This window comes from Mauremys reevesii, unplaced genomic scaffold (genome assembly GCF_016161935.1).
Source record: "Mauremys reevesii isolate NIE-2019 unplaced genomic scaffold, ASM1616193v1 Contig119, whole genome shotgun sequence".
Lineage (NCBI taxonomy): Eukaryota > Metazoa > Chordata > Testudines > Geoemydidae > Mauremys > Mauremys reevesii.
The window spans coordinates 6893-76909 of NW_024100737.1; the positions used below are offsets into that span (position 1 = coordinate 6893).

The following is a 70017-nucleotide window of genomic DNA, read 5'->3' on the forward strand; positions in this document are numbered from 1 at the left end:
TGGAGGCTGAGCGGCTGGGGCCAGCTGAGCGCCCGTGGGGCCATCCTCCCTTCCCATGCTGGGCCAGGCCCTGAGGGAACCAGCTCCAGGAGCTTCCCAGCTGAGGCCTGGGAACAGGGAGAAAACAGCCGCTTGGTGTGGGGAGCTGGAGGGTCCCTGGTCTCTGGCTGGCGCCGCCCCCTCTCCTCCCTGGTAGCTGTCACCCGTGGAAGGGGATGGCTCCTCTCTGGCACCTGGGCTCTGGGCTCAGGAACCCCCCAGAGCTCCCTGCTCGTGGGACAGCTGCTGCTTCAGCGCCTCCTCCAGCCTCCCTGCTTCGGGCGGGGGTCGCCTGGCAGGGGGGCAGCAACGGCCTGGATGCAAACTTCAGCCCTGGCCGGGCCCCAGTAAGCATCACAGCCCCCCTTATGGTCAGGGGTTACCGCCCCCCCCACCCGGGGGCCGCGGCCGCGCCCCGGGCTCCCTGCTGCCCACGTCAATGGCAGGGCCTGGGGACCCAGCACGTCCCAGGTAGTGACTGAGTGTGGATGGAAAGTTCCCTTGGATTTCACCCTGTTCTCTCTGATAACCCATCATTGACCAACCCTTCCCCCGATTTCCCCCATTTCCCATTGAATGCCTAAATTAGATGTAAAACACCCTTCAGCTCGGCCCTGTCTCTCTCGTTACTGGCGACTGATATAAAATCTCCTCCGATTGTGTCACGTTCTGTGTAACTCTCAAATACTGATGGAAAATCCTCTGCTGCTCTGGGCTCCCCAGTCCCTGTCTGCTGCCACGTCTTGTTCTGGAGGGAAACTGCTGCCCCGAGTCATTACCCCAGTGCGGGGGAGGGGAGCTAAACCCCCAAAGGACCAACTTTCGCCTCAGTTTTGAGCATCAGATTGTTTCCCCCTGTACATCTCACTCATGACTGAACACAGGTCAAATCTCCGGGTTTGCTCTTTCCCACGTCATTACCAGTTACTGACAGAAACTCCTCTCCGGTTGGGATTTTTCCCTCACATGTTTTAAGTGCAGCAACTTCTCCTTTTTTGGAGGGAAGCTGTTGCCCTGCGTCATTCTCCATGTCAGGGTGTTGCAGGGGGACGGGGTCAACCCCAGTGACCAACTTTCCTCACGTCTCTGATTCAAATTGTTTCTCCTGTTACACCCAATAAAACCGACATGTTGCTGAAGAATGTGACTCGCCCCATAGTTAATGAACATCAGAGCCAGGAGCCTCCCCCTGGCTGCTAAGGCAGAGCTGGCCAGTCCCTGACAAGCTGTTTCACTGCCCCATATGGGGTTGAGAAGGGGGTTAAGGCCCACCCCACCCCAAGGGGCTGCTCTCTGCTTCACTGCCCCTGTTCTGCCTGGGCAGGACCCAGTGTGGCCACAGACTCCTGCCCCGGCCCTCACATTCCCTCCTCTGTCACCACAAGCTCAGGACAAATGGCCCTGGGAGGTGGGGGTCATTTCCAGTGCTCAGACAAAACCCCGGCAGGGTGGGAACGTGGGGCTGTTCTGTGCCAGCGACGGGCACGGCTGGGTCACTGGAGGAAGGGACGAGCCACGTCCCCACTGAGACTGCCCGGTCCCAGTTTGCCCAGTCCCAGCTGCTGACCCTCCTCCACTGCTGCCCCCAACTGCCATGGGACCTTCTGGCTCCATCCCCCTCCCTGCCCCTGTTCATGCAGTGTCCCTGTCCCCCAGGGCTCCCTGCTGCCTGTGTCAAAGGCAGGGCCAGGGGAATCAGCACTTTCCAGTTATTTAATTAATTTTGATTTGATTTCCCCTCAGATTTTGCCTTTTACTGTCTGATTGTTGAATATTGATGCTCCTTCCCCAAGAGATCTTGCCACACTTCTCTCCTGTTATCAAATATTCAGACTTTGCTCCATTTTCTTCCTAATGATGACAGATTGCGGTGAAATCCCTTTGGGTACCCCCCAGTCATTAGAACAACAGCAACTCCTCCCTGTTTTGGAGGGACACAACTGCCCGGGCCTTAGATTTTACATTTCTCCATCTAATTATTAAATATTAACATAAAACCTCCTCAGATTTTGCCATTGACATGGACAGTGGGGAGTGCTGGGCAATGGCATGTTAAGAGGGGGCAGGAACAGGGATAGAGTTAGAAGGTCCCTTGTTCAGCTGGGGGGGAGCAGTAGGGGAGGGGCAGGTGATTCACAGTTGGTGCTTGAGAGACCTGCGTTGGGTTCATTATTTGATAATTTGGGGGAAATGGGGCACAGTCTGCAGAGGATTTTATATCAGTATTTAATGAGCAGTTGGGAGTTTAACCTGGTCAGTCAAGGTCTGGCCAACTGCCCTGTTAGCAGCCGGGTGTTGCTGCTCCCCCATGTTCTGTTCTGTTCAGTCTGTAACCCTTCTGCCAGTTGAAGTGGGCAGCGAGAAGGGCAGGTTCAACACCTAGGGGGTTCCTTTTCAACAATGCAACCAGAACCGGCTCAAGCCCCCACCCGGGAACCTGGGGAAATTTCACTGTAACGCCTGGATGCCTCTAAGAGGCAATTCTTCCCCTCTCGCAAGCACAGAGTCCGAGGTAGAGTTTCTTTAATAAAAGTAACCTAGCAGTAATCTGAGAAAACAGTCAAGCGGTATCCATAGACATAAAAGCACGAGCAAAACACCCTTCCCAGTGTACGCTGGGCAGTGTCTTTTGCTTCAGGTTCTTGAGTCCAACTCCAAAGTTCCTGTAGTATACCCCACCCTTAACATCCCACCTCATAGTTGTTGTCCCTGGTCAGTGCAGACCCACAGTTCAGAAGTGCACCTGTTGAGTGGCTAGGCAGCAGTTCTGCAGAAAAGGACCTAGGGTTACAGTGGATGAGAAGTTGGATATGAGTCTACAGTGTTGCCAAGAAGGCTAATGGCATTTTGGGCTGTCTAAATAGGAGCATTGCCAGCAGATCGAGGGATGTGATCATTCCCCTCTATTCAGCATTACCTGTAACCAGTTTCTGAATATATTAGGCTTAGACTTGAGTGTTTTGGCTTTATTTTGCTTTTGTGGCTTACTTTGTTCTGTCTGTTATTACTTGAAACCACTTAAATCCTACTTTTATACTAAATAAAATCACTTTTGTTTATTAATAAACCCAGAGTATGCGATTAATACCTGGGGTGGGGGGGGGAGGGGGCAAACAGCTGTTCATCTCTCTCTATCAGTGTTATGGAGGGTGAACAATTTACAAATATACCCTGTATAAGCATTATACAGAGTAAAACAGATTTATTTGAGGTTTGGATCCCATTGGGAGCTGGGTGTCTGGGATGCTGAAGACAGGTAACTTGCTGAGCTGTTTTCAGTGAAGTCTACAGCTTTGGGGGTGTGGACCAGACCCTGGGTCTGTGTTGGGCAGGCTAGCATGTCTGGTCACAAGATGGGGTTCTGGGGGGCCCAGGCTGGCAGGGAAAACGGGCTCAGAGATAATTTCAGCACATCAGGTGACAGTCCCAAGGGGATCTCTGTGACCCAACCCATCACAGATCCCTTTGAACTTCTTCAAAGTCTTCTAGGGCCGAGTAACCTACATAATTTTGTGTCATCTGCCAATATACATCTCACTGTTCAGCCCAGGTTCCAAAGTGTTGATAAGCATCTGCTGTACATACCATAGCAGGATGAAGAGGTCTTCTGTGTTGGTCCTGGTTCCCTAGTCGAATGCAGAACCTGACACGAGATTTCCAAGTTTCTGCAACCATTTGTAATGTCTATTGAGGATGTACCTTCTGGTCCTGTCAGATTTCAAAGGCACTTCTTGAAAAGCTGAAACAAAGAGGAAACGGGTTGGAAGCCCCATGGTGCTGATGTAACTGGTGCCTAGGAAACCTCCCCTTCAGATGGCCATTGCCACATGCTATTAGCTACCCAAGAGTCTGGGGGCACAGAAACAACAACTCAGCTACTCCCAAAATAGCCCTGGAGAGAGAGGAGCCTCCATTTTTGCATAAGTTCCCTCTCCGCCGGCATACACATGCACACCCATACACACAGACAGTTGGGGGCACTTGTTCTTTTGGTGGAATAGGAAATTGACAGCAGCAGAGGTGTTAAACCATCAGACATTTAGGCTGAGATCCACAAAGGGATTTAGGCTCCTAATGTCTATTGAAATCCTTTGTGGCCCTGTGCCTTCATTCCTTAAGAGTTCACAGGGAAAAGTGTTTCCCATGTGCACTCATGGGTTTTCCTATGAGCTGATAACCAATCTCGGAGTGAAGTTCCTTGGCCTGCAAAGACGCCATTACAGGAGGGCAGGTGATGAATCTTTCCCTACAGAGGGTATTCGTCATCATCATCATCACCACCACCACCCTTAATAATAACCACAGCCCTTTTCAATTCTGTCAGGCCTTCCTTTAGAGACATTCCTGACCTTTATGACAACAGTCTCCCACACAGCTCTATTCTAGGAGCTAGAGATGGAATTCCCTGCTCCTGCACACATATTGTGGCACCTCGATGAAAGCTCACGTGACCATCCTTCTTCCTTAAACTCTGTCCTTAGACAGAGAGGGACACATTCAAACTGTTTTCAGGTTCTGTGCTGCACCTCTGTACTTCCCACAGAGGCACTAACACACAGAGGTATTTCCTTACCTTCATACAGGCGGGAGATGCCATCTTCATTCACTGTTTCAGACAACAAATCGCAGTAATGGTGGATAGTCTTTCCTAGGCCTGCTCTAAAATACAAGGTTAGGTCAAATTTAGCCACGTTAGGTCGATTTTATAAGTAATGTGTCTACACAACCAACCCCATTCTGACCACCTAAAGGACTCTTAAAATCAACCACTGTACTCCTCCCTGATGAGGGAAGTAGCAAAAATCAAGCTTCCTGGTTGAATCTGCAGTACTGTAGATTCAGTACTGTGCAATTTGATGGTATTGGCCTCCAGGAGCTATCCCAGAGTGCTCCAGTGTGACTGTTCTGGAGAGCACTTTCAACCTGATGCACTAGACAGGTACACAGGAAAAGCACCAAAACTTTTGAATTTCATTTCCTGTTTGGTCAGCATGGCGAGCTCAGCAGAACAGGTGACCATGCAGTCCCAGAATCACAAACGAGCTCCAGTGTGAAGCAAACGGGAGACACTGGATCTGATTGTTGTATGGGGAGAAGAATCTGTGCAGGCAGAACTCTGATCAAGCAGAAGAAATGTTGATATATATGCCAAAATCACACAGGGCATGGTGGAAAGAGTCCACACCAGGGGGACACAGCAGTTCCATATGAAAATTTAGGAGCTCAGGCAAGCCTACAAAAAGACAAAGGAGGCAAATGGTCACCTGGTCAGAGCCACAGACATGCCGCTTCTATGATCAGCTGCATGCCATTCTGGGGGTCCTTACTCTACCCACCACTGTTTGTGGACACCTGCAAGGTGGCAGCCTCAGTGCGACACGGAAGAGGATTTTGTGGATGAGGAAGAGGAGGAGGAGGAGAATGCCCAGCAGGCAAGTGGAGAATCCATTCTCCGCAGCAGCCAGAACCTTTCCTCACCCTGGAGCCAATACCCTCCCAGGGCGAATTGTTCCCGGACCCTGAAGGCGGAGAAGGCACCACCTAACTACACTACAGTGATTAAAAGCAACTGTGTTTAATGTTTGATTTGCCCTGAACAATTGGGATGCATTCACAGCCAGTAAAGCTATTGGAAAAGTCTTTAACATGTCTGGGGATGGAGCGGAAATCCTCCAGGAATATCTCCACGAAGCTCTCCTGGAGGTACTCTGAAAGCCTTTATGAAGGTTTCTGGGGAGGACTGCCTTATTTCGTCCTCCACGGTAGGTCACTTTACCACATCAAGCCAGTAGCAAGTAGTCTGGAATCATTGCAGCACAAAGCATGGCAGCGAATGGTCCTGGGTTTTGGTCACATTCATGCAACATTCAGTCTTTATCTTTCTGTGTCAGCCTCAGGAGAGTGATATCATTCATGGTCACCTGGTTGAAATAGGGGAATTTTGGTAAGGGAACAGTAATCCCCTCTGTTTGGTGATCCCCAGCACATTAGACCCCAGTCATGCTGGGCTGTTTGCACTTGGCTAAAAGGGATCATCCTGGAGAATATTCATGCAGGGGATCGGGGGGAGGGGTGTGCTGCACATTTACCCCAAAACCACAGCCCCTCCTTTTAAACAGCAAACCCAACCGGCATTGGTTGCTATGGGAAAGGAGGGTACTGCAGTTTGAAACCATTCCCACATGTCATGAACGTGGAAGAAGCCAACCCTGCGTACCCTTTGGCTTACCATGGCTGCCTGGAAACCGAATTCTGTTGCCCAGCTGTGTGTGATGTGTCACCATACCGGCAGGCACTCAATATAAAAGACAAAGTGCGACCTTGTACCTAAAACACATATGCTGTCTGCTGTGAATTGCTTGATTCACTGTGAAAGAGTCTCTTTGTTCTCAGAAATGTATCTTCTTAAATTCTACTCTCCCTTTCCCCACCCTGCAGCTCCAAATGTTTCTATGCTCCTGTATCAACTTCATCCCTGAGGTTATCGCAGATTAGAAGGCGGAAAAAAACGCACTAGTGATGACATTTTCAGAGCTCACACAGTTCTCCCGCACTGATAGGACACAGCTGAATGCATGGAGGCATTCAGTGGCAAAGGCCAGGAAAGCATACAGTGAGCGTTATCGAACACGCAGGAGGAGATGCTGAGGCTAATGCGGAGCAAACGGACATGATGAGGCGTCTGGTGGAGCTGCAGGACAGGCAACTAGACTTCAGAACCCTGCTGCATCCATTGCCCTCCTTGCCAAGTTCCAGATCCTCCTCACCCAGATGCCCAAGAACACAGGGGTGGGGAGGCTCCGGGCACCAAGCTGCTCAACTCCAGGGGATGGCCCAAGCAACAGAAGGCTGTCATTCAAACAGCCTTGATTTATACTGTGGCTACAATAAGCACTGTGACCTTGTCCTACCCTCCTATCCCACCCGACTAGGCTACCTTTTACTAGTCAGCGTTGTCAGAGATCTTTTTTTTTTTAAATGAATAAAGAATGAATGGATTCAGAACAATAGAGACTTTATTTCCTGTGCCAGCTGTGGTCGAAGAGGGGGAGGGGGATTGGCTTACAGGGAAGCACATTCACCAAAGGAGGCAGCTTCACATCAAGGACAAACACACACAACTGTCACACCGTAGCCTGGTCAGTCATGAAACTGGTTTTCAAAGCCTCTCTGATGCATAGCATGCCTTGGTGTGCTTTTCTAATTGCCCTGGTGTCTGGCTGTTCAAAATTGGCCGCCAGGAGATTTGCCTTAACCTCCCACCCTGCCATAAACATCTCCCCCTTACTCTCACAGATATTATGGAGCACACAGCAAGCAGCAATAACAGGAATATTGCTTTCGCTGAGGTCTAACCTACCCAGCAAACAACGTCAGTGCCCCTTTAAACGTCCAAAGGCACATTCTACCACCATTCTGTACTTGCTCAGGCTACAGTTGAACTGCTCCTTACTACTGTCCAGGCTGCCTATGTACGGCTTCATGAGCCATGGGAGCAAGCGGTAGGCTGGGTCCCCAAGGATAACTATTGGCATTTCAACATCCCCAATGGTAATTTTCTGATCTGGGAAGAAAGTCCCTTCTTGCAGTTTTCTAACAGCACGGAGTTCCAAAAGATGTGAGCATCATGCACCTTCCCGACCGTCCCACGTTGATATCGGTGAAATGGCCCTTGTGACCCACTAGTGCTTGCAACACCATAGAGAAGTACCCCTTGTGGTTTATGTACTTTGGCAAGGTGGCCTGGTGCCAAGATAGGGATACGTGTTCCCTCTGTCGCCCCATCACAGTTAGGGAACCCCACTGAAGCAAAGCCATCTACTATGACCTGCACATTTCCAAGAGTCACTTCCCTTGTTAACAGAAGGTTATTGATTGCCTTGGCTACTTGGATCACAGCAGCCCCCACGGTAGTTTTACACACACACACACACACACACACACACACACACACACTTTTAAGATTCTGGTGCTGTCGGAGGGAACAGAGCAAATTGATTCCCGACTGACCGGTAGCAGACAGGTGTTGCAAGCTTCCACAGGGATATCGCCACTCGCTTCTCAACTGTCAGAGCAGGTCTCATCTTGGTATTCCTGCACTTCAGGGTGGAAAAAGCAACTCACAAAGTTCCATGAAAGTGGCCTTACACATGCGAAAGTTTCGCAGCCAATGGGAATCATCCCATACCTGCAACACTATGCAGTCCAAGCAGTCTGTGCTTGTTTGCAAGACCTAGAATCGGTGTTCCACTGTATCAATATGCCCCAATGCCGCCATGATATCCCAATCGCCACATCCTGTGCTTTCAGGAACATCTGTGTCCATGTCCTCCTCACAATCTTCCTTATGCTGGTGGCTCCTAGCTAGGCTCTGCACATACTGCAGGATAATGCGCGAGGTGGTTACAATGCTCACAAAAGCCGTGTGCAGTGGAGCGGGCTCCATGGTATCTGCCATGGCATCTGCACAGATAACCCAGGAAAAAAGGTGCGAAATGATTGTTTGCTGTTGCTTTCAAAGAGGGAGGGAGGGGAGACTGACAGCATGTACCCAAAACCACACACAACGATGTTTTTGCCTCATCAGGCATTGGGAGCTTAACGCAGAATTCCAATGGGCAGCGGGACTGTGGGATAGCAACCTCTGTGCACCACTCCATGAGTCAATACTAGCCAGGGTACTGAGGACGCACTGCACCAACCTAATGCGCTTAGTGGGGACAAGCATGATTGACTGTATAAAATTGGTTGCTAAAGCTCAACTTCTATAAAATCCACTGAATTTCGTAGTGCAGACACGCCCTAGACATACCATGGATCTCATTACTTTTCAAATCCTTCGCTGAAAACTGCTAAAGATGCAGCCATTGCCCCAAGACAGCCCTTGGGAAATTAAATACATTCCTTACATCTGTTCACAAAGCACATTAGATAAAACATCAGGGGCCCAGAAGATACTGAGAGGCTGATTTCCAAAGAAGCTTGAATTACATCATGCTGGCTTCCCTAGGTGCAGCCAAAATGTAGTTGTGGGCAGGGGACATTGGTGCAGTCATACAGCTAAGTTGCTCCCTTCACACACGCACACACAGTGTTAAGATTCTGGTGCTGTCGGAGGGAACAGAGCAGCAGTCTAGAAAAGGGCTTTGAAGGAAGCAAGTCAAAAGCTCAAGTGAAGTTGCTCTGATTACCAATGAACAGGGCTGCAGAATGTCTGATTGTTGTCTGTGAGCTTTCCAGGTACTCTAAGGCGTGGAACAGGAATTTGGGGATGTGGCTCTGTCATAGGTCTCACCCCCACTTGGAGCTGTTGGGATCCAATGTGGGACCTGCATGTATCCCCCCACCCTAAAATCCTAGGGTAGGTCTCCTTCTCGCTGCCACCAGTCAGGTTAAAGTGTCTGACACACTGCCTGTCCCCCAAGCTTCCCCTGGGGAACCCAGATTCAAACCCCTTGAATCTCACCAGAGAGAGAGAAACAGCCAGTTCCCCTCCCCGCTTCCCCCTCTCCAGCCTGCTCCGGAGAGAGAGATACCTTGATCCAAACTCCTTGAATCTACACACAGGGAAGCAGCCCACTTCCCCCCTCCCTCTCTCCTAGCCACTCTGGAGAGAGACACACCGATTCAACTTTGTGAATCACCCGTAGGAGGAACTCACTCTTACCCCCTACACTTCCCTTGAATCTCCACAAGAGGAGGAATTAACCAAGTTTTAAAAAGAAAAGACTTTATTAAAAAATAAAAAGAAAGTAACTTGTCTCTGTAATCCAAGATAGAACAATACAGGTTCTAAACTTATCAATCTCTGGAGAGAATTCCTCCCCTTTCTCAGTAAAAGCAATATCAGCAAACAGGAATAAAGAATTTCCTTTAGCAAACACACAATTGCAAATGTAGAAATCAAATTATAAGACTAATTCGCCTTTCTAATTAATACTCACTATTAAATAGTAGAAACTACTCCAGGAGAACTTGAGACATGACTGACCTCTCTTAGATCCAAAGAGAGCTCTAACAAAGAACACAGACAAAGGCTTCCTCCACAGAGATTTGAAAAATCTTGTCTCTGATTGGTCCTCTGGTCAGGTGGTCATCAGGTACTGCATGTTAACCCTTTACAGGTAAAAGGGACCTGAACCCTTAACTATCTGTTTATGACAGGCTCTTGTTCTGCATCTAGGAAGAAAGAAGGAAGAAATGCACAATATACAAATGAAATGTTCTCCCACAGCGACTAGTCCAGGGAAGCCAAAGCATAGAGCCAGGCATGGCAACAGCCAGTATGAGCCCATGCACCACAGTAGCACCTCTCTGGAGTTACTATTGTGTTCTCCAGAACCTCAGCTTTCATTTTCAAAAACAAAAGTTTGCAGGTCTGACAGTTGTGGAGAAAAATTTAAAAATGTGAAGAGATTGTAACTCCTGCAGAAATGAACCAGCAGAGAACCTGGAATAGAGTCCTGCCACCCAACCGAAGCAGATGGGACCTGGCTACAGGGGTCAGCTCCAGGTGGAAAACAACCGACCCTCTCAGGCTTGGGTCAGCCAGCTGCAGAGGGAGCGAAGGAGTCACAGCGTTTCTAACTCCACAGCGCCTGCAGTGCAGCGGGGCCGCAGACAGCAGCAGCGGGTACACAGCCGATGTGCCGACCGCACAGGCAACGGAGCAGAGTCCGCACAGGCAGGACACAGAGGCAGGAGAAAAATTTAAAAATGTGAAGAGATTGTAACTCCTGCAGAAATGAACCAGCAGAGAACCTGAATAGAGTCCTGCCACCCAACTGAAGCAGATGGGACCTGGCTACAGGGGTCAGCTCCAGGTGGGAAAACAGGCTTGGGTCAGCCAGCTGCAGAGGGAGTGAAGGAGTCACAGAGTTTCTAACTCCACAGCAAGGCTTGTGTGGGGATCTCACTCATTTCTGAGCTATTCGATAGACATCGGCTTCCTTGGTCCCCGGACAATCCATGCCTCTCACTTTTTCTGGCTGAAGCACACACTGCCAAGGCCCCGTAGACTGAGCCTGCGTATGATGGGATTTGTGTCTTTGATCTACTCCATGAACTGCGCCCGGAGGTCTGATTTTGTCACTGTCGTGGCAATAGAAGCACTCTGAAGAAACTGAAAAGAGCCAAATCAAGATCTGGATGAGGAGCAGAGATCTTACTGTGGAGTCTGTTCCTGACACTCATCTTTACCAAATGGCCACTTACTCCCATACAAAGTCTCTGGTGTGTAGGGAGCCAGGTGCTGCTCTTTCAGTTGGTTCAGAACTTAGACTAATACACAAGTCACAAATAAACCCCAGGAAAGGGGGAATCTCCAGGCCCCACTGAGTGCCATGGAGCGACCCCTGGGGCAGAAGAAAAGCAGAACCCCAGGAAAAGGTGAGGAGAGAAGCATGGCCTTGGGGCACCGGAGAAACATCTCCTCTTGTCACATGATCCCACCTAGGCACATCCAGCCAGGAGCGATCTCACCCTGTCTCTCCCTCCCTCTCTGTGCCATGCCCCACCACCATCCATGTGCGGAGAGGAGCTAGCTGGCTGGAAGGCTGCTGAGCTGCTGACAATGTGCCCAGAGCTTACTGGCCTGAGCTGCTCTCCAGAAAGCCCACTTGTGCCTGTCAACTAATGAATCTCACCTCAGTGCAGAAAGTCATGGCGATATTTCTCTGCTCCTCCTCCTTCTCACTCTGGACAATGCTGACGGCCTCTCTGAAAGCTGCAGGGAGCTGAGGGTTCTCAAACTCGATCATGGCTCTGGAACATAGAGCAGAAAGTCCCTTGTGGTTATCAAAGGGGAGAGAGAGTTCCTCTCTAGTTGCTGGGCTGAGATGGCAGCCTGGAACAGAGGAATATTTCACATGGAAATCCCATTCCCAATGAAGAGGAACCTTTGGGCTCCTACCTTGCAATCACGCCAACACCCTGCGAGTAGTAATTGCGGAGGCTATCATGTCTCAACTCTGCTGTAACTGGATGCCAGCAAATTCCTTCCAGTCTCCAGGCATGGAAAAAAGAGTCTTCACAGCCTCCACCGATGTGCTAAAGACAAAAAATACCAGTGTCAGGTAAAGAGATCAGCCCCAAGCATGGCAAATCTGCACATGCCCTGGCACACACAGTATGGACAGCAGGAGCTAGCCTCCCAAGGATAGATCTAGTGTGATATCATGGTGCTTCCCTGCCCAATGGGCCCTGTCGACACTGCAGTTCCATTGAGTTTGTAACCAGTTAGTGACACTGTAGCTTCTGAAGATGGTTGATGTCATCACTCAATGCGGTTGAATACTTGATTCTTTACTGTGACAGGTAACAGGACTCAAGCAGGCATGTGGGGCCAGATCCTTAGTTGGCATAAGCGAGCAAAGCTGTGTCAGTTTACACCACCTGAGGTGTCTTCTGGCGCTCTCTTTTTCCCATGTAGATGGAGGCCCCTAACTGTGCCTACAGAACCAGTTGAACTGGTCCTCTTCCTCCTGTTTACCTGTGACACTGACATCCTGCGGTGCCTGGTCCCATGTGCTGCTGGTGTGGCTCTGTCCACGTTCTGGGACAGAGGCCCACAGATTTGCTCAGGGGTCCTTGGCAAGTGCAGATCCATCACATACTGCACTTGCCTGATGCAGAGGATGAGCATCTAGGGATACATTTCCAGGATGGCTTCTCGGTATCCCCATAGGAAAAGGACCTCGTAAATGGTCCTCATTGCCTGGAGGGGGGGAAGAATTTCACTCAACTATCCCAGTCTGCCATCTGCCCCCCTTGCCACTCGCCATTGTCCTTTGTCATGTCTCAATTCCTCCAGTGTATTACAAAATAAGATTGGCTCTCAGAGCGGAGGAGACATATGAAGGCTCCTGAACCTTCACCCACTCCTGGAAGCAGGATGGAGCCCTGTGGAAAGATCAGAAGAGTTTGGATGATGTTATTCCCCGTTCTTTCTCTTAATGCTGCAGACTCTGTGCTTTGGCTTTCCAGCCATGACTGGACAGGCTGAAACCATCCAGAGTAGATCCGTTCTCATAGGCCCAGTATTTCTGGCCCAGTCAAAAGTGGTGGACATCTCATGATCCCGTGCTGGGAAGATTTCTAGGCAAAATTTACAGAGACAGAAACCTGGATACTTCCAAGACACACCCCAACTGCACCTGCTCACTAAAGGGCCACCTAGAGCTGAAGGCAACTGAGCCAGGGTACCAGCAGAGAAACCACTTAAGATCTGGTTTCAGAGTGGTAGCAAAACGTTTTGTATCAGCAAAACAAGGAGTCCTTGTGGCACCTTAGAAACTAACACATTTATTTGGGAATAAGCTCCGTGTGCTAAAAATCTAATGTCCCCCTGCTGATACTCACACTTTCTTGTCAACTGTTTTAAATGGGCCACCTTGTTTACACTGGCTTCATTAGCACTACAAAAATGCTTTCCACCCCTTCTTGGTGGATGCTTCCACCCCTTGTTGAGATTAGCCCACTTCCACCTTAATTGAATTGGCTGGTTAGCACTGACCCCCCGCACTTGGTAAGGCAACTCCCATCTTTTCATACGCTGTGTATTTATACCTCCCTACTGTCTGTTACACTCCATGCATCTGATGAAAGCATGCACGAAAGCTTATGCCCATATAAATTTGTTAGTCTCTAAGGTGACACAAGGACTCCTCGTTGTTTTTGTATTCTGTGTTGTAATTGAAATCAATATATTTGAAAGTATAAAAAAATTCAAAAGTATTGATAATACATGTAACCTGGTATTCTATTATTGTTTAACAGTGCGATCAAAAGGCCATTAATTGACAGCCCTAGTTATTGGCTTTGGATGGAGCCCAACGGGAAATCAGTAGAAATTCTTTCCCAAACACTCACCCACTGTCCTTCTGAGCTCAGAGCTGCCAAGGGGCCGGATGACATCCAGCGCCCCGTGAATACTGGCTGAATGCCCTCACATGGATAAGGAGAGTCCTTTTATCCCCCGTTTGTGACAATAGAGACCAACCCCCTGCTGGCTGACAGGGCACATGCAGCAGATCTGGGCGGTGTTGGCAAGGAGCGGTACCGCAGTGCCGGTCCTTGGAGACGTTCTCTGCTTAGGAGAGTGCACGGTGTGAGCTCTCACCGTGCAACCCCCACGCTGCAGTAGTTACTTTCTGCAATCACAGCCCTGATGGAATCACATGGCACAGCCCTGGAGGGGGAAATGCCCAAGAAACCCACCACAGGAGCATTTAACCTCAGAAAGGGGAACTGCCCAGACGTGAGCAGGCTCGTTAAATGGAAATTAAAAGCAACATGCCAGGGTGAAATGCCAGCCAAGCGCACGGAGACTGTTTAAAAACACTGTACTAGAGGCTCACACTAAATGTACACCGCAAACAAAAAACAAACCTGCAAGGATAAAAATGCCCCATGGCTAAACAGCCGAGTAAAAGAGGCACTTAGAGGCCAAAAGGCACCTTTCAATATTGACACCCGACTGTGCAGCCCGGGGGTTCTCCCCCAGGAGTTCTCCTGCTCCTTCGTTGTCACCGCAGGCAAGAGTCTGGCAGTGGGAATGGAGAGGGGGTGTCTGCAGGCAGAGCCTTCCATGGCTACCTGAATGGGAGCCTGGCAGGCTTGTGCCCGTGATGGTGAAGGGCCCAGATTCAATCCCCATCCGTGCCCATGGTGTCTCCGTGTGGCCATGGGTTCCCTTACCCATCACCGCAGGCTGTTCAGTAGGTGGAGGAGAACCTGGCCATGGAAGAGGCAGCGTCTCTGGACTGAGCAGCACCGGAGCTGGGGGAGCCAGGCAGGAGCTTCTGGTACGGGAGGTTTCACGTGCGGTCCATGGAGCTGGAGAGGACAGAGCTGGGCCCAGAGTCCTGGGGCAGCTCTCAGTTAGTTCCTGTAAGACCCAAAGGAGAATGTCAGATTCAGGCCCTACTGACCCCTGGGCACTTCCCAGAGAGGCTGCCCAGACACAGCCAGCAGGATCCTCTGGCAACACAGCTGGGCCCTGTCCTCCTGATTCCTTCCTTCCTTCCCACTTGGCCCAGCCTCTCACAGCTGCCCCTACCTTTCTACCGCCAGCCTCGCCTTACCCCCAATCCCACGATTCCCACCTACCCCCAGCGCTACGCCCAGAATTTCCCTTGGCTGCTGCCCAGTCCTCAGCCCCAGGAATCCCTGCTCTTGCTGTCCTCTCCAGTGCCACCGATCTGCTTCCCTGCCAAGGGAGCCCCCTCCTTGTCCAAGGTCTCCTGCCCTCCCGCCAGGTCCCCACAGCCGTCTCTCACTCACTGCTGTCTTCTCCGCCAGGGCCGCTTTGGAGCAGGGCCATTCCAGGCTGTCCAGCCACCCTTCTGTGCGGTGAAGCACATCGGAGCGGGGGGGGGGAGGGGGGAGACGATGGTTCATAGAGTTTCATAGAGCTTAAGGCCAGAAGGTACCATTGGATCATCTCATCTGATCTCCTGAATGTTCCAGGCCATTAAATTTCACCCACCTACAATTTGAGTCTCTCACTGTAGGTCATTTTCTCCAGCTCTCAGATCATTTGTGTGACTCTTTTCTGCACCCTCTCCAATTTAACACCATCCTTTAAAAACACAGACACCAGAACTGGACGTCACCATTCCATTATCTCTCTCACCAATGCTATAGAGAGAGGTAAGATCCCCTCCTTGCTCCTACTCATTACTTCCCTATTTATGCATCTGGGCAAGGGGGACCTGGCCATGGAGGTGGAGGAGGACTTGGCTTTGCCCTCCTCATCCTCTTCCTCATCCAAGTCATCCTCTTCCGCTTTCTTCTCCATGACGACATGCTCCATTCCCATGGCCCGGTCCTCCCCTCCTCCACTTCCTCCTCTATGGTCAGGTCCTCCTGGACAGGTTCTCCTCCTCCTTTCCTCCTTCTCGTCCTCCTCTCTGGCCAGGTCCTCTTGCTCCTCCTCCTCCAGGGCTAGGTCCATCTCCTTCTCTTCTTCATCCCCCTGCATTGGCACATCCTCGTCCTCCTCTGTTCCTGGGTCCTCCTAGTCTATAGCCAGGTCCTCTACCTCCTCTTCCGCCTCTTCTTCCCCCTGCATGGCCACATCCTCCTCCTTCTCCTCTGTGACCAGGTCCTCTTCCTCCTGCTCATTCTCCGCCAAGTCCTAATCCTCCTCCACTTCCTTTCCCTCCATAGCCAGTACCTCTTCTTCCTTCTCTTCTTTCTTCTGAATGGCCACATCCTCGTCCTCCTCCATTGCCAGGTCCTCTTCCTTCTCCTCCTGCTAATTCAGGTCCTCCTTTCCCTCCTCTGTAGCCAGGTCCTCCTCCTCTCCACCTGCTCCATGGCCAGGTGCTCCACTACTGTGGCCAGGTCCTCCTCCTCTTCCTCCACAGGCAGGTGCTCCTCTTCCTGCTCCATGGCCAGGTCCTTCTCTTCTTCCTTTTGCTCCATGATCAGGTGTTCCTCCACCAGGGCCACGTCCTTCCTTTACCTTCTTCTTCCTCTTCTTTTACCTTCTTCTTCCTCCTCCGTCTCTGTGGTCAAGTCCTCTTCCTCTTCTGTGGAGAGGTGCTTGACCTCCTCCTCTTCTGCAGACACGTTCTCCTCCTCCTCCTCCTCTTCTTCCTCTTCTGCAGACATGTTCTCATCCTCCTCCTTTTCCTCCTCTACGGATATGTCCGCCTCGTCCTTTTCCTCTGTGGTCAAGTCCTCCTCCTCTTTTATGGCTAGGTCCTCCACCTCCTCCTCTTTTTCTGTGATCAGGACTTGCTCTTCCTGCTTCTCCTCCTCCTCTGTCTCTAGCTCTTCCTCCTCTTCCTCTCCTTCTGCGGCTGGGTCTTCATTCTCCTCAGCCTTCTCCTCAGGGGCAAGGTCCTTCTCTGACTGGTCGGTGGGGGGTCTCTGCATCAGAGAGACAAGGGCAGAGGGTGACTCTTGCTGGGAAGGGGGGAAGAGGAAGGACAGGGGTGTAAAGGGATGGGGAGAGAAGATTTAATGTTTTCCTCCCATGTTAGCATCCAAAGGCAGAGAGATCCCCACACTGCCCTCCCACAGACCCCAGGCCCCATAGCAGACAAGTCCGACACTGTCCTCTCACAGACCTCTCAGCCCCAGGGCCCCATGGCAGAGAGATCATAGAATCATAGAATCTCAGGGTTGGAAGGACCTCAGGAGGTATCTAGTCCAACCTCTGCTCAAAGCAGGACCAAACCCAACTAAATCATCCCAACCAGGGCTTTGTCAAGCCTGACCTTAAAACCTCTAAGGAAGGAGATTCCACCACCTCCCTAGGTAACCCATTCCAGTTCTTCACCACTCTACTAGTGAAAAAGTTTTTCCTAATGTCCAAACTAAGCCTTCCCTTCTGCAACTTGAGACCATTACTCCTTGTTCTGTAATCTTCTACCACTGAGAACAGTCTAGATCCATCCTCTTTGGAACCCCTTTCAGGTAGTTGAAAGCAGCTATCAAATCCCCTCATTCTTCTCTTCTGAAGACTAAACAATCCCAGTTACCTCAGCCTCTCCTCATAAGTCATGTGCTCCAGCCCCCTAATCATTTTTGTTGCCCTCCGCTGGACTCTCTCCAATTTATCCACATCCTTCTTGTAGTGTGGGGCCCAAAACTGGACACAGTACTCCAAATGAGGCCTCACCAGTGCTGAATAGAGGGGATGATCACATCCCTTGATCTGCTGGAAATGCCCCTACTTATACAACCCAAAATGCCATTAGTCTTCTTGGCAACAAGGGCACACTGTTGAATCATATTCAGCTTTTCGTCCACCGTAACCCCTAGGTACTTTTCTGAAGAACTGCTGCCCAGCCATTCGGTCCCTAGTCTGTAGCAGTGCAGGGGATTCTTCCGTTCTAAGTATAGGATTCTGCACTTGTCCTTGCTGAACCTCATCATATTTCTTTGGTCCAATCCTCTAATTCCCACACTGTCCCTCTCACAGACCTCTCAGCCCCAGGGCCCCATGGCAGAGAGATCCCCACACTGCCCCGCCCACAGACCCTCAGCCCCAGGGCTCCATGGCAGAGAGAGCCCCACACTGACCCTCCCACAGAACCCTCAGCCCCAGGGCCCCATGACAGAGAGAACCCCACACTGCCCCTCCCAAAGAACCCACAGCACCAGGGCCCCATGGCAGAGAGATCCCCACACTGACCCTTGCACAGACCCCTGAGCCCCAGGGCCCCATGGCAGAGAGAACCCCACACTGCCCCTCCCACAGATCCCTCAGCGCCAGGGCCCCATGCCAGAGAGACCCCCACACTGCCCCGCCCAAAGACCCCCCAGCCCTAGGCCCCATGGCAGAGAGATCCCCACACTGCCCCTCCCACACACCCCAAGCCCCATAGCAGACAAGCCTGACACTGCCCCTCACAGACCCTCAGCCCCAGTGCTCCATGGCAGAGAGATCCCCACACTGCCCCTCCCACAGATCCCTCAGCCCCAGGGCCCCATGGCAGAGAGATCCCCACACTGCCCCTCCCATAGACCCTCAGCCCTATGGCCCCATGGCACAGAGATCCCCACACTGCCCTCCCACAGACCCCTAAGCCCCAGGCCCCATGGCACAGAGATCCCCACACTGCCCTCCCACACACCCCAAGCCCCATAGCAGACAAGCCCGACACTGCCCTCTCACAGACCCTCAGCCCCAGGGCACCATGGCAGAGAGATCCCCACACTGCCCCTCCCACTGTGTCCTTCCTACCGCAGTAAGTCGTCCTAACTGATGCTGCTCCAGCCACATGACTAACACAGCTGGATTCGAGGTAGCTTAGGTCGACTTACTGCTGTGTCTACGCTGTGCTGGGCCGACGGGAGACTTACCTTACTCCTGTCGTTCCCGGTGTAGTCCCAGAGTTGCCCGGAGAGCGCTCTGCTGTCAATTTAGTGGGTCTTCACTAGACCCCCACTAAATCGACCCTGGTGCATCGATCGCAGCAGACAGCCTCACAGCTGTGCTGCGCATCCACCCTGCACTACTCAGCCCCGAGTCAGAAATTCAGCTCCTGTGGGGTGTGTCACCCTGCTCAGCTGAAGATGCTCCCCGAGTCCCCAGTGATTTCTGCGATAACTTGTCTCCAGCCTGTTTGGGTCCATACGCTTCCCACGGGGAGGCTGTGCGTGGTCTAGTGACAAGCTCTGGTTGCTCAGGCCTGTCAGGGAAGGCGAGCTCTGGGGAACATTGACACTCTGGAGATCCCTCAGTGGAAGCACAGGCGGTGGGTATAATAGTGGGGGAAGCCTCCCCTGGCACAGCTGCCGCCAACCAGGCCCCGGATGCCTGGGCCCCAGTGCCCAGCCTGTGCTCCATCTCTTCCTGTATCTGCTTCCCACTTCTCCCAACCCCATCTGCCCACTGCTGCCTGGCTGAGTTCCCCTCTCCTCCACTGCACCCCTGTCTCTGGGGTCCCTGCTGCTCACCGTGTGCCTCCTCTTCTCCACCCTCCCCGCTGGGTCAGTCCTGGGGCTGATTTATGCAACATCTTCATAAATGATCTGGATGATGGGATGGATTGCACCCTCAGCAAGTTCGCACATGACCCTAAGCTGGGGGGAGGGGTAGATATGCTGGAGGGTAGGGATAGGGTCCAGAGTGACCTACACAAATTACAGGATTGGGCCAAAAAAAATCTGATGAGGTTCAAGAAGGACAAGTGCAGAGTCCTGCGCTTAGGACAGAAGAATCCCATGCACTGGTAAAGACTGAGACCGACTGGCTAAGCGGCAGTTCTGCAGAAAGTGACGTGAGGATTACAGTGGATGCTAACTCATATCAAGCTTCTCAGTGTGCCCTTGTTGCCAAGAAGGCTAACGGCATATTGGGCTGCATTAGTAGGAGCATTGCCAGCAGCTCGAGGGAGGTGATTTTTTCCCCTCTATTCAACACTGATGAGGCCAAATCTGGAGTATTGTGTCCCGTTTTGGGCCCCCACTACAGAAAGGATGTGGAAAATTGGAGACAGTCCAGCAGAGGGCAAGGAAAATGATTAGGGGCTGGGGCAGATGATGTATGAGGAGAGGCTGAGGGAACTGGGCTTATTTAGTTTACAGAAGAGAAGAGTGAGGCGGATTTGATAGCAGCCTTCAACTACCTGAAGGGAGGTTCCAAAGAGAATGGAGCTTGGCTGTGCTCAGTGGTGGCAGATGACAGAACAAGGAGCTATGATCTCAAGTTGCAGTGGGGGAGGTCTAGGTTGGATATTAGGAAACACTATTTCACTAGGAGAGCGGTGAAGCACTGGGATGAGTTCCCTAGGAGGTGGTGGAATCTCCATCCTTAGAGGTTTTTAAGGCCCAGCTCGACAAAGCCCTGGCTGGGATGATTTAGTTGGTGTTGGTCCTGCCATGAGCAGGGGTTGGACTGATGACCTCCTGAGGTCCCTTCCAACCTCATCTTCTATGAGTCTATCAGTCCTTTGTCCATCCCCTCAGTAGGCACCAACTTCCCTCTGGCCAGTGGTGCTCAACTACGCTCTGCCCCAGGCCCTCCCCACTCCACCTCTTCCCCAAAGCACCGCCCCACCTTTTCCCTGGTCTGCCCCGCTGCACCCCCAAATCAACCCTTTCCTCTGCCCCCTCTCTTCCTAACCCTGTTCCACCCTCGCCCCACTTCTATCCCACCCCACCTCGCCTCTCCTCCATCTCCTCCCCCAAGTATACCATCTCCCCCTCCGCCCCGACCCTCCTGGAGTATCCTGAATTCCATGAAAGAGCTGTTTTGTGGTGGGCAGGAAGTGCTGGGAGGGAGCAGGAGGAGTTGCTCACTGGGGCCACTTGCATGCGAGACGCACTGCAGGCAGGGCAGAGCTTGGCTGCCAGTGGGTGCTAAGCACCCACTAATTTTTCCTTGTGGGTGCTTCACGCCCAGAGCACCCATGCAATTGGAGTCTATAATCCCCCTCCTCCAAATCAAAATCCCTAGAGATTTTGGGTGTCTCTCTCACTGTTGTTAATGTTACAAACTCTTCTGTGTGTGTGTCTCTCTGGGTGGGTGTCCAGGTGTGTTTATGGTTAAATTTATTGTGATGTCATGTATCCCAACAGCAAAGAATGTTCTGCTTCAGCATTCTTGCCCTGCCTTCAGTCTGCCAACTGGCTTGGTTGACAACGGCTGGTGACCCAAGGAGCTGCTGATAGACGCGGACTAGCCATCTCTCAACAACTTCTTGAATCAGCTATTTCCACAGGTGTTCGAACGAAGATGAGTTTTTACAGAAGGTAATTCCCAGATTCTGTTTCTGCTCCTTAGATCGCACATGGCAGGTTGGTGCCTCTTTCTCCTAGCCCAGGGGTGGCCAACTCAGGGCTCGAGCCGCATGCGGCTCTTCAGAGGTTACTATGCAGCTCCTGCATAGGCGCTGACTCCCAGGCTGGAGCTACAGATGCTGACGTTCCAATACGCTGTGGGGTGCTCACTGCTCAACCCCGGCTCTGCCCCAGCTCCTGCCACCACCCCACCCCTTCCCCAAGGCCCTGCCCCTAGCCCCGAGCCTGCCATGCCTCGCTCCTCCCTCCCCACCACAGCCTCCCGCGCACTGCCAAACAGCTGATTGCAGCGGGCGGGAGGAGTGGGAGGGAGGGGAGGCGCTGATTGGGGGCTGCCGGTGGGAGGGAGATGCCGGGGCTGGGGCGGTAGTGGATGAGGGCTGCTGACATATGACTGTGGCTCTTGGCAATGTTCACTGGTAAATTCTGGCTCCTTCTCAGGCTCAGGTCGGCCACCCATGTCCTAGGGACTGGTGGGGGCCAGGGTTGCAACAGTCAGGTCTCAACGTTCCGCTTTGATTTGAACGTCGGCATCTTTCAGCTCCTCCTGCGCCAGCCTCTCACCTTCTCTGGAGGCAGATTTCCACTGTTTTAACTTTCAGCAGACGAGTGGGGGTGAATTTCCAGGGTATCACCTAAAGGGAAGATAACAAAACTGGTGTAGAATTTAGACTGATATCTCCATAAATAGTATTTCCTCTGGAGTTGCCCCAATGCACTCCTTTGCCTTCCTGCTGGGAATAGAAACCTTTGTCTCATGTAATGATTGTCTAATGTAGGTGTATTGTTCATTCCTCTGGGGCACTGGCTACTGTCTGAACACAGGATAATGGGCTAGATGGACCTTTGGTTGGACCCAGGATGGGTGGTCTTGGGTTGCTTATGTTCTCGGTTGTATGAACCAGTCCTGGCTATTAGAGGAGCAGATGGTTTCAAAAGACCGGTCTCCTGGACCTGTGAATCCTGGGCAAACTAATTCCTTCCTTTAGAGAATGACAGAAAACCCATTTCCTCCTTCTTTCTATTCCAGGCTTCATTCCTTTTCCAAAGACTCCTCTCTAGGGAGCACAGAGAGATCCATGTGCACAAAGTGCTTGTCCAACCTGTAGCAATGGAGGCATGCTCTGACTTTAGCCAGCAAGAACAGGCCTTGCCAGAGAAGCCCCAGAGAAGGAAATGTTCATGGTCCATCCTGTCAGGCATGAAGAGACTCTGTGTCTGTAACCAATCTGACACCTCGATGGCAGACAGGGATGAGGAGAGAACAATTTCCTCACAAAGAAGGTGGAGGCACTTGTCCCGGAAGAAGATAGCAGCTGAGAACCAGGTGGAGTCAGAGGAGGTGAAGCTGCAGGAGGATACAGGGAAAGTTGAACTGGATCCTACAGGTGAGGATTCAATCCACATGGTTAGCGAGGAGCATGTGAGGAATACTCACACCAGTCACCCTACAAGCCTTACACAACAGGGCCGTCTCACGGGTCAGCGCTGGGGACCCCGGGCGGCCCGGGCTTTTTTGCCCCCCCACCCAAAAAAAAAAAAAAAAAATTGTGCAGAGGCCGAAGTGGCGATGGGGTTGGGGGGAACAAACCTGCCAGCCAGCGGAAACAGCAAAGGGGGGAAACCAACCTGCCAGCCAGCCGGCCGGAGCATCAAAGGGGGGTCGGGAAACCTGCCGGCCGGTCGGAGCAACAAGGGGGCTCAAACAAACCGGCCGGCCGGAGCAGCGAAGGGGGGAACCAACCTGGCCGGAGCAGCAAAGGGGGTGGGTGGGAAACCTGCTGCCGGTCGGAGCGACGGGGGGGGGGCATGAAACAAACCGCCCAGCCGGCCGGAGCAGTGAAGGGGGGTGAACAAACCTGCCGGCCATAGCAGCAAAGGAGGGAGCAGCAGGAAACCTGCCGGCCGGTCGGAGCAGCGGGGGGCGGGGGTGTGTGCGAAACAAACCGCCCAGCCGGCCGGAGCAGTGAAGGGGGGTGAACAAACCTGCCGGCCATAGCAGCAAAGGAGGGAGCAGCAGGAAACCTGCCGGCCGGTCGGAGCAGCGGGGGGCGGGGGTGTGTGCGAAACAAACCGCCCAGCCGGCCGGAGCAGTGAAGGGGGGTGAACAAACCTGCCGGCCATAGCAGCAAAGGAGGGAGCAGCAGGAAACCTGCCGGCCGGTCGGAGCAGCGGGGCGGTGTGTGCGAACAAACCGCCCAGCCAGCTGGAGCACCGAAGGGAAGAAAAATAAAAACCAAAAGAAAAAATACCTGCGGGCGACGGGAACACCGGTGCAGGGGGACTCCGAGCCCTGCAGACCCCGGGCCGCGGCGTGCACACCCAGCCAGCGTGGGGGTGGAGACAAGGGGGCGGCCAGGGCTTCCTAAGTGGGGTGCTCGCGCTGCCTGCTGGGAGGGCTCCACGCTGTTCGGTGGGCGGGCTGCTGGGCTTGCTGCAGACCTGGCACCGCCCCAGCAGCCTCCTCTGCGCTGCCACAAACCAAAAGAAAAACCTGCCGAGGCAGCGGAAGCAGCAAAGCCCCCAAAATGGGATTGGACGGACTGCCGCCTTGAATCTGCCGCCCAAGCACCAGCTTGCTCGGCTGCTGCCTGGAGCCGGCCCTGATGGGTACCTCAGACTCTGGAATCCATTTAGTGCCAGATCCTTTGGCAAGGGTGGCCGAGGTCCATCTCTGAGGTGGGGAGAGCTGAGTGTGTCAGGTCACCTCTCTGGGGTCTGGCACTGTGGGGTGGGGAGTACTAACATTGCTCCGGGCTGTAAGGAGAACAGAGAGGCTGGACGTTGTAGGAAATCATTTCTTGTCTCCTGGATCGGGTCCATTTCATCAGTAAATGCTCCAGAGGTCCCAGCTGGGAACCGTACCAGAGCTGAGCCATTACTTCTTGGGGGTTAAATGCAAATGAGGCCTGCTGCCCATCACTGACAGGGAAGGTGTGCAAGGAGGGGACAAGTAGAAAACACCATGGAAAAGAAACTTGCCCCAGGTCCGAGGAAGCCTCGTGTGGTAAAAGCCCCAGCAAAGATCCATGAGATCGGAGTTCTCTGCTTAGCTGCCAACAACCTTCAGTCTGACCCTGGGCAATTCACTTCAGGGCTCTGGGCCTGACCTCCATCCTCTGTAAAGCAGGGATACTACATGGAAAAGGGAAATGTTACGAATGTTTCTTTCTGCTCCAGGGACGAAGAAGGAGGCGCCGGAGTCGCAGGGGAAGTGGGAAAAGGGAGCCCAGAAGAGCAGGAAGAAGAGCGCACTCCCACCCCTCATTACCAAGCAGCTCCCATATGACCATGGTAATGACGCTTGTGACTGTGCTATTGGAAAGCCTCCTGCTGGGTGTATTAATATCTCCCGGAGCTGGGATCTCTGACAGGAGACCTACCTGCCCCTTGCTCAGGAGCTGAAAGGAAACACTCCTCAAGTGTGATCGACTCCAGCCAGTCTTTACGAGTTTCTCTGGGTTGCTTGAACGAGGCCCAGGTTGACAAAGGGGTTCAGGCACCTCAGGAAGTTCAGAGGTGCTTAGTGGGATTCGCAGAAGTGCCTGACTCAGGTGCCTGATTCTGATGCACTCTCCATGGGACACAGGCACTGCTGAAAATCCTACCAGGCCCCTCCCTGCACTTGTAGTGGTCACCCACACACCTGCTGGGTGGGGTGTTCTGGCCATTCTAGTGGCACCAGGACCACTTAGAGACAGAGATCAAAGGAGTATGCTATAGAGCCTTAGCTAACAGCCAGTTGGGTTTTAGCTGCTGCGGAGAGGCTCCTGCACTAAACTCCAGAAATCCCAGGTTGGATCCTCTGCCAGGAGTATCTATGCGAGTGTGTCGCCTGGTGTGCTCTACTGCATCCTCAGCTGCTGGCGTCCAGGACAGACGGGCTAATCCAGCCACGCAGGCCAGCTGCAGTAACACTCAGGAGGTGCCTGAGACACCAGGGCAAAGGCCTTCAGCACCCCAGGCCCTGGGTTTAGGTGACCCTGGAACCAGTCCCCCTGCAGTAACATTGTGCCCAGTGAGTTCTGACCCACGGGGGGCTGGCCCCAGAGGCCCACAGTTTGGGATTCTCCTCAGCCAGGCAGACTTGCTCCTTCAGTCGAAGCTACTTTCTGTCCTGCCGGCGATTCCTGCCTGTTTTGTGGCAGCACCACACGCTGCAGGGTGGGGAAGGAAGAGGCATTTCCGCTTGGGCCCTGTTCTCAGTCCTTTCCTCGCAGACACTGTGGGCTGCTAGAGTTGCTGAGCCAATCTGCTCAGGTGCTCGGGGTGGATGGGACATGGGGCAGGTTCTGCAGTGACCCTCGGCTGCACTCAACAAGCAACTTGACTGGGCTTTGCAGGCCATTGAGGCTTTCTCAGCAAAAGCTGGGCTTCCTGGGGGGAGGGGCTAGAGAGGGAGGAAATGGGGGTGCCCTTGGGGTCCCAGCACCGGCTGAGAGGCTCCCATCTCTTCTCAGGCAGGGGGGAGGGGGAAGCGTATGAAAGACTGAGGAAACCTCGGCACCTGTTGAGGTTTGTTAAGAAAAGGGCTCAGCCGAGTCTCCACGCCACGGGCGCTGCCAGCCTCCCGCCGGGACAGACTGTTCCAGGGCAGCTGAGCGATGGAAATACTCAGTCCCGACAGGCTCTGTCCTCTCATTGCAGACCCCGGGAGCAGCTTCCTCAGCCCAGCTCCAAGCCCTGCTGATGAGAGCCGTGAAGGGTCTGACGACACCCACCCTGGAGCGATTTCTGCCGCCGAGGAAGAGTTGAGGACCATCGTGTCTCTACACGGAGACAAGATGGAGAGAGTAAGAGACTCCCGCCGTGGGCAGGGGATGCTGCGCAGAGAGGGGAGGGGAGAATTTCTCTCCTAGGAAACTGTTCCTGGGACACACGGGCATGGTGCTGTGAAGGTTGGCTGAGCCCCTTTCCCTTCATCGCTTGGCCGCGGGATCCGCGGCGTGAGGTGTTTGACCTGTTCTCTGCCTGCTGGAGCTCTGACACGTCCCTGAGGACAGCCCAGCCCCACTGAAGGGGAGCGATAGCCCCAGCCCTGGCAGCGCAGCACTTACCTAGTCTGCCCACGGGCCTCCACACTGGTTTCTCAGACATGCTGCGGGCCTTGTTTTTCCAGCTGAAGGATCAGGAGGAATTTGGCTTTGCACTTTTCTCTCTGTCTCTCCCTAGCTCTGATCCTGCTGCCCATCCCCACAGGATCTGAGTGCCTCCCGTGAATTAGACTGGCCTAGGAGGTTTCTGGCAGACTTCATTTCTACATCCCCTGGGTAGGAGGCTCTCAGAGTCATTATTCCCCCTGATTAATGAAGCTCCACCACCCTCCTGGGAGGTAGGAATTCAACCCATTTGACACCTGGGGAAACTGAAGCCCAGAGAGCTCCTTGAGTTGCCCAAGCCTGCGCAGGTGGGGTTATCGAGAAAGGAATCAGGGTTCACGTTCCCTACAGTCCTTTAACTGTTGCCTTCAATCGCTCGGCCTGGAAATAGGTGACATTCCTGCCCTTCCCCAGATACCGCCTGCCCATGGCGCCTAAGTGCAGACTTATTCCCTTCCTGGGCTTTGGCTTTCCTGGAAACTCGGAGACTCATAAACAAACAGAATCCTGAGCCTGAGCTTCCTCCCCAAACCTGCCTGTTCCTGGGGTTTCCTGCAGGTCGTCCCTGTCTCTGTCCGAGTTCCCTGTTTCCAGCAGGTCCGAGGGGGAAGATAACAAATGGCCCCTCAATCAGGAGATTGATTTGTGCAGGGCTCTAACTCCTGCTAGCAGAACAGGGCACCAGAATCCAGCCACCCGGGTTGTAGCTCCTGCTCCTTGTTCGAGAGAGGAAAGAGCAATGACCAGTTCCTCATGGAAGAGCCCGAGGGGGCGGCTTGTCCCTTTCGGGTCTGTCTACCTTGTGCTGCAAACTCTGCAGCAGGAGCCGGAAAGCCTGGCCCTATGGACGTGGGCTCCCAGGGCTGGCACAGTGGGGCCAAACGGCAACGCAGCCTCTTCTGGGCTTGGGCTGAACTGGAGCTCTGAAGCCTGGGGAGGAGGGGGCTTCAGAGCCTGGGCTCCAGCCCAAGTCTCCAGGTCTGCACTGCTGTTCCCAGTGCCATAGCCTGAGCCCGAGGTTAGAGACCCGGCTTTGAGATTGGTTACGGCAGGTTTTAAAATCCCGCAGTGTAGAGGTTCTCCTTAGGGCTGGGGCCTGGAGCTGGCTAGCCCCGTCCAACTAGCCCTGCCTGCCATCTCTGGGATGGGCTCTGGGGTACATCAGTGGAACCAGCTGGGTCTGGAGCAGCGCTTCTACCTGGGACATCCTCAGGCCAAACAGGTGGTATTGACGTGCCCCACACAGCACATATGGGGCCCACAATGGAAACTGGGTTGAGAAGCATGGGCCTGGAGGAACTGATTGTGCTAGAGAGATCAGCAGGAAGCTGCAGAGATGGAGGAAAGGCTCCTGCAGGGAAGCCCTTGAGAGCAGGCTGAGAGCAGTTTGCTAAGGCAGGGAAGGCCCTGGGATAGCAGGGGAGTTTGGGCTGTGCCCACAGTAAGGTTTGGGGGAAGTCTTTTGTGTGTGTTTCTGAGCTTTAAGGTACTAAACCAGACCTCAGGAAGGCTGGGGTTCCTGGACTTGTCAAAGCCTCTTTCTTCAGATTATGGAGGAGCCAAGATGGGCAACCGAGGTGAGAGGCGGCTTGCAGGGCTGCCAGGAGGGGTTACCTGGGAGGTTGTCACCATGGATAAATCCATCCTCAACTTTCTGGCATTCTTCCAGGTTGAGACGTCGTGGGACGTATCTTAATCTGGCTGGACAACGTCTGTCATCCCAGAGCCAGAAAAGCAGCACTGAGGGCCACGGCCTTGCTGGCTCGTTCCCACCCCCAGGACGTGGTTCTGAGCTGTGTGGCACACACGCTGTCCTCGGACAGGTAGGGAGCTGCTCTGTTATCACCTCAGGCCATTATTTCTCTTCCTGCTCCTACCGACAGGCCACAGTCCGGGAATGGTCCGCTGGCTCACGCAGCTGGAGGGAGTTTCCTGCTGTGCAGAGAGCTGTCCAGGCTCACCAAGAGGAGATGCCCAGGCCCAGCCACTGAGGAGCCAACCTCCTCCTGCACTCCCCAGGATGGAGACGTGCCAGTTTTCTGGGGAAGTCCAGCACTGTCCTGATTTCTCTGGGTCACCCCACTTCCTCTCCCGTCCAGTACAGGGCCAATAAATGACTTTGGGGCTCACTCCACATCCCTGGGTCATGAGGTCTGGCTGCTCCCTATTGTGTGAGAGAAGGCAGAGATGGAAAAGGTCCATGAGGTCCATCTGTCCGTCCGCTGGGGACCAGTGCAGGATTGTTACCTGCAGTCAGATCCCTAGTTATTCCATGGCTGAGGAAGTGGTGAAAAATGCACTCATCTCATGGCGCTGCGCAGCAGAGGTAAATCTCTTCAGACAGAAAGTTCCAGACCTAATTGTTGCAAACTAAATAAATAAATAAATGATCCACACATGACCAGAGCGTAATGCAGTGCAGCCTGCCTGAGTCTGCAGACAGCCGGCAAGAACAGCTCTGAGAGGGGTGAGTGCCTCTTTCATCTCAATACGTTGTGAACCCTGAGTCCTGCTGGTTATTGCCGATCACTTTGCAGAGTCATCCAGCTGAGGTGTTTATAATACAGTCTCCATGTGCCTAGGGGCCGTGAAACCCAACTGACCTCGCCAGAGGTCAAAACTCCGTCTTTCCTCAGCATCCTCTGCAATGCAGTTCTGCACTGACCATAGACAAATCTGTGTCACATGGGAGAGAGAATTGAAGAGCAGCATGAAAGAAACTGAATTTCTTACCCAGTTCCGTTACCAGAGGAATACAGTGTTGGTTTTCATATTGATTTGAGTGTTTGATTTGTAAACCTTTCAGGTTTGAATTCCTTGAAGCAGCCCCAGTGCTTTCCAGGGTCTGTGCTCAGAACCTATAGAAACTCGGCAGCGTTGGCACAGAATTTCAGTCAAGCTTCCTGAAGACCTTAAATCCAGGCCATTTGCTCTTGGTTTGTCCAACCTAGTTCTCAGTGTCCCCAGGGCTTGACCACCATGTCCGACCTTCCTCACCAAACTTGGAAGTTAAATGACTGGAAGCCTTTTGGATCTGTCTGCAGTCTTCCTGTGCGGATGCCTGGGGGGACCAGGAGCGGTTAGATCAGCAAGAATGGAGAGAAGAGAGGAGGGGGATTTCAGTACTAGTTTCCTTCCAGCTCTGTCACACTGGGCAGTACAATCTCCCCTGAACCCTCTCCTATCAGGGCATGTTCTGAGTCAGTGTCTGACCCGTCCACCACACTGCAGTAGGATTCAGCTGCTAAGAGACACTTGGCCAAATGCTGGGTCTCAGTTACACCCCCAAATAGCCAGAGGAACTGCACTGAGGTCAGGCAAGTTCCTCGGGACTGAGCCTAGCGTAACAGAGCAGAATGTTGCACAGTCTGGTGGTCACACTGTGCTGGTCACTCGGTGGTCAGATCATGGTCACTGTCCTGGAAACAGCGGTGCTAGCTTCAGGAACAACAACCCATTAGGGGAAAGGAATAAATACAACCTTCTCTGACGGGACTTGCCCTGCCTCAGCCTCCCTGCACCAATCGGTGTCTCCTCTCTCAGACGCCTTTCCTGCCCGTTTTCCAAGCCTCTCCCTGGGGAGGGCAAGAGGTGGCCAAGCAGGGAAGGTCTGACTTCTCTTCTGAATCTGCAGATGTGCCATTGAGCTGTGGAAGGCCCTGGGGAAGAACCACAGCTCCCCAGGAGGTGCTGCAGCAGCTGCTGGACAAGCTCCAGCAGAGACACCGGGAGGAGAAGAGCGGCAATGTGTCTCTGGCTGTAAGTGAGGTTTGAGATGTCACTTTGAGAACCCGCAACCGCGGGGAGGATAGTGCATCTGTGTGTGTCTGTGAGCTTCACCCCTTCTTAGCTTCAGGCCACGGCTCCACTACACAATGAAGCCGACCTGCGTAATCTCGGCATACAGCCGCCACAGCAATTCTATCCCTTGTGTGTGTCTGCACTTTGCTGCTTGTGTCGGCAGTGCACGTCCTCACCAGAAGCGCTCGTCTCGATTGTACGGTCAGGGTGGGGCATTGTGGGAAGGCTCCTGAAAGCCAGTTGACGACGCGACGCTGTGTCTACACTGACACTGCATCGACCTGGACTCTCTGCCACTTATGGAGGTGGAGTTATGAATTTGGCACCAAGGGGCAGTTCTGCCAATGGGAAGGAAATTCCATAGTTAGGGTGATGCTGGGTGAGGGGCCTTGCATTGACATAACTCTGTAATGCAGACCAGGCCTTAGTGTGTCCTGGCCACCTGCTAGCAAACCAAAGAGGTGTAAATAAAGCTTCACCCAGGAAAAGTTACTGATCTGAAGCGGTTTATCTGCTGGTGCCCTGGCTCTGTTTGCCGCCTAGGTGGCTCTTTAGTGAGCAGGTGCAGTTCGGGTGTCTCTTGGAAGTATCCAGGTTTCTGGCTCTCTAAATTGTGACTAGAAATCTTCCCAGCATGGGATCATGAGATGTCCAGTACTTTTGACTGGGCCAGAAACACTGGGTCTACAAGAACAGATCTCCTCAGGATGGTTTCAGCCAGTGCAGTCATGGCTGGAAACCCAAAGCACAGAGTCTGCACCATTAAGCGAAATAATGGGGAATAACATCATCCAGACTCCTCTGACCTTTCCGTAGGGCTCCATCCTGCTTCCGTTCCAGGAATGGGTGAAGGTTCAGGACCCTCCAAATGTCTCCTCCCCTCTCAGGAGCCAATCCTCTTTTGTAATAGGCTGGGGAGGAAATGAGACCCGAGAAAAGGACAATAGCGAATGGCAATGGGGGCAGGTGGCAGATTGGGATAGTGGAGTGAAATTCTTCCCCCCCTCCAGGCAATGAGGACCATTTACGAGGTCCTTTTCCTATGGGGATACTGAGAAGCCATCCTGGAAATGTATCCCCAGATGCTCATCCTCTGCGTCAGGCAAGTGCAGTATGTGATGGATCTGCACTTGCCAGGGACCTACATGGCCAGCACGACATCCAGCCCCGAGGAGGGATCCAGCTGCCTCAACCCCCTAAGGTAATGACTGAAAGGAAAAGGAAGAACAGATGTGCTCTGCTAAACACATGTAGGCTGTTCATGGCCATCATTTGTTCGGGTGCTATAGTTAGCCCAGGCTCACTTACACCAACTAAGGATCTGGCCCCACATGCCCGCTTGAGTCCTGTTACCTGTCACAGTAAAGAATCAAGTATTCAACCGCATTGAGTGATGACATCAACCATCTTAAGAAGCTACAGTGTCACTAACTGGTTACAAACTCAATGAAACTGCAGTGTCGACAGGGCCCATTGGGCAGGGGAGCACCATGATATCACACTGGATCTATCCTCGGGAGGCTAGCTCCTGCTGTCCATGCTGTGTGTGCCAGGGCGTGTGCAGCTTTGCCATGATTGGGGCTGATCTCGTTGCCTGACACTGGTATTTTTTGTCTTTAGCACGTCGGTGGAGGCTGTGAAGACTCTTTTTTCCATGCCCGGATACTGGAAGGAATTTGCCAGCATCCAATTTCAGCAGGGTTGGGACATGATAGCCTCACGATATTACTACTGCAGGGTGTTGGCGTGATTGCAAGGTAGGAGCCCAAAGTTTCCTCTTCAGTGGGTCTCTCTTGGGAATGGGATTTCGTGTGAAATGTTCCTCTGTTCCAGGCTGCCATCTCAGCCCAGCAACTAGAGAGGAACTCTCTCCCCCTTGATAACCACAAGGGACTTTCTGCTCCATGTTCCAGAGCCATGATCGAGTTTGAGAACCTCAGCTCCCTGCCGCCTTCAGAGAGGCCGTCACCACTGTTCAAAGGGAGAAGGAGGAGGAGCAGAGAAATATCACCATAACTTTCTGCACTGAGGTGAGATTCATTAGTTGACAGGAGAGCAGCTCAGGCCAGTAAGCTCTGGGCACATTGTCAGCAGCTCAGCAGCCTTCCAGCCAGCCAGCTCCTCTCCGCACATGGATGGTGGTGGGGCATGGCACAGAGAGGAGGGAGAGACAGGGTGAGATCGCTCCTGGCTGGATGTACTTAGGTGGGATCCTGTGACAAGAGGAGATGTTTCTCCGGTGCCCCAAGGCCATGCTTCTCTCCTCACCTTTCCTGGGGTTCTGCTTTTCTCTGCCCCAGGGTCTCTCCATGGCACTCAGTGGGGCCTGAGATTCCCTTTCCCTGGGGGTTTATGTGTGACTTGTGCATTAGTCTAAGTTCTGGGAATGAGCCAACTGAAAGAGCAGCAACTGGCTCCCTACACACCGGAGACGTTGTATGGGAGTAAGTGGCCATTTGGTAAAGATGAGTGTCCAGGGGACAGACCCCACAGGAAGACCTCTGCTCCTCAACCCGATGTTGATTTGGCTCTTTCCAGTTTCTCCAGAGTCCTTCCATTGAGACAATACTGACAAAATCAGAGCTCCAGGCACAGCTCATGGAATGGACCCAAGATAAAACCCCATTGTACGTCGGCTCAGTCTGCAGGCCTTGGCAGTATTGTGCTCCAGCCAGAAAAGGTGAGGGGCGTGGATTGCCTGGGGACCGAGGAAGCCGATGTTCATTGAATCGCTCAGCAATGAGAGCGAGATCCCCACACAAGCCTTGTTGTTTAACGCACAGCACTCGAATGTTGGAGGTGCTTTACTGAGCAAATCAAGGCACGACGTGGTCCCTGCTCCCGTGAGCTGACCCTGATTGCAGATGTGATGCAGTGGGGGAGGCGGGTGAGCAAAGACAAAGGTTACAGTGAGCAGCTGGCAGAGAGTGACAGGAGAATGACTTTGTGCTCCCATTGGGCGGCTGTGCCAGCCGTGGTGTCTCATAGGTGGGAGTGGATGGGCCAGCATATGCCCCAGGCTGGCATCCAGGGTAGTAATGAGCTGACTTCTCCATTGCTGCAGGTGCAATCGTTACGGGCCCAGCTGCCAGCGATCATGGACATGTTCTGTGACACGGATAGAGGGCGTGTCAGGGTAGCCATGCATCAAGCTGCAGACATCATCTACCTCCTGGATGGGGAGGGGCTTGGCTCCATCTCCCAGGACATTGCAGTCAGCCTTCGCCTTCATTGATGACGTAAGGCTGGGAAACACAGGAGAACCCCATTCCTCCCCGCCTGTCTCTGGTGCCCTTGTCTCTCTCTTCCCATCCCCTTCCTCCCACCCTCAGCCCTGCCATGAAGCCTCCAAGGTGCCCCTGCCATGGGTGGGGAATCTCCTGCTCAGCCACCTCCCTGTCAGAGCTCTTCTCCGCAAACCTCAGCATCAGCGCCATGCTCCCAGCCCCTGCTGCCGCCTGGCCTCGGGAGAGGGGTCCTGGCACTGGGCAGATGACCAGCTGTCTGGAGAACACCGGCCCCCAAAGAGGTGGAGATTCCCAGCAGGAAAGAGGTGGGTCGGGAATCTCCTGGCCTCAGGGGCACCAAGGAGCAAAAGAACTGCTGTGTTTTGTAGCAGCACCTCCCTGTAAGGCTCCAGCAGCTGCTCCTCCCTTCCCCAGACCAGTCTCCAGCAGCCTTCCTCCCTCTCCCCTAAGCTTCTAGGGGTCTAGGATTCTGTGCTCTCCAGACAGAAATTGTGTCTAGGACACCATGGGGCTGCACTGCCCTGCACAGTGTCTCAGGCCTTGTTCTACACAAGATGTCTATGGCGCTGGCCTGGTGGCCTCACTGCTCCCGCGACCCAAGTCAGTTAACACGGGGGAACCGGAGCAGCGTGCGGATTATGACTCTGTCACGTTATGCTCTGATCCTGCCTGGCTTTAACCGGGCTTCCCACTCCCTGTGTGTCATTGCCAGGAGAGGGACAGCGTGCGCCCGCTGCCATTTTACTGCTTGGCAACGTGGTGAGCAGCGTGAAGGACCCGGACAAACCCATCGTGCAGCAGAAGATGATCCACTGCTTGCTCCCGCCCTGCTGCACCTTGAAGACCGATGAGAGTGTGACACTGGTAAGTGCCACGGTCATTATTTCCTTAAGAGTAAAGAGCCAGAATCTCCTGGGGCCCCCACTCCATTAATGGCCAGAGCCCTTGCCCAAGCAGAGTCTTCTCCTCCCTGCTTCACTCCATGCTGGAGCCCAGTGCCTCATCCATTCTCACAGCATACAGCACAATTGGGAAGAAAAGCCTTCTTCTGGGAAAGAGCCCTGACCCTCTCCTGCAAAGACGGGCCTCAGGCCTTGGGCTGCTGCATCCAAAGGTTCATAACAAGAGGCAGCAAAAGAAAAGGGAGCACAGATCTGTAAGAGCCCCTTCAGTTCAGGGAGCTGATATCTGCCCACAGCCTTCTGGAAAGGGGTGCAGCTGCCCTGACTTCTTCCCTGGAGCTCCTGAGAGAACTTCTCCAGGTCCCAGCTTCCCAGAATTCACCGGACGTTGCCCTCTGTTGTTGGGCCAACTGGGATGTGGAGGGAAGCCTGATCTGGCGGCCCTTTGGTCCGACTCTTTGGGATCCCAAAGCTGACTCACGCCTCATGCAGTCTCTTTGCACCTAAGGACTGAGCTGTGGAGATCTCTTATGAATCTTTCCAGGGCTGTCCATAGAGGGGCACAGGGCCTGGGACAACACCCCTACTCTGCCCTAAGCCCCAGCCCCACTCCATCCCTTCCCAAGTGCCACCCCACCTCTTCCCACCCCTGCTCCGCCCCTGCCCCATCCCTATTCCTCCTCCCCAAAGCCCCCCCCCCTCATGGCCCAAACGACGCTGGGCGCTGGCGAGGTGGGGCATAGCATAGTGGGACCGGGAGTACTGCTCCTGGCCCCAGCATGGCCCACGTCCTGCGTCCCCCTGAAGTGCGGGGCCCCCCAAAGCACAGGGCCCTGGTCAACCGCTCCAAACCATCCAAAGACAGGACGGCTCTGGCTCGCTCCAGCCAATTCCTCTCCTGAGCACACTCCTGTGTACAACAAATGACAGGAATCTCTCCACTAGCAGGAAAAGCAGGAGAACAAGTGACGGGAAGGCTCCATGTCCCCAGACTGTCCTCTCTCAGTGAGAACCCTCTTGGTCTCACCTTCTCTTGCAGAGATGCAAACTGACGCTCTTCCGCTGCGCAGTGTTTCTCAGGTGGGCTCATTTGAAGACGCTGTTCCGCAGCATGGCCTGGGATGGCTCCACACAGCTCCGAAGTGTGCCTGGAAGTGCTTGGTAGGTGAATTCCTTGTGCCTTCAGAGTGGTGAATGGGGACTTGAGGGAGACCTTTAACCCCACACCCTGAGTACCCATCCGCTTCCATCGGGTGGCAGGACTCTATTCCAGGCTCTCTGCTGGTTCATTTCTGCAGGAGTTACAATCCCTTCACATTTTTGAAATTTTTCTCCTGAACTGTTAGACCTGCAAACTTTCTGAAAACAAAAGCTGAGGTTCTGGAGAACACAACAGTAACTCCAGAGAGGTGCTGCTATGGCGTATGGGCTCATACTGGCTGTTGCCATGCCCTGGCTCTATGCTTTGGCTTCCCTGGACTAGTCCCTGTGGGAAGAACATGTCATTTGTATATTGTGCGTTTCTTCCTTCTTTCTTCCTAGATGCAGAACAACAAGAGCCACATCCCCAAATTCCTGTTCCACGCCTTAGAATACCTGGAAAGCTCACAGACAACAATCAGACATTCTGCAGCCCTGTTCATTGGTAAGCAGAGCGACTTCACTTGAGCTTTTTTGACCTGCTTCCTTCAAAGCCCTTTTCTAGACTGCTGCTCTGTTCCCTCTCACAGCACCAGAATCTTAAAACTGTGTGTGTGTGTGTGTGTGTGTGTGACAGAGAGAGAGAGAGAGAGAGAGATTAACATGACTTCCAAGATGAGTGGAGCAACTTAGCTGTATCGATCGCACCAACTTCCCCTGCCCACAACTCCTCTTTGGCTGCGCCTTGGGGAAACCAGCATGATGTGAATTCAATCTCCTTTGGAAATCAGTCTCTCAGTGACTTCTAGGCTTCTGATGCTTTATCTAATGTGCTTTGTGAACAGATGTAAGGAATGTATTTAATTTCCCAAGGGCTGTCTTGGGAGAATGGCTGCATCTTTCGCAGTTTTAAGCAAAGGATTTGAAAAGTCATGAGATTCATTGTCTGTCTAGGAAATACTATCCACCATTACTGTGACTTGTTGTCTGAAACAGTGACTGAAGATGGCATCTCCCGCCTGTATGAAGGTAAGGAAATACCTCTGTGTGTTTGTGCCTCTGTGGGAAGTACAGGGGTGCAGCACAGGGCCTGAAAACAGTTTGAATGTGTCCTCTCTGTCTAAGGACAGTGTTTAAGGAAGAAGGATGATCACGTGAGCTTTGATCGAGGTGCCACAATATGTGTACGGGAGCAGGGAAATTCCATCCCTAGCTCCTAGAATAGACGTAGCCTTAGAACTGTGTGGGGAGACTGTCTTCATAGAGGTCAGAACATCTCTGAAGGAAGGCCTGACAGAATTGAAAAGGGCTGTTGTTATTATTAAGGGTGGTGGTGGTGATGATGACAATTACCCTCTGTAGGGAAAGATTCATCACTTGCCCTCCTGTAATGGAGAGATTTCAGGCCAGGGAACCACTCATATCTTGGTTATCAGCTCATAGGAAATTCCTGAGTGCACATTGGGAACATCTTTCCCTGTGACCTCTTATGAACGAAGGCCCAGGGCCACATAGGATTTCAGTAGATGTTGTTAGGAGTCTAAATTCCTATGCGGATCTGTGCGTAAATGTTGGATGATTTAACACCTCTGCTTTTCTGTTCCATCCCAAGCAGAGTTGCTCCCACCTGCCTGTGTTTTAGCGTGTGGACGCGTATGCTGGGGGAGGGGGAAGTTACGCACGGAATGGGGTCTCCTCTCTGTCCAGGGCTATTTTGGGAGTAGCTGAGTTGCTGTTTCTTGCCTGCAGACTCTTGGGTAGCTAATAGCATGTGGCAATGGCCATCTGAAGGGGAGGTTTCCTAGGCACCAGTCACATCAGCACCATGGGGCTTCCAACCTGCTTCTCTTTGTTTCAGCTTTTCAGGAAGTGCCTTGACATGTGACAGGACCACAGGGCACATCCTCAATAGACATTACAAATGGCTGCAGAAGCTTGGAAATCTCGTGTCGGGTTCCGCATTCGACTAGGGAACCGGGACCGACACAGAAGACCTCTTTGTCCTGCTATGGTACGCATAACAGCGTCTTTGGAACAGGGACTGAACAACGAGGTGGATATTGGCAGATGACAGACAATTGTGTAGGTCAGTGAGGCGTAGAGAAGACTTTGAAGAAGTTGAAAGGGATCTAATAAAGCCATGTGATGGGGCAGCACAATGGCAGATGAAAACCAGAGCTGACAAAGTCAGGGCCATACGCATGGAAAGCCCGGAGGTGAACGACTCCTACATATCGCTGGTGTCAGACACCAGAGCATGGACGGTTGGGCCCAGTGGCTGGAGCCGGGGTGGTGGGGCCTAGTGGAGGTCGAGCCGAGGGCTGGAGCTGGAGTGAGGAGCAGCTAGGGGCAGGGCCAGGGTGGGATTAATGATTCGCAGCCAACAGGAGCTGTAGGGGGCGGAGCCTACAGGCAAGAGCAGCTCATAGAGTATCACTAGCAGGGTTGGAAGGGACCTCAGGAGGTCATCTAGTCCAACCCCTCCTCAACGCAGGACCGATCCCCAACTAAATCCCCAAATGGCCGGGGCGGAGAGGAACGGCAGCGCGTGGAGCCGCCGCCCCACCCCAGCCAGGCAGAGCCGGCCCGGCTGGAACGCAGCACACAGGGGCTTTAGCGGCTGTACCACGGGGCCCCCCTTAGCCCTACTCCTTTCATGAGTGCATCACTGCCCCACTTCTGCCCCAGCCCCACACACGGTTACAGGGCAGAACCCTGTAGCTGAACTCTGAAATCTCTCTCACTGTAATGAAGTTACTGCAGAGTCAGGACAACCCCACCTTTGGGCTCCATGTCTGACATCTCTCCCCACTGCACAGAGCCCTACATTCACAGAGCTTCGCATGTGATTCCTCAGTCATCAGAGCCAGGCGGAGAGAGGAGAAAGTCTCCCAGACTCCTCTATCCATTGCCAGCCCACAGGGTAGCAGAGGTTGTGGGGTTGGGTGCCTCTTTACGCAATGCCAGCTCTCAGGGAAGTTACAAAGGAGCATTAGCAAAGTGTGGTGGTTTTGTGCTGTGGAAAACTACCCTGCTGGAAGGTTTTGTTCTTCTGATTTGTGTTCCTGCCCTTTCTCCCTCTTACAGACATCCAGAGGCTAACAGGAGCCAACCGAGCCCACCACTGATCACATCTCTTGGGAGACGGCAAAGCAGCTGCTGCATGGGAAGGAGGAGAGAGAAGAGGCAGAGCAGGATGTGCCGGGGTGCACCAGTCACACATACCCTCACAGTCTAGGCGGCGGAAGCCAAGCCCCTCCCCAGCCCTGCCGGACATGCTACAACTGGAGCACCAGTGTGAAAGGGAGCAGCTCAGCTCGGTCTAGGCAGATGCCGAAAATGGAGGATGCACATTGTAGGCTCCAGTCCAGAAGCAGCTGACGCCCCTGACTGCAGAGCCCCAAGGTGCCGAGACCCAACCCCATCCCCGGGTGCCTGCAGACGTGCAAGGGAGCTCGGAGTCTCTGGGAGATTCCCACGGGAGCCCAGAGACCCCCAGCCCATGTCCTAGAGACATCTCGTAGGAAGTAACCTGGGAGAACTAGCCATCGCCATGGTGACTGACGTCAGATGTTCTGGCTGGATCCCCACTGACTCAGTGCCGAACACATTGGCCATGGACAAGGCCCTGGGTAGGACCCGGGAGTAACAAGGGCCTGGGTCCCCCTACCCCGGCCACCATCCATCCTTGGGTGGCAGCCCACCTCCCCAATGTGCCACTAGACTGCACAGCCCCAAGAGGAGGGGCGGCCATCTTGTCTCTGAACTCTCAGCCAGACAGCCCTGTGCTGAAGGGCAGCGATATTGACTCTGCCCGCTGGGCCACAGCACTGAGGAGAGAGCAGCCATATTGTCTGGAGCCATCGGGCCACACAGGCGTGAGAGACAGGATAGCGGCACGGACACTGGTCTCTGGGCCACAGCCCTGCCGGAGAGGGAGGGCCGCGACGGACTCTGGTCGTCGGGCCACACAGCCCCGACAGAGAGGGAGGGCGGCCGCACGGACTCTGGTCTCTGGCCCCACAGCCCCGACGGAGCGGGCGGCCGCACGGACTCTGGTCGTTGGGCCACACAGCCCCGACGGAGAGGGCGGCCGCACGGACTCTGGTCGTTGGGCCACGCAGCCCCGACGGAGAGGGCGGCCACACGGACTCTGGTCGTTGGGCCCCACAGCCCCGACGGAGCGGGCGGCCGCACGGACTCTGGTCGTTGGGCCACACAGCCCCGACGGAGCGGGCAGCCACACGGACTCTGGTCGTTGGGCCACACAGACCCGACGGAGAGGGCGGCCACACGGACTCTGGTCGTTGGGCCACACAGCCCCGACGGAGAGGGCGGCCACACGGACTCTGGTCGTTGGGCCACGCAGCCCCGACGGAGAGGGCGGCCACACGGACTCTGGTCATTGGGCCACGCAGCCCCGATGGAGAGGGCGGCCACACGGACTCTGGTCGTTGGGCCCCACAGCCCCGACGGAGAGGGCGGCCGCACGGACTCTGGTCGTTGGGCCACACAGCCCCGACGGAGCGGGCAGCCACACGGACTCTGGTCGTTGGGCCCCACAGACCCGACGGAGAGAGCGGCCGCACGGACTCTGGTCTCTGGGCCACACAGCCCTGAAGGGGAGGGCGGCCGCACGGACTCTGGTCGTTGGGCCACACAGCCCTGAGGGGGAGGGCAGCCATTTTGACTGTGGCCATTAGGTCAAACCACACTGAGGCTAAGGGCAGTTATTTGGTTCCAGCCAAGGGACCTCGCCCCTTCACCCCTAAGGCATCACTCGTCTGTCACCAGGAGAATGACCCCATGACATAAGACTTTCGGGGTCAAGATGCAAACGTGAGCAGAAGCAAGGAGTGGCATGTGACCCCTCTAAGAGCTCCTCCCACTCCTCCCCCAATCTGGGGGTATTTTATCGCCATCGATCTACCTCAGGAATGGATCTGAGCAACGGGGGAAAGTTCTGGGGCAGAGTGACCCATCCGGAAGTGGGTCATGTAACCCTCCAAGGACTCACCCCAGTTGGGGTGGGCCTCATCCCTTAGGACCAACCAGAGAGGGGATTTCACCAGATAGGTGAAAGTGCCATGGTGGGGTGACCTGCCCATAAGAGGGGCCCATCACCCTCCATGAAATCCCCACCGTCCTCTGCTAATCGATCAGGGTTTCACACTCATCCCTTAGGCCATCCCAGAAGGGAAACGTACCGATCAGAATAGGTAGTGCCCGAAGGCCTAGGCCAGAAGCCGCCGATCTCCGAGCTCCATGTTTGCGTGACTGGCAGCATCGCCCTGGAAGTCGCAACCCAACACTGCGGGAAGAGGCCGTCTCGTTCCAAGGATGTGTTTTGCAGAAATCATGGCCTCGACCTTCGGGCTATATCTGTTCTGATTGGTACATGTTTCTTCTGTGATGGCCCAAGGTGGGTTGAAACCGTCGCCAATTGGTAGAGGGTGGTGTGAGGGCTTTTAGATGGCCCATGTGATCCTGTTGCGGGCAGGTCACTCCGCCACATTACTTCCGTGTTTGGTCAAATCCTCTCGGGTGGTCCTACAGGGCTGACACCCACTTCAATTGGTAGAGGACAGGGGAGGAGTTCTCAGAAGGGATACACAACCCCTTCTGGATGGGTCACCCTGTCCCAGAACATCCCCTGATCGGTCAAATCCAGTCTCCAGGTTGTAAAATGCTAGTTGCCCTGCCAAATTTTAGTAAAAGAAGGGAAGAAAGGCATGTACCTTTTGCGTTATCTATAAGGTGGCTATCTTGGACTTGGGAAAAGAATGTGGTGACCTTTTCCCATGTGCTCTATTATTTTGGGTGGGGAAGCACACTCCCACGCACGGATTGAATCACAGAGATAGGGTCTAACATCCAGGCAGAGACGACGCAAAGAGGGATAGGGAGGGGTTTTAGTTAGGTCTACTCACCCGTTCCTATGTCCTCATCGAAGTCCGTCCCTGATGTCCAATGTCAAGAGAGCAGCAGCCATCCACCACTGTCCTTGCAAGAGAAGAGAGAGAACATCAACATTACCTCAGGGGTGTAACTGTTTGGGAGAGTGGAGCATTTCCAGAGTTAAAGTTTTGTTAATCTGCCCCTTCTCTGTCCTATCCTAGCCCTTTTCCCCATAGGAAATAAAGTCTTGTTTGTGTGGTTACCACTGCGTGTCCTTTTTCTTGTGCTAAGGGAAGCTCCGATAGATGGGCTTTACAAAGGGACTATGTGGGAAGAATTTACTGTAAGATTCCCCATGTCTTCTGAATGGGGTTTGGGTCCTGCCCTCTTTAAAGGAAGGAAAATCCTTACAGGTGATCCCACGGGGTGAAACCCACTGTGATTACTTAGTCATCTGTCCTATTCACCACGATGTGTGTGACCCTGTGTATCACAGCGACGGAGCCCATGGGGCATTATAAATCCTCTGATCTCAAATGGACACTCGTGGATGAAGCAGGACAACTTTCAAATCCAGTGTGCACCGAGATTGTATGGACACTGAACGTATTGAGTACAACGCTCTTATCTTTCATCTGTTCATTAAACAAGGCCAAAGGAGCAGGGTTGGGAGGCTGGGCATTGACTTCCCAGGATCATTCCTCTCCTAGTGATTCCCATTACAAATCTCCAGTCAAGGATGGGTAAGAATGGTGTCCCTAGCCTCTGTTCGTCAGAGGATGGAGATGGATGGCAGGAGAGAGATCACTTGATCATTGCCTGTTAGGTTCACTCCTCAGGGGCACCTGGCATTGGCCACTGTCGGTAGACAGATACTGGGCTAGATGGACCTTTGGTCTGACCTGCACGGCCTTTCTTATGTTCTTATGTATGGACAAACCCTAATGTCCTCAGTGATTCTAAGGGACAAGATGCCAGGTTTGGAATAAAATACTGCCTCCTTAAGATCATGTTTTCCATGAATTCAACTGTCACCAGATGGATCAGACTGAACAGTTTCAAACCTCGAGGAGGCTCTTACCTTCTAAACAGGGTCGGCTGTTTTCAAGTAAAATCACTAAAAGAGAAGGAGAAAACTCGAAAGAGGTTCCTCCTGGCGCTCAGGCACGTGAACCCCAATATTCCCCAGTCCTCAAAGAGAGACCTGGAGAAGGAGACTTGCTGAAGCAAAGCCACAGGGTCTCTGAGGTTTCCTGGCCCTCGCCCTGTCCTGCCTGGCTGATGTCAGCATCTCTCTGTGAGGTCACCACCTCCCCACCGCCTTTGACCAATAGTCTGAGGTCCTGCAAAAGGCCTTTGTGATGTCACTGCCACACCCTCCCTTGCTGGGCTAATGTCCTGCCCTGGCCAAGCACTTTGAAGGTTTGAGCTCCTCCCTGTGGATCACCCCACTCAAGGAGCATTCGTTCTAGGAAGCAAGCCGGATAGACAGGAAAACATCAGACGCTGCTCCCAATGCTACACTCAGTTCTAAAGAAACTAGTCGACTTTATTGCCACAAGAGACCATTAGAGCATCTAATCTGACCCCTGCATATCACAGGCCTCCTGTATGACACACTAGCTACTTTTGGGGTAAACACATTCCAGAAAGGCATCCAGTCATCATGAAATGACGTCACGAGATGGAGAATGCACCACTTTCCTTGGTAGCTTGTTCCTGTGGTGAATCATCCTCGCTGTTGAATATTTGTGCCTTAATTGTAATATGAATTTGTCTCTTTTCACCTTCCAGCCATTGGCTTTTTATGCCTTTCTGCTACATTAAAGAGCCCTTTAATAGCCAATCTTTTCTCTCCAGTAAGGCACTTCAACGTTTCAATGAAGTCACCTTTCAATCTTCTTTTGAGAAGCTAAACAGGTTGAGCTCTTTCAATAGCTCACTAGAAGGCATTTTTCTCCAGCCCTCAGAACATTTGGTGGCTCTTTGCTGTCTCAGCTCCAATTTCACACCATCTTTTCAAATGAGGACACCAAAACTGGAGGCAGTATTCCAGTATCAGTCTCGCTGATACCATGTCACCTCCTGTGACGTTCTTGACATAATCTGTAACTGTATAGATCACCGTTGCCACCACTGTTCTATATTTGCAGCCAATATTGTATAAAGGTGGTCACATAAAGGGTCTATGGAGAGGTTATGATTGGCTGATTATAATTGTGCTATCTCTAGATATGTATCATTTTTGTAGTTGACATTATGAATATTGGCTCTATGCTGCCTGTATTTCAAACTTGTGCTATGCTTCTGGGGAACACCCCAGCCAGACAAATTGGTGTCAGCTCTGCCTAGCCTGCTTGATGGCCCATTAAGGACCATCAGCTACACAATTGACCCATTTAGCGAAGGCAGATATGCCTTGTGGCTCAGCAAGGTGTGCAGTGACCTGCCTATGGACAGAAATCTAAGGTTTTTCTATGTCGTGTGCTGGATAGAGTGTCCTTGGGACAAAGAAAGCAAAGACCACATGGCAAGAGACTATAAAAGACTGACGCCTCATCTCCATCTTGTCTTCAGTCCTGCTTCCTACCTCTGGAGGGACTTGGCTACAAACTGAAGCTCTGTACAAAGGACTGAATGGCCCATCCCAGTTGTGGATGTACTCCAGAGACTTGATTTGAACCTGCAGTTTATTCCATCACTGCTACAAGCCTGAACCAAGAACTTTGCCAAAGTACAAGTTTTGCCCAGGGCACCATTTCCCCTGACGCTGGTCCTTGGTAACATTTCTTGATGGGGGAGGCAGGGGGAGGGGCGAGAGATGAGGCGTTTTCTCTCTGTTTCTTTCCTCTCCGTTTTCTGCTCCTTCCTTCAATTCCAGAAACCTCTCTTGAGTTTCAGACTGTGCAGTGACACCCTCCCCAGGACTATGGAGCCTTTGGAGCAGAAACATCTTAGGAGCTAAGCATGAATCCAGGGGTGAGTAGCTGGCAGGAAGGAGTCCTCGCAACTCTTGTGGGAGTGCAGGGGAGGAATGACTCCCCCTTCTCTACATTCTCCCCATGGGGCTCTGGGGAGCAGGGAGGGTTGTGTGATATATTCCATCCAACATTCCCCTTTGATCCAAACCGAGAGACATCTCAGCTATGCACGATCCCCTTGGCAGCACCAAACAAGGGATGTTTTCCACTGCCCAGGAGACCCAGCCAGGGACTGATGTGCTGGAGATATGTTGGGAAAAGGGACTGTCTGAATTACCAAGGCAGGAAGCAAACAATGTACAGCAACATCATTAACCACAAACCATGCTCCAGCCAGAAGGGAAATGGGCAGGAATTCTTGCTGTTCAGCCATGGCCACACATACAGAGCTGCACAGCAGTGAGGGTGCTGGGTAAGCTGGTCTGAGCGAACAATTGGAAATGATCCTTCCGTTAGAACAGAACCAGAGTGTAGAAAGGCCCCTGTGTTAAGTGGTTGAGGCTGAGGCCTTAGGAAGCTGGCCTACGATACCATAGGGATCTTTCTGTGGAGGTGTGATACTTGCCAGCTAGGGGAAGCTGGTGTGTGGTGTCTTTGTGGCTGCACTTTCAGTGATGCAGGTTTCTCTATCCCATTGTTCCAGGGTCATCCTACTAGATTGCCAGCTGCTTTTCAGCTGCAGTGTGGAGACTATTTGTGTGTGGGGAGAGACAGTGTGTGTGTGTTGGGGAAGAGTGAGTGTGTTGATGTAGGTAGGAGCGGATCATTATTACCCCTACTTGAAAGAGGGAGACGCTCAGGCTGAGAAAGGAGAACTGACTTGTCTTAGGTCACACAGCCAGTCAATGGCAGAATTGGGAATAGGACCCAGAGCCCTGATTGTCAAATTAACCATCGGATTTTGAATTACATACATTGAATGACCTCAAGAAAGTGCTCTCAGATAAGCTCCAGACCAACAAGTATGCACAGTAATTATTCAGCCAGTATTTTAGGAGAACTGCAAAGTTAGAGAGAATCATGAACTGCTCAGAGACAATTAATGCAGAGAAGCAGCAAAATCCATCAAACATATAAGTGGTTATGACTTATTTACTTGGTCTTAAAAGAGAACAAAAAGGCCTTGAGTCTCCTCCCTGTCATTAACCCCCTGCTCAGCCAATCAGGGTAGAGACTGAGGATGGGAGGCTGAGAGGTCTCACCAGAGAGCTCAAAGGATGGCCCAGGTCACTGGCGGGGATCACTGCCCCAGCACTACTGCCGCTCCACAGTTTGGGGTGGACCTCCCTCAGTGAGAGCTGCCGAGCACTCCCCCGCAACACACACACACACACACACACACACACACACACACACACACACCCCTCCTGGTGTTAGGAGGGGAACGGGAGAAAGGAGAAAAGAAGCAAGAGAGGAAGAGAAAGGAGGGATGGATGGAGGAAAAGTTGAAACAAAAAGGACAAACCCTAATGTCCTCAGTGATTCTAAGGGACAAGATCCCAGGTTTGGAATAAAATTCTGCCTCCTTAAGATCATGCTTTCCATGAATTCAACTGTCACCAGAATGATCAGACCGAACAGTTTCAAACCTCGAGGAGGAAACACTGCTCCTGACATTCAAACTCTCTCTCAGATCTTGAATTTCACACATTGACTCATCAGAAGAAAGTGCTCTCAAGTGAGCTACAGACCAACAGTGGTTCAGTGGAATTATTCAGCAAGTATTTTAGAAGACCTAGAACATTAGAGGAAATCATCACCTGCTAAGAGACAATTAATGGAGAGAAGCAGCAAGATTAATCCCGTACATTGGATCGGCTGTGACTTCTTTGCCTGATTTGAAAAAAGACCAAAAGGACCTGAGTCTCCTCACTCTCAATAGCCCCCTGCTCGGCCAATCACCACTGAGACTCTGAGGGGCAGGAGGCTGAGGGGTCTCACCAGATGTCCCAAAGGACGGCCCAGGTCACCATCACAGGGGATCACTCTCAGATCCAGCCCCACCTCTTGGTGAGGACCGCTGCAATGAGAGCAATACCCCTCCCCTGCCGCACTCCACACACATCCCTCTTCGGTAGAGGGAGGGAAGCTGGGAAAAGGGAAAAAAGAAGCAAGAGAAGAGGGGAAAGGAAGGAGGAAAGAGGAAAAGATAAACCAAAAAGGATACACCCCAATGTCCCCAGGGATTCCAATCATCAAAACCTAGGGAGGAAATCAAATTCTGCCACCTGAAGCCAGTGTTGTCTGTGCCTAGAATGCTGCCTGCGCCAGGTGGATCAGACTGAACAGGTTCCAAACCTCTCTGAGCCTCTTACCTTCTCAAAGGGAAGTTTGTTTTCGGCACAATCAGTGGGAGGAAAGGAGAAAACTCCACAGAGGTTCCTCCTCATGCTCACAACTCTGAATCCTAATTCTCTCTCAGCCCTCGAGGAGAGACCTCGCGAAGGTGACTTGCGGCAGCAAAACCGGGAGGTCTCAGAGACTGGCCTGGCCCTGCACCTCTGTCCTGCCCGGCTGATGTCGGGGTCTCTCTGTGAGGTCACCCCCTCCCCACCACCTTTGCCCAATAGGCCGAGTTCCTGCAAAAGCCCTTTGTGATGTCACTGCCACACCCACCCCTCCTCAAAGCTGATGTCCTGCCCTGGCCAGACTCGTTGAGTGTTTGAGTTGTTTCCTGGATCTGAGGTTGCCAACTTTCTGACCCAACAAAACTGAACACCCTCATCCTGCCCCTTCATCGAGGATTATGGCCCACTCAATCCATCTCCTCCGTCGCCGCTTCCCCCACGCTCACTCACTCCTTTTCACCGGGCTGAGGAGGGCTGAGGAGAGTCCTTTTCAACTGGGTGTTGTCGGGACAGACCTGGGAAGGAGGCTGCCTGCCAAACACCTTTAAGAGGAGCCGTCCCTCCCTGTCAGAAGATCGTCTCCCTCCTTCAGTTCAGTGACCGCCTGAATTGTTCCTTGTCTCGGCAGAGTCGGAGGATTGAAAGCAGCAACGTCAAACCCTGTGCAGCTAGCAGGAATGGACACAGACTCTCCCTTGTATCTCAACAGATATTTAGTTTTACTCTTGGTAAACTACAAGGCTAAAGGGCCGGCCGTGGCACCAGATCTAAGGAATGAAATACAACACAATCATCATCGTTATGCCCATCATTGCCCCTTTAACCTTCCGTTGTCTCTCTCTGACCACCGTCACCCTCCGTCGGCTCACTGAGATTGCCACACTCATTGCTTCCAACACACACCTGATCTCCAATTTTGCAGCCAAAAGAAAAGTGATAGGCTTTCTTAACCATAGTGTTTGTACTGCACTTTGTGATGTAAAAGTCACCTCACCACAAACATAGCACAAGTTATCTGCACTGTTCACACAAGTACGAGGCATCTCTGCTCACTTTGGCTAAAGAGAAATGGGTCCCTTTGCAAAATCAAACACTGACAAATAAGAGAGCAAGACACTGTATGATTTCTAGAGCTGACATAGGCAATTGGTTCAGCTTCATTATGATTGCATCATCCATGACTTCTAGGAATAACATGATGCAATTCATATCATGTATGAGGCAATACCAGCTTCAGACTGTATCCTTCATTGTTTTGCCTAAAAGCAAGTACTGTCCAAAGCCATTCATAGATTTATTCATAGATCCAGTCAAAGATGTAGTTTAGTCATTACTGGTTTAAATTGAGATCCTGTCCCTTTATAACTCACTTATCCTCCCCATTCACAAGTCAAGGGTCATAAATACTGACTCAATAGCATATCTTGAAAACTAGAGCCAATCAAGAATTTTAAGCATCATTTTCGTTCTCAGTGACCCAGAATTAGTAAAGTTGGACTCCATTTATTTCAGAAGCATTTTGGCTGTAGAGCAGTGTAACAAGCCTCTCCTAGCTGCCTCCTGGTGGGGGGAGGCTGGGGAGCTGTGGGGACCTGTTTGAGAGGGTCACTAGTAGCAGCGTAGCACAGGAGGTGTCCTATCGGGTTGAGTCCTTGCAGATGATGATGTAGTGCAGCAGACCCCCGTTTTGCCAACCTTGCATTAGGCAGCTTTCCATGTTAAGCGAACTCCCAGTGCCCACAGGTGCAGCAGCCGGCGATTTGTCCTGTGGCCGCTAGGTGGCGCTGCAGCCTCGCACTTTCCCGTTCCCGGGTATGGGAAGGTTTGATAAGGTGAGCTGGCTCCACCCGGCCCGGGGAGATGCCGTCAGTGGGGTCTGCTGTGTAAGGGCTGAAAGTCAATTTTACTGGCATTTTATGATCTTTCAATCATGAAGGGGAGCAACTGCTTACCCTGACTGAAGCATCTTATCTCGTTTCCAAATTAAGGGTCTCCTCTTTGTGTGCGAAGAGACAGTTTAAGGGGACGCCACAAACGGGAGATGCTTTTGGTTTGGAAAACAAAATATTTTTGCAAAGATTTTACATCCAAATTGATTTAGGATTAATGGGGTCAAATTCCATGCTGTGCCCTGTGGCTTTAAGGCATTGGAGAACTGCTGAAGAGGTTAAAGGCCGCAGAGCTGGGTAGCTGGGTGTGGGGCCTCCAAAGTTATTGTGCTCTGGTGAGACTGATCAGTTGTGGGGATTGTGCAAGCTGTGGTGTTTACATGCACATAGAAAATGTAATGAAACTCCATTTTTAAAACCACTCATGTCTGGGAATGGAAGAGAAGCTCTTTGAAATAAGTGTCCCCTTCATACTCTTCAAGATCACTGGCTCCAACACTCAGCTGCCTCAGGGAACTCAGTGGTGGTGCATTTGAGGGTGGATCAAGAGGTTTCTGGTTCAAGTCCAGCTGCTCTCTTACATGTCCTCTTTTTTAAGTGATCTATATTTTCATATCCATCTCCTGTATGTTCAGGAGTTCTGCTGAACGGGGACGTGAAATGAATTTAATCATTCAGTATATTCCTGTTAAAATGTACAAACACTGAGCAAAGCTGTCCATCAGCTGAAATCCATTCCGGTCCTCTGAGGTGGTAGTTTGTTTTCATTCTTGAAACAAAGATAGAGTACGACTGTAGATGTGCAGGTCCTTGTTCTCCACGAGCGATGCTGTGCAGAAGAAGAAGAACCAGTGGCTATCACGTGGACACTAGGGAGTTTAGACTTGCCTTCCAAGGAGTATTGGGGCAAAAGACATATCTGGCTTCAAGACTACGCTTAATACGTTTATGGAGGATGGTATGATGGGCTAGCCAAATTTTGGCTATGAATTTGGCAATTGATCTTTGATTCTCAGCAGGTAAGTATGCCCAGTGGTCTGGATGGGATGTTAGATGGGTTGGGATGTGAGTTACTGCAGAGAATTCTCTCGTGGGTGCTGGCTGGTGAGTCTTGCCCACATGCTAAGGGTTTAAGTGATCAGCATCTTTGGGGTCGGGAAGGAATTTTCCTCCAGGGCAGATTGGCAGAGGCCCTGGAGGTTTCTCGCCTTCCTCTGCAGCATGGGGCACTGGTCACTTGCTAGAGGATTCTCTGCAGCTTGAGGTCTTCAAAGCACAATTTGAGGAGTTCAGTAAGTCAGACATAGGTTAGGGGTTGGCTATAGAAGTGGATGGGTGAGATTGTGTGGCCTGCGTTGTGAAGGAGGTGGGACTAGATGATCATTATGGTCCCTTCTGACCTTCGAGTCTATGAGCCCATGAGACCATGGGAGGGTGGGGAGGAGCTGTGAGGCCGGCAGGTGTGTGCGGTGCAGGGCATTTGGAGTGTGGGGGCTGCTGGGGGGCCGGTGGTTGCCTGGGATGCTGCTGCTGCCCCAGCCGGGTCTGTATGGGGGAGAGATCTGCATTAGCCCCCTTTGTGCCCAGCTCTGGGGGGCAAGGAGGGTTCGGACTCTTTGCGGTGGCTGGAGCCAGCCGCTGAGCCGGAGCCTGCCGGCAAGGGAGAGACCTGGGAAAGAGCTGCGGCTGAGCAGGAAAGTGAGTCTGGAATTCAGCTCACCGCCCCAGATCTGCCGCTGAGGCCAAAGCAGAGGGTTCTTTTGGTTCAGTTCTTGGGTAACCTGCATTGAGCTGTGCGCCATTGCTTACAATCCCTTCAAGCCTATCTTTGCATAGTTAATCAATGTGTGTTCTATTTCCCCCTAAAACTCTTCGTTTTGCTAGATGTGGTTGGGGCACCTGCTCAGGACCAGAGACTGGTGCATGATCCTCTCCACTTGGAGGGAGGAGCAGACTGGGTAATAAAGTGATCCCGTCAGGCTTTTGGCCAGGGCAAGTCGCTGCAGCACTGGGGACCTAGGCTGGGGAGCTGGGGAGAAGCTTCCTGGTCCCTGCAGCTGGGTGTGTCCCTGCCTGTGCAAAGGTTTGTGTGAGTGCAGGGACGGGAGCGAGCTGCATCTTCTCCCAGCAGCAGTGTGAGAGGGAGCCCAGGCTGGGGAGACAGAGAGCTCAGCGGTACCCCAGCTCCAAGTTGCACCCCGGGGGGCCTTTAAACGTTAGGAACCATCAGAGTTAAGGTGACGTTTATAAACTTTGTGCAGTGCTGTTGTGCATGCGTGTTATGATACAGACTCATAAGCGTGGCCTTGGGGTGAATTCTCTGCCCCCGACAGCCTGTGAGCGCGAGGAGGAGCCTCCTTGGGGTTTTCCCCTTTCCCACTGCTAATTGAGTGAGAAGACAGACGTCCCTGTGGAGCAGATAAGAGCCTCAGAGAGGTTTCATGTTGTAGCACCTCAGCTCCTACCTATTACTTGGGAACAGCTCGGCTCCTACCATTTTCGGGGCATTCAGAGAAATGGACCCCTGAGCCCCAGAAGGAACTGCAAGGGAAGCCCAGAGCTCTCACTTCAGATGCCAGGCAGAAGCCCTGAGCCCAGGTACCCAGAGTGCCGTCAGGAGTTGGGAAGGGCATGAAAGTCCTGAGCCCAGTGCCCCAGCCCTGGCTGCAGCCACAGGGGGCCAGAAGCTCTGAGTCCGGGCACCCAGAGATGTGACTGGAGCAGAAGCTGCCAAGGCCAAAGCCCTGAGCCCAACACCGGGCTGATGCAGCACACTCACTTCTGCATTGCCTCTGCAAGTGCGTCTGATATCCCCACGGAGAGGAAGTCCTGTCCCCAGCCGGGCAGAGAAACAGCTAGGAGGCCCCTACTGGGTTCTCCTGGCTGGGGGGTCCAGCAGGACAGGGAGATCGGATTTCACGGGGCAGGGCTAATTCGATCTAGCCAAAATGGCACAACAAGAACCAATGGCTGTCAGCTGAAGAGTAAAAATTTCGTAACCTTTTAATCATTTTTGAAAATCCTGACTTTCTTTTCCTAATTATTTTTTGGTTTATTTTATTAATGAAAGCAAACTTAAGTAATGTTAAATGAAGGGGTTTTGGTTTGTTACTTTCCTTATTTTTTTCTTAATATATAATAGTTTTTTCTTTCTATGTACTGTTTAAACAATGAAGCTCTTACTCATCTGTTCTTTTCAATATATATTTTATTGCCATTCTTATCTTTGTGAAGGTCCCTTTTTCACCACTCAATCCTGTGTTTATCAGAGAATTGAAAGTAATTAAATTAAACTGTATTAAAACAAAACTCATTTTATGCAACTTCAGTTTCCGCTAAAGTTCTAAGCTATAACCCTGAATGTGCAAGGAGCAGATAAACAATATCCAAGAAAAAGAGCTGGAATTTTTCATCTTATTTTCACCTAGTCCTTACTAAGGAAAGTAGCAAACAATTGCCCTTTGTAAAGAAACACTGCACCCTACTACAGTACAAACTCAAATGAGCACAGCAGGAGGCTATCGTGGCTATCCACATCTGGCCCTGTTTCTTTACAAACTTCCTTTCTGTAATGATGCTCTGGTAATAAGGGGGCAATCAGTCATCAAAGGTAGCTCTTGCCATGGTAGCCAGGTTGCTATCCATTCTCCGCAAGTATGCAAATGAACTGGAGGGACGGGTGCTGAGTGGTGGATCCTCTCTGATGTCACAATGCTACTGCTCAGCCAGCACCAGGTAGCAGCAAATGTGCAGTGTGTATGAGGGGAGGAGGGTTTCCCAGGGCTCCTGTTTCCCCTAATTTCCTAAAGAAGACTATAACCTAACTACATAGAACAGGCATTAATGATGAGGCCACACACATGATAATTAGTCACTGAAATTTGATTCAAGTCTCACATGGCTTTTTTAGAAACAAGGGTTCCAAAAAAGGAGAGACCTTGTAAAACAGAAAATGTTGATGCTCTGATGTATTTGCAGTTGTGTTAAAATTGAATACTGTGACGTTACATGTTGGGCAGCGTTTCTGTACGTGCTTGCATGCTAGGCAGCTCAGTAAGGCAGAACAAACTTGGGACTTAGCACCAGTCAGTCAGCAGGTACCCAGTGAGTTGTGCCTCTCTGTTATAGGCAGTAGCCTATGTTCTCTCCTCTGATTTTTGGGTTCTTATGTGCTATTGTTCTGGTCTTAATAAACAAATTGACAAGATATTGCAAACTTTCAGCAAGAATATTTTATGTTTTCTCTAACTTGTCTGCTTGTGTGCCACAAAACAGAAAAGCCACAGTCTAAAAAAAAAAAATCTGAAGCCAAAAGTCCTTTCGAAAGGAAAAAAGAAAGTTTTCCAGCACAACATTTATTTCAGCTGGGAAATGTTGATTCCTTGTAATTGAGACATTCCTGGGAACACGTCCATCTCAATGAGATGTTGTTTGGTGGGCTTCCCACCAAAATGGAAGAGTGGAAGAGTTCAAAGGTTGTTGTAGGAGAGTCACAGCCTTGCCACCCTCACTGCCGTCCTGCCTTCAGACCTGGGCTTGGAGGGAAGGAGCCACCAACCGTTCTGAAACTACAAGACATTCCCAAATGTGGAGGTGGCCACAGGGGTCAGAAGCCCTGAGCCTGGGCACCCAGAGATGTGGCTGAAGCAGAAGCTGCCAAGGCCAAAGCCCTGATCCCAATGACAGGCTGATGCAGTGCACTTGCTTCTGCACTGCCTCTGGAGGTGCATCTGATATCCCTACGGAGAGCATCCATACAGGGAAGTCCTGTCCCAAATCCAGAAGACAAACAGCTAGGAGGCACCCACTGGGGTGCTCCTGCCTGAGGGGCTCCCAGCAGGACGGGGAGATCGGATTTCATGGGGCAGGGCTAATTCAATCTAGCCAAGAAAGGCACAACAAGAACCAATGGCTGTCAGCTGAAGCCTGAGAAATTCAAATGAAATGTAAGGCACACATTTTTGACAGTGAGAGACACTAGCCACTGGAACAAATTACCTAGGGGAAAGGTGGATTCTCTGTTTCCAGCTATCCTCACATCACAACTTGTTGTCATTCTGGAAAGTGCCTTTAGTGAATTCCTACAAGCAATTGGGCTTAATATGGTGCTAAGTGTGTGAAATTTCATAGCCTGAGAAATAGAGGCCGGATTAGGCCATCAAATTTTTTCTCAACTGACACCTCTGTGAAAAACTCATTGTGGGGTGAGGAACAGACTCTGCTGTTTTACTGGGTAGCCTGCTTGCTCCCCAGAATCAATAATGACCAAGTGGGGAGATCTTGGGGTGCAACTCAAACATCGAACCTGGCTTGCCAGGGGCAGACATCAGGCCTGCAAGGGAAAGGTGAGTGTGGCAGTGACTTCACAAAGGCCTTTGGCAGGAATTCAGCCTATTGGGCAAAGACGATGAGGCGGATGTGACCTCACAGAGCTCCCTTGACAACAGCCAGGCAGGACAGGGATGGGGCAGGGGGAAGCTCCGGAGACCCCTGTAGCCTGGTTGCAGCAAGCCTCCATCTTTGCTGTCTCTCTGTGAGGACCAAGGGGATTGGTGGGGAGGAGATTCTTTGTGAGTTTTTTTCATTTCTGTGTTTAGATTTTGTCGAAAGAAGTCATCACCTGTGTAGAAAGTAAGACAAAATATAGGCTCTGTGTACAAGATAGAGGATTCAAACCTGGGAACCACCAACTCTGAAAAAGACTTGGGGTCATGGGGATAATCAGCTCCCATGAGTTCCCAGTGGCCAAAGGGGCAAATGTGACTCTTGGAGCCATACAAAGAGCAGAATCTCAAGTAGAAATAGAGAGGTTCCATATTTGTGTACTGAGCACTGGTGCAACCACTCCTGGAAAATTGTGTCCACTTCTGGTGTCCACAGTTTGAGACAGATGCTCTCACATTGAACAGGGTTCACAGAAGAGCCACATGAATGATGAAAGGATTAGCAAACACTCCTTGTGCTGACAGAGTACAGGAGCTCATTCAAAGAGAAGGTTAAGCGGTGAGCCTAAGGGAAGAAATATTTACTAATGAGCTCTTCACTTTAGCAGATAAAGGTTAAGAGCAGACAATGGCTGAAAGTTGAAGCCTAGACCAATTCACACTAGAGAGAAAGCGCACATTTTTAACCTCAGGGTTTGGAGCCATTCACCAAGGGTTGTGCTGGATCCTCCACAACTGGCCTTTTTTAAAATAAATCAAGATTGTGTGATTTTCTAAACAATCTGCTTTAATTTCTGTGGGAATTATTTTCAGGGAAATTCAATGGCCGATGTTAAATAGAAAGTCAGACCAGAGTGGTTCCTTTCGGCCTTGGAATTTATGAATCTGTGACTCGCATGGTGTTTGAAATTTGTCCTTTGGGCTTCCTCTTCCTCCTTTCCTCTTTTCTCATCTTCTCTTTCCTCTTATTCCATTTCTTCCTGCTGATCTTCTTCCTGGGATCAGATAATGAAAGTCTGCATCATCATGGAAATGCACAAGAGGACTGAATTAAGGGTGCCCAGGGCAACACTTATTTGGACATTTGCTAACAAGAGAACATAAAATTTCGTAATCTTTTAATCGTTTTTGAAAATTTTGACTTTGTATTTCCTAATTATTTTATGGTTTATTTTATTGATGAAAGCAAACGTAAGTAACGTTAAATGAAGGTTTTTTTGGTTTGTTAATTTCTATTTTTTCTTAATATATAATAGTTTTTTCTTTCTATGTACTATTTAAACAATGAAGCTCTTACTCATCTGTTGTTTTCAGTATATATTTTATTGCCATTCTTATCTTTGTGACAGTCCCTTTTTCACCACTCAATGCTGTGTTTATCAGAGAATTGAAAGTAATTAAATTAAACTGTATTAAAACAAAACTCATTTTATGCAACTTCAGTTTCGTGAAAGTTCTAAGCTATTACCCTGAATGTGCAAGGAGCAGATAAACAATATCCAACAAAAGCTGGAATTTTTCATCTTATTTTCACCTAGTCCCTACTAAGGAAAGTAGCAAACAATTGCCCTTTGTAAAGAAACACTGCACCGCACTACAATACAAACCCAAATGAGCACAGCAGGAGGCTATCCCTGCTATCCACATCTGGCCCTGTTTCATTACAAGCTTCCTTTCTGTAATGATGTTCTGGTAATAAGGAGGCAATCAGTTGTCAAAGGTAGCTCATGCCATGGTAGCCAGGTTGCTAGTCATTTTCCCCAAGTATAAGAACATAAGAACGGCCGCACGGCTCAGACCAAAGGTCCATCTAGCCCAGTATCTGTCTACCGACAGTGGCCAATGCCAGGTGTTCCAGAGCCAGAAGAGTACCCTGAAGTGACCTACCACAGGACAGGCCCAACAAAGAAAATAACAGAACGCCACTAGCCGTCACCTTCAGCCCCCAACTAAAACCTCTCCAGCGCATCATCAAGGATCTACAACCTATCCTGAAGGATGATCCTCACTCGCAGACCTTGGGAGACAGGACAGTCCTCGCTACAGACAGCCCCCAACCTGAAGCAAGCACACACCACACAACAACAATAATAACCAAGGAACCTATCCTTGCAACAAAGCCAGTTGCCAACTCAGTCCACATATCTATTCAGGGGACACCATCATAGGACCTAATCACATCAGCCCCACCATCAGGGGCTCCTTCACCTGCACATCTACCAACGTGATATATGCCATCATGTGCCAGCAATGCCCTCTGCCATATACATTGGCCAACCCAGACAGTCTCTACATAAAAGAATAAAAGGACACAAATCAGACGTCAAGAATTATAACATTCAAAACCAGTCGGAGAACACTTCAACCTCCCTAGACGCTTGATTACAGACCCAAAAGTCGCAATTCTTCAACAAAATAACTTTTCCAAAAAAATTTCCCCATGCTAATTTTTCCCCTAGTGTTACTCACACCTTCTTGTCAACTGTTTGCTATCCTGATTATCACTACAAAAAGTTTTTTTTTCTCCTGCTGATAATATCCCACCTTAATTGATTAATCTTGTTAGAGTTGGTATGGCAACCCCCATTTTTTCATGTTCTCTGTATATATATCTTCTTACTGTATTTTCCACTGCATGCATCAGATGAAGTGGGTTTTAGCCCATGAAAGCTTATGCCCAAATAAATGTGTTAGTCTCTAAGGTGACACGAGTACTCTCGTTCTATAAACTACAATAGGGCAGGATTTCATCCCATGATATCAAAATTCATCTTAGTAAAAGTATCAATGAATCAGTTTGCAGGATTTATATCAAGCATCCTAAAGTAGTTTACATATTGCTCTAATTAAGAGATCATCTCTCTGCTGGAGAATGTTATCTTAGGATAATGGTCCCGCTGCCGAAGCATTTATGGAAAAAATGTTGACGTGTGATATTTATTTTCAAAACCTAAGGCTTTGATCCTCTCTCAATGTTCTGTTACGATGACTTTGTTTCTGTTCAAATTATCAGAATATATATCTAATAATTTTCTCAGCTGAATGTTGAAGCAGTAACGTAACAGATGTTTCCCAAACAGTTATTGACCTGAAGCATCGTGATTCGTTTAGAACAACTTATTGTTTGATTCAGCCAGTCAGATCAGTTCAGTTTATCCATAAAAACACATCCAGAGAAAGTTGACAATGGTGATGGAGAGAGGGTGGGTGAGAGGGGCTGAGCTGTTGTCTTAAATACTCTTTATGCATCTGATTAATTAGCACAGATTTAATTTAATATACATCTAGTTTAAAATTGGAAGAACTTTACTACTTACTCTCTACTTTCTCTTCATGTAAATTCAAGCATTGCACTATGCAAACTTGGGACAGCTATAATGTTAAAGAACCTGAATCTCTAAATAGGACTCAGGAGGGCATTCGGATAAAAATCCCAGCACCTTCCCTCTTCTGACATTTGGGGAAGAGGAGTTCTCTGCTTCTCCCAGGCATCGCCCTGATCCCACTCCCTATATTTCATATTTACTGCTGATTGATAGATTTAACCCTCCAGTTGGTTTGGTGGCTTTAGCTGGTTTTGTCAAGCTCTGTTATTGTCTCTAATTCCTTCATCAGCACAGGAAATACAATGAATCAGCCTGGCTGATTCTCCTCTGTGTGTCTTTAAAAATACCGTGAATTTAAAAGACACTATTATTGTTTATTTTTGTTTGCACAGGTTCCATTCTGGGAGCTATGTATACAAGTCATTGTTAAACCTCAGGAACATCTGAGTTCAACGCCTTTAAAATAATGTTTGAACTATAAAGAAAATTAAACAGTGATTTCTTTTGAAATGTCAAGCTATTTTGCCCTTTTTCTAAAAAAAAAATTCTCCGTGTCAACTAAGTCCTTGGATTGTTTGAAAACAAAATGTATTTTTGCATGGTAGAAAATTTTATGTTCAATACCCACATGAGTAACTCGTGGGTGCTGGGAATCCTTGCAAGGGGGACACAAGGAAGCACTCTCCTCCTCAGTATGCAAAATGGGAAAAGATCAATGGCTGGAGTAGCTTCCACTGCTCTAATACCCTATTAAAGTCAATGATTTAGGTACATAACTATAGGCACTCAAGTATGGAAATTTTGGCCTATGTGATTTGACCAGGGCCACAGTGGGAGCCAGTGTCAACGCTAGGATTAGTCCTTTGTTCTCATCCCTGAGCCCACTACATACTATATTGCCTCTTCTATTTGTCTGCCCCTTTTGTGGTCAAACGTCATGCTGGATGCTCAGCAGAAGAACTTGTGATGGTCCTAATGTATCAACGGTAGCCTGAGTGGTGCTGCCCACTCCAGCTGCAAAATGATCTGGGGCCTTCCCAAAAATCAAAGAGCTTCTGGCTGTGCTTTGTCAGTCCTCCAAGGCCAGCCAGGTGACTGTAAATAACTTACAATCATTAGGAAAATTAGTATCAAGATTCCAACTCTAGCAGTCAGACAACATTGGTTCAATTTACAAGAGATTACTTTTTATATTCCTTGGTTCCCCAAATTAGGAAGGGCCTGTGACCACAGGTCCTGCAGGGTACACAGGGCAGGTCTACATCCCTGTTCTCTTTGTGCATAGTCCTGCCTGCTCCCTTTTCAGTTTCAGTTCTGCTACCACAGCACTGATCAGCACATAAGAATAGGAAAGGGCACACACACACCCCCCTCCTGGTGTTGGGAGGGGAACACAGGAATGTTATGTGCTCTTATTCAGCACATAAGAATGTTATGGCACATAGGAATGTTATGGAATAACATAGGAATGCCTTAGGGCACATAGGAAAGGGCACGCTGGTAGCACACGGCCAGGCGGACCAGTGTGCCTCTGCCTCCCAACGGGGCTGCGCACCTGTGTCTGTCTGTCTCCCAGCTCCACCAACGTGGCCTGATAGTTCACGCTTGATCTGGTCACCCTCCTCCGTCCATCCTTCACTCCCTTCCTGCGTCTCTCCATCCTTGTCCTCTGTCCTGTCCTCTGTCTCCATCCGTCCCTGCCCCTCCGTCCCATCCCTGCATCCCCAGCCCTGTCCTCCGTCCTGTCCTGTCTCCATCCGTCCCTGCCCCTCCGTCCCCTCCGTCCCGTCCCTGCACCCCCCCCGCCCGGTCCTCCGTCCTGGCCCGTCGCCATCCGTCCCTGACCCCCCCGTCCCCTCCGTCCCGTCCCTGCATCCCCCCAGCCCTGTCCTCCGTCCCGTCCTGTCTCCATCCGTCCCTGTCCCTCCGTCCCCTCCGTCCCGTCCCTGCATCCGCCGCCGCCTCCTCCAGCACAGGTGCGCGAGGCGCTGGGTCGCTGACCGCGAGCGGGGCGGGGGAGGAGCCGCCCCCGCGTCGCGGACTCCTCCTCGCTGACGTCATTGCCGCGCGCTGCCAGCCAGCTGCTTTGTTTGCGTCACGGCCCATCCTTACCCCTCCCTGCCCCACGTGCCGAGAACGTTTGTTTTGGTGGTTGCCGCGGTGACAGTGGGCGGAGCCCGGGTGACCACGCTGGTTGGGCGGGGGCAGAGGGCGGTGACGTCACAAGTGGGGCGGCGGTCGCGCGGCGTGACAGTTCCCAACGGACAGTGTCAGCGCTCTGGGCGCGAGCCCGCCCGCGAGGACACCCCTCCACCCCGCGCACCAGCTCGCAGCAGCAGCGGCTCCCGGCAGCGGCGCGAGCAGGGAATCCCCGGGAGCCGTCTCGCGCCGCCCTCCTGCTGCTGCTGCTGCTGCTGCCCGGCGGCGGGACCGCGGCTGGCCCCGCCCCTGCTCCGGAGGCCCGTCCGAGCTGTAATTAAAGGGTTTTTGTCTTGCAACTTTTTCATATTTTTGGTGCAACGTTTTACCCCCTTTGAGCCTCTCCCAGCTGGACTCTCCGCCGGGCTCCCAGCCCGAGCAGCCCCTGACACTTCCATGGGGTGGGGGTGTCCCCGCCCCGTGGCACTTGATGGGTCTCGGTGGCACAGCAGCGTGGATCCGGGTCCGGAGCAGCGGCGGCGTTACAGGGCTGTCTGGTTCTCTCCCCGTGCTGTCTGCAGGCAGCCACCCGGCCAATTGACACGGCTCTCAGCGGCACGCTGCTGCCCTCCTCGCGATCCTCGCGGCGGGCAGGGAGAAAGCCCTGAGGCAGGCAGGTGTCAGCAATGCGAGTATCCTCCCCACCCTGCACAGCCTGCCCGGTGCTCCGCGGTGCCCGGTGCTGGATCGCAGCGCAGGAGCTGCCCGGCCCCACCTGGCGAAAGGGACCGGGCTGAGCTGGGCTGCAAATGAACGGGAGGGACGGGTGCTGAGTGGTGGATCCTCTCTGATGTCACAATGCTACTGCTCAGCCAGCACCAGGTAGCAGCAAATGTGCAGTGTGTATGAGGGGAACAGGGTTTCCCAGGGCTCCTGTTTCCCAAATTTCCTAAAGAAGACAATAACCTAACTACATAGAACACGCATTAATGATGATGCCACACACATGATAATTAGTCACTGAAATTTGATTCAAGTCTCGCATGGCTTTTTAGAAACAAGGGTTCCAAAAAGGAGAGACCTTGTACAACAGAAAATGTTAAGAACATAAGAAAGGCCGCACTGGTCAGACCAAAGGTCCATCTAGCCCAGTATCTGTCTACCGACAGTGGCCAATGCCACTGAGGGAGTGAACCTAACAGGCAATGATCAAGTGATCTCTCTCCTGCCATCCATCTCCATCCTCTGACGAACAGAGGCTAGGGACACCATTCTTACCCATCCTGGCTAATAGCCATTTATGGACTTAGCCACCATGAATTTATCCAGTCCCCTTTAAACATTGTTATAGTCCTAGCCTTCACAACCACCTCAGGTAAGGAGTTCCACAAGTTGACTGTACACTGCGTGAAGAAGAACTTCCTTTTATTTGTTTTAAACCTGCTGCCTATTAATTTCATTTGGTGACCCCCTAGTTCTTGTATTATGGGAATAAGTAAATAACTTTTCCTTATCCACTTTCTCAACATCACTCATGATTTTATATAACTCTATCATGTCCCCTTAGTCTTCTCTTTTCCAAACTGAAGAGTCCTAGCCTCTTTAATCTTTCCTCATATGGGACCCTCTCTAAACCCCTAATCATTTTAGTTGCTCTTTCTGAACCTTTCTAGTGCTAGAATATCTTTTTGAGGTGAGGAGACCACATAAGTACACAGTAATCGAGGTGTGGGCGTACCATGGATTTATATAAGGGCAATAATATATTCTCAGTCTTATTCTCTATCCCCTTTTAATGATTCCTAACATCCTGTTTGCTTTTTTGACCGCCTCTGCACACTGCGTGACATCTTCAGAGAACTATCCACGATAACTCCAAGATCTTTTCCTGACTCGTTGTAGCTAAATTAGCCCCCATCATGTTGTATGTATAGTTGGGGTTATTTTTTCCAATGTGCATTACTTTACATTTATCCACATTATATTTCATTTGCCATTTTGTTGCCCAATCACTTAGTTTTGTGAGAGCTTTTGAAGTTCTTCACAATCTGCTTTGGTCTTAACTATCTTGAGTAGTTTAGTATCATCTGCAAACTTTGCCACCTCACTGTTTACCCCTTTCTCCAGATCATTTATGAATAAATTGAATAGGATTGGTCCTAGGACTGACCCTTGGGGAACACCACTAGTTACCCTCTCCATTCTGAGAATTGACCATTAATTCCTACCCTTTGTTCCCTGTCCTTTAACCAGGAGGGATAGCTCCGTGGTTTGAGCATTGGCCTGCTAAACTCAGGGTTGTGAGCTCAATCCTTGAGGAGGCCACTTAGGAATCTAGGGCAAAAATTGGTCCTGCTAGTGAAGGCAGGGGGCTGGACTTGATGACCTTTCAAGGTCCCTTCCAGTTCTAGGAGATTGGTATATCTCCAATTATTACCTAGCTCTCAATCCATGAAAGGACCTTTCCTTTATCCCATGACAGCTTAATTTACATAAGAGCCTTTGGTGAGGGACCTTGTCAAAGTCTTTCTGGAAATATAAGTACACTATGTCAACCTGATCACACTTGTCCACATTTGTTGACCCCTTCAAAGAACTCTAATAGATTAGTAAGACACGATTTCCCTTTACAGAAACCATGTTGACTATTGCTCAAGAGTTTATGTTTTTCTATGTGTCTGACAATTTTATTCCATTGATGCTCTGGTGTATTTGCAGTTGTGTTAAAATTGAATACTGTGACTTTACATGTTGGGAAGGGTTTCTGTAAGTGCTTGCATGCTAGGCAGCTCAGTAAGGCAGAACAAAATTGGGACTTAGCAGCAGTCAATCAGCAGGTACCCAGTGAGTTGTGCCTCTCTGTTATAGACAGTAGCCTATGTTCTCTCCTCTGATTTGGGGGTTCCTATGTACTGTTGTTCTGGTCTTAATAAACAAATTGACAAGATATTGCAAACTTTCAGCAACAGTATTTTATATTTTCTCTAACTTGTCTGCTTGTGTGCCACAAAACATAAAAGCCACAGTCTAAAAATAAAATAAAATTTGAAGCCAAAAGTCCTTTCTAAAGAAAAAAAGAAGAAAGTTTTCCAGCAGAACATTTATTTCAGCTGGGAAATGTTGATTCTTTGTAATTGAGACATTCCTGGGAACACGTCCATCTCATCGAGATGTTTGGTGGGCTTTGCCACCAAAATGGAAGAGAAATACTTGAAAATGATACTTGAAATGGTGATGTGAGTTGATAAAATTGGCTGTTGGGAGACAAGCAAGTGATTTAAGGAAGAAGTGAGAAGTTAACTCTGTAGTTGCTAGAGGGAACAGCAGTTGAACTTTGTAAAATGCTAAAGAGGAAAGTTCTTGGTGTCTTTGAAATGTTTGTAAATAAATCCAGGCAAGAAATTATTTGATTGCAATTATTTGGCTATGAACAATGTAGTCGAATTAGCTAAAGAAATGTATATAGTGCTATGTAATTAAAACCCTATTAGGCTCTAAGGCCACTATAAGTAGTGATATTTTCTTTCAGTGTTTGAAAGCAGGAGTTAAAAGTAAAAGCAATCAAAATTCTGGTAAAGTTAATTATGTCCCTTTAAGGTAAGAATCTTTAAGCTGTGAATAGCTTTGGATCCAGAAGCAAGCCAGAAAGCATCTCCATTAATGCAAATTAGCTAACTGATAAGGTAGAAGCCACTGAAACCTGGGCTGCCTATGAAACATATACAAGAAAATACAGGGTAATTCCCCTCTTTTGCCTGAAATCAACAAGGGTATTTGTATCTTTTAAGCAATGACTGACTGCCCAGAAGGGTAGACCTCTGTTTTTTTTGTCTTTCAGATAATCAGAGAAAACTGCTGCCAGCTGAACAGCATTCAACGTACCATGCATTTACTGGCACAATAGGAATTATGTTCTGTGTTCTATGTCCTGTCTTGTGGGGTTTGTCTCGTGGCCAGAATTGCTGTGTTTAATATTTTCATCAAATAGTCTAGTTTAAAATCAAACAGGAGGGTTAAATAAAAAAAAAGCAGATACTTGTTTTATTCAACTTGGAATACAAATTCATTCATTCATTCATGCCCGTCACCCCAACCGGGGTATGGGCCGCCAACAACAGATCTCCATAGTCTTCTATCCTGGGCCATTCGCTCTAGCTGGTTCCAGGTATAGCCCATTTTTTTGCTATCAACCTGAAGGTCGCATCGCCAGGTATTTCTTGGGCGGCCTCTTTTCCGCTTGCCTTGGGGGTTCCACTGCAGTGCCTGTCTGGTGATGTTGGTTGGCTGCTTGCGTAGTGTATGTCCTATCCAGCCCCACCTTCTCCTTCTAATTTCTTCCTCTGCTGGGAGTTGATGGGTCCTCTCCAAGAGGTGGATGTTACTGATGGGGTCTGGCCAGCGGATCTGGAGAATCCTTCTGAGGCAGCTATTAATGAAGGTCTGGATCTTCCTGGTGGTTGTTTTGGTTGTCCTCCAGGTTTCAGCTCCATACAGTAAGACTGATTTCACGTTGGAGTTGAACAGTCGAATCTTTATTGCCAAAGACAGCTCTCTGGAGCTCCAGATGTTCTTGAGCTGTAAGAAGGCTGCTCTTGCCTTACCAATCCTTACTTTGATGTCTGCGTCTGTGCCACCCTGCTGGTCGATGATGCTACCTAGGTAGGTGAAGGACTGTACTTCTTCCAGGGGGCTTCCATTCAGTGTGACTGGGTCGTTGCTGATGGAATTGATCCTAAGGATCTTGGTCTTGTCCTTGTGGATGTTGAGGCCAACCTGTGATGACGTGGCTGCCACTACGCTGGTCTTCTCTTGCATCTGCTGTTTACTGTGCGAAAGGAGTGCAAGGTCGTCGGCACAGTCCAGGTCATCAAGCTGGGTCCACAATGACCATTGATTCCATTCCTACGCTTGTAAGTGGATGTCTTCATAATCCAATCGATGACGAGAAGAAAGAGAAGTGGTGACAACAAGCATCCTTGTCTGACTCCGGTTTGCACCTGGAAGCTGTTTGTGAGCTGCCCTCCATGGATCACTCTACAGTGTATGCCGTCGTATGAATTCTTGATCAGGTTGACCACCTTGCTGGGATGCCATAGTGCCGAAGGAGCTTCCAGAGGGTCTCTCGATCCACGCTATCGAATGCTTTCTCATAGTCAACAAAGTTGATGTACAACGAGGAGTTCCACCCATAGACTGCTCGACTATGATGCGGAGCGTTGCTATCTGGTCCGTGCATGATCTGTTCTTCCGAAACCTGCCTGTTCATCTCGTAGCTGTGGATCGACGGCATCCTTCATTCTCTCTAAGAGGACTCGGTTGAAGACCTTCCTGGCACCGACAGGAGTGTGATTCCTCTATAGTTGGCACAGTTGCTGAGGTCTCCTTTCTTGGGGATTTTGATGAGATATCCTCTTTCCAGTCAGCCGGAATCACTTCTTCTTCCCATATTTTCTCAAAGAGGGGTACAGCATTTCCACTGAGGCATCCAGGTCTGCTTTCAGGGCCTCTGCTGGGATATCGCCAGGTCCAGCCGCCTTCCTGTTCTTCATCATGGTGATGGCTTTTCTGATCTCGTCTCTGGTTGGTTTATCGCAATTGATTGGGAGGTCCTCGTTGGCTGGGTCGATGTCTGGTGGATTTGGTGGTGCTGGTCTGTTCAGGAGTTCTCAAAGTGCTCCGCCCATCTGTTCATCTGTAGTTCTATTCCTGTTATAGACTTTCCTGCTTGTCTTTAACGGACGTTCTGGCTTGCTGAACTTTCCAGACAGTCGCTTGGTAGTATCGCATAGCTGTTTCATGTTACCGCTGTATGCTGCCTGCTCTGCTTCTGCTGCCAGTCCATCCACATAATCTCTCTTGTCCTTCCTAATATTCCTCTTCACTGCTCTGTGGGCTTCAGCATACTCTTTTTGAGTTTTGGCCTTTGCTGCTCTAGTCCTGCTGTTGTTGACTGCTGCCTTCTTCTTCTTTCTGTCTTCTATCTTTGTCAAGGACTCTGCTGTGATCCACTCTTTCTGCTGGTGTTTCTTAATTCCAAGCACTTCCTGGCATGCTGACCTAAGTGTGTCTCTCACTTTCTGCCATCTGTTGAGTACACTGTCTTCCTCTTCCTCAGACCGATCCTGTAGTACTGAAAACTTATTCTTCAGCGCCAATCCAAAATCTTCCTTGGTCTTATGGTCCTTCAGAAGGTTGACGTTGTACTTCGCTCTTCTGTCTGACGCGTCTATCCAGTTCTTCTTCAGCTTCAGCTGCAATCTGGCCACCACTAAGTGATGGTCGGACGCCACGGCTGCTCCGCGTCTAACTCTCTCGTCCTGCAAGGATCTTCTGAACTTCTTGCTAATGCAGACATGGTCGATCTGGTTTTCTGTCATGCCTGCTGGCGATACCCAGGTACTCTTGTGGATCCACTTGTGAGGAAAGATGCTGCCTCCTATGACCAGATTGTTAAGTGCACACAGATCCACAAATCTCTCTCCATTCTCACTCATCTCTCCCAGAGCATGGGTCCCCATGACTTGTTCGTATCCGGTGTTATCAGGTCCAATTTTGGCATTAAAGTCTCCCATAAGGATGGTAATGTCTTTGTCTGGGAGAGTCTCTAATATTTTCTGGAGTCTGTTGTAAAAGTAGTCTTTGTCCTCCTCTTCACTGTCATTGGTTGGAGCGTAGCACTGAACAACATTCATCTTAATCCTCTTCATTTTAGTTCTGAAGGATGCTGTGATGATCCTGGGACCATGTGCCTCCCAACCAATCAGTGCTCTCTGTGCCTGCTTGGACAACATGAAGCCTACTCCCTGTGTGTGGTGTGCGCCGCTCTCTTCATGTCCTGAATACAGCAACAGCTCTCCTGTCAACAGTCGACACTGTCCAGCATGCGACCAACTAGTCTCGCTAATGCCTAGTAGGGTCAGGTTGTTGCTCCTCATCTCTGCTGCAACCTGCGCCGTCTTTCCTGACTCGTACATGGTCCTCACATTCCATGTGCCGATGGTAATCCTCCTGGCTGCAAGAAGGGTGATCGGCTTAGTGGCTTCCTCGCGCTTTCACCACCCAGCGCCATGCATCTTCGAGTTGAAGACCCTTCTTTTTCCAGGCTAAAAGTCTCTGTTAACTCTATTGTTGGCGTTTCTGTAGCAAGCTGATTTTTACAGGGTGGAGTTGCTAGCCCCACGCCCAACCCTCCTCCTTTACCCTGACTTGGGACAGGCAAACTCTCTGGTGGAGTTTTGGAATACAAAGTGTTTGGATAAATCAGGAGAACGTGATATACTAAAGTCTAATACATTTACTTAAGTAAGAAAAAGAAACTTCATTGGCCAGATCTTTTAACTGGAAAAATTCTTGTTAAAATTTGCATACCAACAGTCGTTGGAAGCAAGGACATGAAAAGTTAACCCACTCCCCATATTGCACATGGGATCCTTCTGGCTACCTCAGATTTCTAGCCAGAGGGCTGGGGAGGGTGGGAAGCCATTGGACACAAGAGGTTGTACTGAGTGGACTCTCAAAGTGGGTGTGCTTGTCCTGGCTTGTTGCTCCAAAGCTCTGTAATAAAGTTATTTTACTGAAGGGTATATGTGGCATACATTGAATAATAAGACTAATGTACTGTATAGTGGCAATGTTTATGTGTTCATTGTTGGGAAAAGGTGTATGAGTGAAGAGTGGAAGTTTCCTTTGTAGGTTAAAAGAAGCCAAGAAGGGAGAAGGAAAAAGAACAGAACGAATTAACTGGGGGAAAAAAATAGCTAGTATGCTCAGTCTAAAGATAAGACATTGGCCCCATTCAAGGACACTGCTCGCAGCTAAGACTTAGCTGAAAACCAAGAAAAGGTGGGGCTTGAATGTGCCCAAGCAGCTATGAGATCTGCAAAACACTGCCAGGCATCAATGAAATGAGTTAGGTTTCTTTCTCACAAGTAAAGAAGCGCTGCCCAAAGACCCTAGCAGCCCTGCCACTCCTTGGAACCAGGAGCCTGGATCTATGTAAAGGTCCATCAGCGAAAGACTGCTCTGGCTCCACACTGAAAGGCCCTTTCTGAGTCCTGTTAACCACCAACACTTCCATGAAGTGCCAAGGACTACCTGCCTGGACCCATGATTCTCACTGCAAAAAGACCCCTCCACCTTGGGAGGATTCTCCTACTGATGATTGGCCTATTTCTCCTTCTAGCTTTGCTGTGCCTTCTGGACAGCAGGGAAAAAGGACAAGGTGAAGTGCTAGTAACCTCCCTTGTCCACTGACAGACCTACTGTGCCTTTGGATTTTTCTTCAAGAAGCAAAACCATGACAGGGTGATGTGCTGGTAACCTCTCCCTGTAGGATGCCCTACCACGATTGTTTCGGGGATTTAGAAGGGACACTTGCTCCACCGAAATTGCCAAAGTCCAGGAATTCCTGACTAGAAAGGACATTAAGAACTCAGCCTGGTGGAGAAACAAAGAATTATACACTAGCAGGAAGAAATTTGTGGGACCCATGCTTGGGAATGTGGTATTGATTGGATGTTGGGGTTTATTTTACAGGCTGTGCCCTGTGTTTTGGATAAATCCTTCAGCATGTATTGCCCTCCCTAATTGGATTTTAAATGACAAGTACCAAAGGCACCTTGTTGCCACTGCCCCTGCCATGTCCTCCATTACACTGTTACCCCTGTAATATATCCTGTCTGTTACAGCTCCATTTTGTTTCTTAAAGCTGTCCCCTTACTCCATTTTGTTCTTGTTCTCCTCTATGGCCGCCCCTCCCTGGCTGTTAAGTTGTTTACCAGGGCCTCTGCCCTTCTCAAAGGGAGGGCCCCTTAAGTTGTCTAACCAGAGCCATTGCCCTTCTCAAAGGGATGGCCACTTATGCTAAGTGGGACCACTGCCCTGTTCAAAGGGTTAGTCCTGGTATCACCTTGTTAAAACCTGGGCTTGGTGTAGGTGGCCACTGTCCAGAGCTGCAAGACCTATTGTGTTTTTAGGATCCTGGGCATGAGTCATACCTCTGGGCTCAGGGCTAGTCCAAACATGCCTCTGTGGCTGCCTGCAGTTTTTTCTCTGCCTCCCTCCTCCCTGTAAGAGGGGGAGCCAATCAGAGTAACTGGCGGGAAGCTGCCAGGGTTTGCCTTTAAAAACAGACATTTTTTGAACAGACTTCAGAAAGGTTCTTGCATTGCTGCCTGGTCTGATCAACCAGGGGTTCTGGGGGTCCTTTCTCTGCTCTCGTTTTATTTTTGAGCGTATCCCCGTTTTTAAACCCCCCCCCCACGAAGAACAAATTGCTGCCTGAGAGATCTCCTGATTATCAAGACTGTACCGAGCCTTCTGATGTGCTTGCTGTTTCTGCCTCTGCTGCTGCCTTGGGGGATGGTAAGAATCCCTCTGTGAGACTTTCTATACTTTTATTTTATTATTTTAGCTGCTGGCTCTGTCTCTCAGCACACAGACTCAAGCTAACCCTTGGGCTGTGTCCTAACACCTCTCTTACAACCAACCCCTGCATCCTGGCTGCTGGCTCTGTCTCTCAGCACACAGACTCAAGCTAAACCTTGGTCTGTGTTTTAAAACCTCTCTCTTAAACCCCGTGGCACTCTGCCACTGAAAATAAGTTTGTGCTGCTGCTAAGTTCTGCTCCTGTGGGCTTTGCCTTGGACTGTTTTCAGCTGTATCCACTGCTGCAGTCACTGCCCCCTCTTGGAGCTGTGTCCTGACACACACCACTCAGCCCTCTGGAACTATCCTTAGCATAAGGTGCACCCATTAAGTTAAGTTTAGCATTATACTTTGTGTTAGGCTTAGAGAATTGTTGCATTGTGTTTTAATTTGTGTAGTCTTGGTTAAGTTAGCTCATAGATAAGATTTTGCTGTGTTCTGTATAATTGTAATTGTCTGTCTTCCCACTGCAAACATCCCCCCCGCCCAGCTTCTCTGTGTCTTTTTACCTTGTTACACTCTCTCTGCTGCTTAAGCTTGCAGCCTGTTTGTTCTGTCTCACTAAGTTTAAATCTCTAGCATAAAACCCCATTGGTTACTTTCTTCCTCTCTGATACCCTCACATTCTACATTTACACCACTGTGACACATTTTTACATGAAATTGTTTGTTATTAAACACATTTTACCCATAACTGTTAGTTGGTTATATGCTGCTGTGACAAAACTTTTAACAGAGAAATCGCTAGCTACCTGTTACATTTATACCTCAGTGTTAACTGATTACCCACTGTATTGTATCCTACTGTGTTGTACCCCACTATTGAAACCCCTTACTGTTCACCAAAAGAAACCCTCCCCAATTGTCTACCTTAACAACCCCATACCCCTCACTGCTGGGATAAGGAACAATTGAGGCCGTCACTGAAGTGAAGGAGGGAGATGATTTTCTGACAGGGAGGGACGGCACCTCTCAAAGGTGTTTGGCAGGCAGCCTCCTTCCCAGGTCTGTCCCAACAACACCCAGTTGAAAAGGGACCCTCCCCAGCACTCCTCAGCCCGATGAAAAGGAGCGAG

General features: G+C 50.8%; 2 protein-coding genes and 3 long non-coding RNA genes across 5 annotated transcripts; 1 reads left to right on the forward strand and 4 right to left on the reverse strand.

Annotated features, from left to right (window-relative positions):
* Positions 1-1733: 1733 nt before the first annotated feature.
* On the reverse strand, positions 1734-10017 carry LOC120392832. The gene is made up of 4 exons (XR_005591803.1): positions 9984-10017; positions 4613-4698; positions 3625-3778; positions 1734-2820 (listed from the first exon to the last, which is right to left on the reverse strand). It is a non-coding gene; the product is annotated as an uncharacterized LOC120392832 (long non-coding RNA).
* A 1023-nt stretch (positions 10018-11040) lies between these two features.
* LOC120392834 lies at positions 11041-11992 on the reverse strand. Its single transcript, XR_005591804.1, has 3 exons — positions 11951-11992; positions 11685-11802; positions 11041-11161 (listed from the first exon to the last, which is right to left on the reverse strand). It is a non-coding gene; the product is annotated as an uncharacterized LOC120392834 (long non-coding RNA).
* On the reverse strand, positions 11992-15868 carry LOC120392833. The gene is made up of 3 exons (XM_039517517.1): positions 15322-15868; positions 14496-14926; positions 11992-12087 (listed from the first exon to the last, which is right to left on the reverse strand). Exons 1-3 carry the CDS (start codon positions 15436-15438, stop codon positions 12003-12005), a joined length of 633 nt encoding a protein of 210 aa, XP_039373451.1. The 5' UTR covers positions 15439-15868; the 3' UTR covers positions 11992-12002.
* Positions 15869-16186: 318 nt separating this feature from the next.
* LOC120392830 (cilia- and flagella-associated protein 251-like) lies at positions 16187-35477 on the reverse strand. Its single transcript, XM_039517515.1, has 2 exons — positions 35378-35477; positions 16187-16953 (listed from the first exon to the last, which is right to left on the reverse strand). Exons 1-2 carry the CDS (start codon positions 35438-35440, stop codon positions 16504-16506), a joined length of 513 nt encoding a protein of 170 aa, XP_039373449.1. The 5' UTR covers positions 35441-35477; the 3' UTR covers positions 16187-16503.
* LOC120392831 lies at positions 26057-30066 on the forward strand. The gene is made up of 3 exons (XR_005591802.1): positions 26057-26093; positions 28069-28222; positions 30034-30066. It is a non-coding gene; the product is annotated as an uncharacterized LOC120392831 (long non-coding RNA).
* Positions 35478-70017: the final 34540 nt, after the last annotated feature.

Coding starts and splice junctions, on each gene's coding strand:
- LOC120392833 (XM_039517517.1), bottom strand. CDS start 15,438: ATGAACCATCGTCTCCCCCCTCCCCCCCCCCGCTCCGATGTGCTTCAC. Junction 14,927..15,321: donor CCCTGGCGGAGAAGACAGCA/GTGAGTGAGAGA, acceptor TGGGTCTTACAG/GAACTAACTGAGAGCTGCCC. Junction 12,088..14,495: donor TCGGGTGTCAATATTGAAAG/GTGCCTTTTGGC, acceptor TTTTGTCTTTAG/CACATCGGTGGAGGCTGTGA.
- LOC120392830 (XM_039517515.1), bottom strand. CDS start 35,440: ATGAGCCCACCTGAGAAACACTGCGCAGCGGAAGAGCGTCAGTTTGCA. Junction 16,954..35,377: donor TTGCATCTCTGCAAGAGAAG/GTGAGACCAAGA, acceptor CCCCCTTCCCAG/CAAGAGTCACCCTCTGCCCT.